The 60948-nt window shown below is 37.4% G+C and overlaps 5 protein-coding genes across 8 annotated transcripts; 1 reads left to right on the forward strand and 4 right to left on the reverse strand.

Annotated features, from left to right (window-relative positions):
* Nucleotides 1-16540: 16540 nt before the first annotated feature.
* On the reverse strand, nt 16541-16855 carry LOC116259533 (cysteine proteinase inhibitor 1-like). Its single transcript, XM_031637394.1, has one exon. It carries the CDS (start codon nt 16853-16855, stop codon nt 16541-16543), a length of 315 nt encoding a protein of 104 aa, XP_031493254.1.
* Nucleotides 16856-19978: 3123 nt separating this feature from the next.
* On the reverse strand, nt 19979-32526 carry LOC116258511 (PI-PLC X domain-containing protein At5g67130). The gene is made up of 8 exons (XM_031635681.2): nt 32256-32526; nt 31681-31803; nt 28200-28337; nt 27234-27332; nt 22754-23057; nt 22332-22552; nt 22136-22222; nt 19979-20203 (listed from the first exon to the last, which is right to left on the reverse strand). Exons 1-8 carry the CDS (start codon nt 32319-32321, stop codon nt 20066-20068), a joined length of 1176 nt encoding a protein of 391 aa, XP_031491541.1. The 5' UTR covers nt 32322-32526; the 3' UTR covers nt 19979-20065.
* Nucleotides 32527-37906: 5380 nt separating this feature from the next.
* LOC116259699 (cytochrome b5) lies at nt 37907-45563 on the forward strand. Its single transcript, XM_031637603.2, has 3 exons — nt 37907-38110; nt 44801-44867; nt 45208-45563. The coding sequence occupies exons 1-3, from the start codon at nt 38024-38026 to the stop codon at nt 45459-45461; spliced, it is 408 nt and encodes a 135-aa protein (XP_031493463.1). The 5' UTR covers nt 37907-38023; the 3' UTR covers nt 45462-45563.
* LOC116259701 (uncharacterized) lies at nt 45564-51420 on the reverse strand. 4 transcript variants are annotated; one of them, XM_050079306.1, is made up of 4 exons: nt 51204-51420; nt 50879-50967; nt 50703-50759; nt 45564-45737 (listed from the first exon to the last, which is right to left on the reverse strand). In XM_050079306.1, exons 1-4 carry the CDS (start codon nt 51330-51332, stop codon nt 45641-45643), a joined length of 372 nt encoding a protein of 123 aa, XP_049935263.1. In that variant the 5' UTR covers nt 51333-51420; the 3' UTR covers nt 45564-45640. The 4 variants fall into 4 exon arrangements, with proteins under 4 accessions (XP_049935263.1, XP_049935264.1, XP_031493465.1 ...); XM_050079307.1 differs by lacking the exons at nt 50703-50759; nt 50879-50967; nt 51204-51420 and adding exons at nt 45935-46023; nt 51093-51161 and having other exon boundaries at nt 45564-45794; XM_031637605.2 differs by lacking the exons at nt 50703-50759; nt 50879-50967; nt 51204-51420 and adding exons at nt 45935-46023; nt 46270-46443 and having other exon boundaries at nt 45564-45794.
* A 6448-nt stretch (nt 51421-57868) lies between these two features.
* On the reverse strand, nt 57869-59790 carry LOC116259092 (UPF0481 protein At3g47200-like). The gene has a single exon (XM_031636721.2). It carries the CDS (start codon nt 59414-59416, stop codon nt 58067-58069), a length of 1350 nt encoding a protein of 449 aa, XP_031492581.1. The 5' UTR covers nt 59417-59790; the 3' UTR covers nt 57869-58066.
* Between the last annotated feature and the right edge of the window lie 1158 nt (nt 59791-60948).

Genomic DNA, 60948 nt, shown 5'->3' on the forward strand with positions numbered 1-60948 from the left:
TTATATAGTAAATGCTGCTTTTCTTTCTCTCTGTCCTGTCTATGAGAGAGAGAAACAAGATCATTCTGCAACCCATGGAATCAGGGGCGAAACCAGGATTTTTTCTAGGGTCGGGCCAAAACGATTCGCGGACCAGGCCAGGGTCGGGCCAAGAGGAGCGACGAGAAGCGATCGGTCGGGCCAAACTAAAAAAAATTGATTTTTTCAATGTAAAAAAAAAATTCTTGCGCTCACCTGGGCCATGGCCCGGGCGGGTCCTCCCCTCCCTCCGCCCCTGCATGGAATACCCAAATCCTAACTCTCTTTCTCTCTCTCTCTCTCTCTCTCTCTCTCTCTCTCTCTCTCTCTCTATATATATATATATATATATATATATATCCTCATGCCATTAATTTGAATTTTATCGAAGGCATGATTTAGTGCACCATCCATTAAAATTCCTCGGAATCTCGCCAACAAATTTAGGATTTAGTTTTGAAAAAAATGCAAATTATCCCCATCTAGGACCTCAACCAAATGTCAATAACAAATTGCCCACTCCAAGACTTTGACAAAACAATATTAATGTGGACCCCGAACACATAGATTTTCTGGTTTCATTTGCTCAATCTTCAGCATTCTTTCTTCTTTAATTTGATCAAACTTTTGATTGTATGTGATGATCCATAACGTGTCATACTTTGTTTCACTAGTCTTATCTTCTTTCCTTGTTACTGCTTCTCATGAATATATGATCATATATGTCAAAGAATATGCATATATGAAAGCTCCTTTTTTCATTGAATGAAAAATTGATGACTCCCGGTTCGTGGAAATATTGAAATTTTATGGAAAGATATACTTTTAAGATACATCAGATCTGATTGTGAAATAAACCCGCATCAAAGGACCTTGCAAGAAGTGTGGTCTATGCCACTATCACACGAAGGGGATAACTTTAATTGAGAAATTGTTTCGCATAGAGTGTAGCACTACGTAAAATATCGTATCAAAGCTTCCATTAGATAAGCTTGTCTATTGTGTTTTGCATGTGTGTTCTTGTGGTGCCTTAGAGGTTGTTTGATTGTTGTCCATTAGGACAGGACAAACAGGACATCATGTTCATTACATTATGTCCTGTCCTCATGGACAATGATGTTCGTTGTCCACCGATTGATTACTTTAGGAACAGAACACTACGTTGTTCTTGTCTGACGTTTGTTTCGTATATGTCTGTTCTGTCTGATGTTTGTTTCTGTCCTGTTTGTTATGTCTGTTATGTTTGGTGTTTGTTTTTATGTTTTGTTTGAACTGTCTACTCTATATGATGTTTGTATCTTCTTTAATCAGTTTTGGCTATTATATTTGTTTTGTCTGCTATATGATGACAAGAATATCTTTTTTTTTTGGGCAGGTTATATCAAAACAAGTATAAAATTCATAACATGTTATATGCAAATCAATACATTCGATAATACGATCTATAAAAAATCAACTCTTTCAATAAAAAATCAACTCTTTCAACAGGGGCATATATATAACAAAAACATCATTACTGTAAAATATTCAAATATCTATATAATCACCAGTATCAAGTAAAACTACAAAATACACATAGTTTAAAATGTTCAACTATTCAAAGTCATATGTTAGAGTACATTGACATAAAAATATAGTTCCTATATAATCACCTTCTGTCCTACACACTACTCTTCCCATCAAAACCATGTAATACTTGAGAAGAGGCATCACCGTCTGGTTCCTGCATTTCAGAAATTAAAAAAAACAAACAAATAATTAGGTTATCACCATAAAGTATTAAAATAATCAAGTATAATTAAAACAATGACATATAATATAATAAAAATGTTACACAATCAATATCTTACTTGAAACATAATCATTCCATAGAGGACAAATTGACATCAAATGGGTATATATTATTGTCATCTTTGAAACAATAATAAAGTATTGGGAATTGTTGTTGAATGTCTTTGTTTTGTAACCTCTGTACTGAAGCGAACAGATTGACATCAAATGGCTTCCCAAAAAACTATTGATTTTACCAAATTGCCCTTTAAAGTTAGTATGGAGAAACCAATTAAAAGGTTAAATTAATTTTCTGCAACTTTAATGCAAAATCAGATCCAAAATCAATTCAACACATTTCCGAATGACCTCCAACAAATTAACAATTGACAGAAAACAGTAGCATGAGAACACCCCATGAAAATTGAAATCAAGCTTCCCCCACACTTTTAAGCATCAGTGACAACTTTTAGTGATTTTTTGGCTAACAATGCCACCGATGATGCAACACCTGTCATGGAAGACTTTAATAGTGAATTTGACATCCCATGTGTTGGCTAGGGGTGAAGACGAGATGAGTGAGCATGAGTTCAGCCAGCTCGACCTCGGCTCGAGCTTGACTCAGTAGTTACGTGTTGAGCTCAAGCTCAACTCGTTTAAGGCTCAATAAACTCAGTTGAATATATGGACTATTATTTGGCCATAAATCGAGTTTGACTAGATTAAGGCTTGACAAACTTGAATGAACTTTTGTAAAAACTACATAATTAATTAAGGTCAATATACAGGCTTTTTAATTAAAAAATAAGTCAGACATTTAACAATTCAATATACAGGTTTTCAAGCCAAGTCGAGCTTTAACAGTTTGAGAATTAACTCAATTATTTGAACGAGTCGACTCATGACTCGAGCTCAATTCGTTATGCAAATGACTCGGCTCAAACTCAAATAGCTTGACTCGTTGTTCACCCCTAGTGTTGGTTATTTATGTCCATTAAATCTGTCACTGGTATTACAATAATATTCCAGTGCTTTTTTGCTATCATTATAGTTTATTGGTTGGAAACAGTGGCTCAAAACTTCCCAAAAGGTGAAATAGCTGCCACCTTATAGAGTTTCATCACCTCAAATAAGTTACCATCTTATCACCAAAATTAACAAGAAAAATGATATTGGAACCAGAAAAATTAACAAAAAATATATACTGCCTCTTATAGTGGCTGAAAATGGTGAAATAGCCGTCATTGTACATATCTTCAACGCCTTAATAAGTTATAATTTGCTCTCCAAAACCAACACGAAGTTAGAAACAAAATTTCAGAACCAAACAAAATGAGAATTAGAAACCAACTGCAACCTTCTTAGTTATGTCTTTTTTTTTTTTTTGAAAGCTCATCTGATTTCACAAGATCTTGGAGTGCATCCTTAACCCAGAATGAAAACAATGATAAAAATCAGGATCAAAGATGCAGCTCCAGTCAACCTTCAAAAGTTTTCTTTTGCCTAAATCATGTAATGTCCAATTTGTTTGAGAAAGCAAAAGAACATGAACCATAAGGCAAACTTAACAGAACTTGGCAGCTTCAAAAAGTTCTTGGCAGCTTCAAAAAGTTCATATAGCAGTGTAGAAAGAGATGGATGTGTATTAACTGCAGAAAGTGGAGTTGTACAAGTAGAAAAATTAACGAGAAAATTTAAGCTTGAGAAATTAGCAGAGCTACAATGTGGCTGGTGTGGGCAATTGCTCACCCCAGCCTGTGTAAACCTTCGTAAAAATTTGTTTATCATGTGTTGGACTCAGGTCTAACCATATGGGGTGTCCCTGCCAATGCTTTGTAGCTCTACATGCACCCAATTAGCATGTCATGTTATCTTTTTAGTGTTTTTATTTTAACTTTCCTAATTTTAAGATTTTTCCTTTCTAAAAAATTGCTGAATTTTTCTTAAATTTTTCCAGAATTTTGAGCTCGCTTTGCCTAAAAATACCCAAGGAAGTCCTCACCAAACTGGTGTCTTGGCAAGAAGCCTATCAAAGTTTTCTGACAAAGGTACTCATTAGAAGGCAATTTGGTTGAAAAAAAAAGACAATGAAGACGAACTATGTCTAGGCATAATCTTTGGTGAACTTTGGGTGTTCCTTCAACAAGCGAGTGTGCTCACTACATGAAGGACGACAAGGATGAACTTGTTGATATTCACAGCGATGCTATTGAAGAAGATGATAGAGGTGCATGATTTAGAGACACTCTAGGCCATAATCTCAGGTGAGCCTCAGGTCAGCGGCAACGCCACATGGTGCATGGAGTGGGAAGTTGCCCACACTAGTCTCTTAAAATTTCTTTATTTTAAAATGGGCAATGAAGAGAAGAAGGAGAAATCGCAGCAAAGGTGTGTGGGTTGTCGGCACGCCAAGGAGAGAGAGGAAAGACAAAGAAGAAAGAGAAAATGAAGGGAGTCTTCATTAGGTGATTTCATTCTTGAATCTTTGGGGCTCTTTTTTTCATCTGTATAAAAGAGTGTTATTGTTCTCTTGAGTTCACTGTTTTTCTTAAAATAGTAGGAATATTGCTGCTGGTGTATTTGGCTCCCTTTCTTGATATATAGAAAGTTTCTCTTGCCTGTGGTTTTTTACCACATTATTGTGGGTTTTTCCACGTAAATTGGTGTCTCTTGTTTTCTGCATTATTTAGCATATATTTTGATATAAATTGCTGCAACATTGGTATTGGAAACTCGATCTTATGCTCGCAGTCCTGTGATTCTGATTTTCAGCAATTTTGTGCATGTTCGTCTATCATACTAGGTTGTTTGGTCTGTTTTATTATTGTTGAAGCATTCTTTTTGGAGAAAACAACTATAACAAAGTGGTATCAGAAACAGGTTGGTTGTGTGCATTCTTATTGAAGGATGGAGTCGACCCCCACTATGATGGTCTCTCTAAATGGGAATAATTGGACCATATGGAAAGCCAAAATAGAAGATTTGTTGTATTATAAAGACCTGTATACACCCATTGAGAACCAGAAGCCAGCAAATATGACAGATGAAAAATGAAAGTTATTGGACATGAAAACCATTGGCACCATCAGACAATAGTTAGATGACTGTGTTTTTCATTTGGTATCCACAGAGACGAGCGTGAAGTCATTATGGTAGAAGTTGCATAATCTTTACAAAAGGAAGACAGCTGAAAACAAGGCTTTCTTGATTAGGCAATTGGTAAATCTGAAACTTAAAGAGGAAAAACCTGTTTCAGAGCATTTAAATGAAGTGCAGAGCATAATCAATCAGTTGTCAGTCATGAAAATGATATTAGATGATGAGTTACAGGCACGCTTATTGCTCAGTTCTCTTCCCGATAGTTTGGAGACTTTAGTTGTTTCTTTCAGCAACTCTGCTCCAAATAGTATACTTACGATGAAGCATGTACCCAGAAGCATTCTAAATGAAGAGACAAGGAGAAAGTCTCTTGGTACTAGTAGCTCACAAGTGTTACTAATGGGAGACAGGGGCAGACAAAAGAACCGTATCAGATGGCATGACAGATCAAAATCTAGGTTCAAATTAAGGCCCAAGTTGACAGGTAAATGCTTTAATTGTGGTATTCCAGGTTATAAAAAGATTGATTGCAGGAAATGGAAAGAAGAAAAAGAATAGAAAAAGAAGACTCAAGAGAATGTGAAGCCAAAAGAATACACTGCAGTTGCTTCAGATGATGAGGTAGTATTATTTTAATCTAAAAAAAATGATTGTCTTACAGTTCAGAATGATGATTGTACATGGATTTTAGATATTGGGGCATCATATCATGTCACACCATGTAGAGATTTGTTCTTATCCTACAGAGCATGTGATCTTGAAATAGTTCACATGGGCAACAGTGATACTTCGAAGATTGTTGGGATAGGAAATCTTTGCATTGAGACGAGCACAGGATGCAAATTGACTTTGAGAGATGTGAGATATGTTCTAGATCTTAAAATGAATCTGATTTCTGCAGGAAAACTAAGTGAAGATGGGCATTGTACTTTGTTTAGTCAGACAGGTTGAAAACTGACAAAGGGGGTACTAGTATTGGCTAGAAGTAGCAAATTTAGCACTTTGTATGGTATGAAGTCTCGAATCAGTAATGTGGTGGTAAATGCAGTTACTGGTGGTACTTCATTAGATTTGTGGCATAAGAGGTTAGGTCACATGAGTCAAAGAGAATCAATTTGCTCATAAAGAATAATTTGTTACTAAAGGCAAATGGTGCACAGTTATCTCCTTGTGATCATTGTTTGGTTGGTAAGTTGCATCGAATTTTCTTTCAAAAAAAATGTTCTTTAAAAACTAAAGATGTTTTAGATTTAGTTTATTCGGATATATGTAGACCTATAAATGTAACATCTAAAGGTGGAGCATCCTATTTTGTTATATTTATTGATGATGCGTCTAGGAAAGTATAGGCCTTTACAATGAAAAGAAAAGTGAAGTAAGTAGTATCTTCATAACTTTTCATGTAGCGGTTGAGCGCGAGACTGGTAAGAAGATGAAGAGACTGTGTACAGATAATAGTGGTGAGTACATAGCATCTTCTTTACGAGAGTATTGTCTAAAGTATGATATCAGACATAAAAAGACAGTTCTCTATACTCCACAACATAATGAAGTTGTAAAAAAGATGAATATAACTATAATTGAGAGAGTTTCAAGTTTGCTATCAAGCATTAAGTTGCCTAAGTATTTTTGGGCAGAGGCAATGCGTACTGCAGTTTATTTAATAAACAGGTCTCCTTCAGTATCTCTAGATAGAGATATTCCACAGAGAGCTTGGTCAGATGAAGAGGTTAAGTATGATCACCTCAGAGTTTTTGGTTTCAAAGCTTTCATGCATGATCCTAAAGAACATAGAACCAAACAAGATGATAAAGTTATTCATCTAATATTTCTTGGTTATGCAGATGATGAATTTGGTTATACGTTATGGGATCCAAAGAATGACAAAATCTATAGGAGTCGTGATATTGTTTTCAGAGAAGATCAGACGATTGAAGATGTCATAGATGATAAACAGTCAGGTGTGAATGCTAATGGTGTTCATGAGCCAACCTCTGCAGGACCTGAAGAATTTTCATTTGAGGATGGTGAGACTGATGAACATGTAGATGAAGAAGAAAGAGAGGCAAATGTGCAGTATACAGATGGCAGCCCTGGCCTGTTTTAGCATGCATTTAAGATCATATGTATTGAACAAGGCGTTCTCCTACTTCAGTCATGGGCAGGGGCGGAGGGAGGGGGGGGCTGGGCCATGGTCTGGGTGAGCCCAGAAAAAAAAATTTATATGTAAAAAATCAATTTTTTTTAGTTTGGCCCGACCCGTTCTTCCTCTTGGCCCGACCCGCAGATGGTTTGGCCCACTCCTGAAAAAAATCCTGGCTCCGCCCTTGGTCACGGGGTTTGGTATAGCTGGTTGGATGATCTGAGACTCAGAATCAGGTCTCCAATTTCAGTCATAATGGCTAGATAGTTATGTCTGATTATAGGGTAACAATGGCATTGGAGAGGACAATCAGGAAAAGTTTACACACCAGGTGAGATTCTTGGTACAATAGACCTCTTTCAGCTGCAACGTACAAAAGAAAAACAAGGTCGCACTATCTCCCTCTCTCCCACCATTTATGATGATCTCGCTGAATCTTAAAAAAAAAAATTAATTGTACTTTTCACATTTGAAGTTGTATTATATCTCACTGGTTAAATGGAGACTGACTGCTCTACTGCTGTGATTGTTAAAGCATATAGATGGATTGATCATGCCAAAATTGCAAAATTCTTATATATATATATATATATATATATATATATATATATATATATATATATATATATATATATATATAAGCACACAGACACATTATTATGTCCTTGCAACTGATGCCTAAGTGTGAAACATGCATTGCTTTTAGTTTACTGTGCCAGGTTTAACGATTCAGTTAGACCATCTATCTTGGTGTAGTTTTTGGCTGTACCATTAATAGGGTGAATCATGTTTTCAAAATTCCAGTGTATGACTAGTTTTGAGACATTGTATCTCCACGATGAAAAAAAGTTCAATTTTTATTTGTTTGTTTGCTTTTATTTGTTATCTGAGATATATAAATTAAGTTTGTTTGCTATTGTGGTGATCCCAATCCCATGGTGATAAATGTCTTTTGCTGGAGAAGCAGCTGATATAGTGATATGCATCTGGTTGTTTACAGTGAATTCTAGTTTATTTTGAACTTTGGTTCAAATCCATAGATGAATCTTCCTATTTTATTAGTTTTGAGACAATAGATATGTAGAGCTCCACAATGAGATGCATAATAGCATATTCAATTTTAATTTTGAACATCTAATTTTGTGTATGTTTGCTAAGGACTTCAAATTATTATTTATTTAGCCATGATATCAATATACAACCAACTACTGTAATTTTATTTAGACTCTTTAATCATGCTTGTCTACAAAAAGCATGGCTGCTTCTCATAGTGGAAATTTAGTAACGCATTATACCATTAGTAAATAACTATTTGCAACAAAGATTTTCATCACTAAAGCCTTATTTGGTCCTACACATATGTACAAACACCACGAATTTGCAACACAATTTTTTGTCATTACACATAATTAGTGATAAAACATTTTGTTGTTGATTCTTGATCATTAGTAACAAACATAATTTTTGTTTCTATTGGATTCAGCTTAGTGACTTTTAGTAACAGACTTTGTCTGCTCTGATACCACTTGTCACGGGCCGAGTTTCTTCAGCCCGCGCGGCGCCGAAGGCGTTCCCCAAAGCCTTCGGCCAGCCGTCTCTCTCTTAAGCTAGCGGAAGCATTCATCTTTTCTTCGGGACTGTGGACTAGACGAGGAGTGCTAAGCACTCGGCACACCATCACCCAGGTTTATCCCATTGTCGGCCATCGGCAAGCCATGGCCATGAGGCCCTGTCAGAACTTCGCCATTCCTCCAAGTGCTTATCTACATCCAAACGAAATCTGAGTGGGGGTAGACTTCCCTTGGGAGGAAGTCCCCAGCCAAAGCCAGTTGACGACTATATGTCATTAAGTAAGGCGGCCGACCATCGCCCTACTCGACGATGAGCATTCACTTGCTCACTCCCACGTGACTCTACGCGGTTGTGGAACTATGCGCCCACTGGGGGAATTACCCCTAACCCACGTGCACCCCATTGTGTATCCAAACACTACGCGTGGGGAACCCAACAGATTCCCCAACGACGGACTTGCACTTCCAAAGGGACTGCTGATTTTGATGCATTTATACACTTTGTCACTGCACCACCGCGCTGCACATTCCACGTGCATTGCTTTCTACTTGACTTGGTGTCAACACATTGTTTTTGTTGGTAAAAACTTTTAGTCACGAAAATGATACGTTACTGAACGTGTTTCTCTTGTTGTGTTTGCAACTTAGACAATGCTATGAATGACTCAATTCACAATGAAGGACATGGCCATTATAGAGGGTTGCATAGGTGCAATTCAGTCCCGAAGAAGATTCTTCAAACTTGTGCATCAGGCCAACTCATTTTGGTAGATGGGAGACAATGTGCTTTTTGTTATATTGTATTCCTAAATGATTGAATAGTACCTGAAAGAGGAACACATGCAGTGTGTAGGATTATTTCAACATGAAAGAAGTGAATGCCAGATGGCCTTATACCAGTTGGATTGATGGGGCCATTCTTCTTCATTGTGTCATCATCAATCAGGTCTACTAGTGGAAGCAAAAAATGTACGGTGAAGAAGGCACATATATGTTTTGGGTGAGTGGGAGGCTAATCTCACTGCTCGAGTAAAGGCCGAAACCCCCAACCACCCTCCCATTTCCCCTTATCTCCTTAGGGTTCAGGGTTCCTTTGTATATGGTGCTTCGAGATAGTGCCCCCATAATGCACTATTTGCATAACAGTGGCCTCCCTTTTGCAGCACAGAGAGTTGACACCAGGAGAAAATAAAATAGAGACTAACTGCCTAACTATTAGCCCTCGCTTCGACCATTGCACCAAGTCCCTTGGGGATAGGCACATACATGTTTGCCTTTTCCTCTTGAAAGGGGGCGAGGGTGTGTCCTTAGTGGCATCAGCCACAGCCCACCAAATTCTAAGTACTATTAAAAATTTCATATATATATATATATATATACATATATATATATATATATTATATATATATATATACACACATATGCAAGTCTGATTTTGCTATAGTTTTTTGGCATTATGTGAGCTCTTTATTTATTATTGTTCAAAATCATGAGATTTAGTCATGCATATTGCATAATGTAACATCTAGGGATGCACACGAGCCGAGTCGAACCCGAGCTTGCCCAGCTCGAGCTCGACTTGACTCAAAGAGCTCGAACTCGAACTCAAGTCGAGTTCCCCAACACGGGCTCGAGCTCGACTCGTTTAACTCGTTTATTCCTCCGTCGGTGCTGCTGAAGAGCACGGTGATCATCAGCGGCGTCCTTTGGACAAAGCCCATCTTCTTGTCGGAGGACCCGCCGTACCAGAGGCTGGGGCTCATAGATGGCGGAGCCATCCTCTTCGACGGCCTGCTTGAACCCAATCAGGTCATCGGAGGCCGAGAGCTCCAGAAGAGCGGAGCAGGCGGTAACCTTGCTGCTACCAACGCAGAACCGTGTGTCCTCCATACCACAACACAACGCCTGTTGCTTCAAGCCCTCTGGTCCTCCGCACATACACGACCCTCTTACCCTGCACAAGAAACCTAATCAACTAAACCATCAAAAGAAGACACTCAAACTCCTTTTCCCCTCTTCTTCTTCCCCAAACAAGAAGGGGGTAAACAGGCAAAAAGACTTGCAGTTTTCTACCACAGAGGAACAGAATGGTAAAGAGTGAAGGAGGAAGATGGTGGGTGGTGCTCTGGCGAAATTATAAAAGGAGCTTCGTGCACCTAATCCACAATGGACAGGAAGGAAAGAAAACGATAAAAATGAAAAATTGATGACCGCCATCTCTTGCTTACCCAGACAACCAATCCATTGAGCAGAAAAGCAAGAAACTTTACTTTCTAGACAACCAAAGCACTAAATAACGCAAGACCACCATGAGAAGGAATTATAATTTCACGATTTGTACCAAGTTTTAAGAGACACACATAGATGGCTTACCTACCGAAGAGTTGAGTCTATGATCAAAAGCGAGAACGGGAAGTTCTCTCTCCTCTTCTGTATCTGCCTGTCAGATGCGTGCTCACACTGGCTTCCTTTCTCCCCTTCTTCTACCTCAAGAGTGGAGGGAAGCAGGGAGGAACGGACACTTCCTCCCTCGCTCTCCGCCTCCATTCTTCCTCCTCCCTGGTATTTTCCTCCTCCCACCTTCCCTTCTTCCTATGCCGCCTTTCCTCCTCCCTCCTTCCCTTTTTTCTCCTCCCTTGCCTCTGAGGAAGAAAGAGAGGGAAAGAGGGGATGCCATCACCCGTAGCAGCTACGTCTCATGCCAAAGGAAAAAGAAGGGGAAAGAGGATAACCCTAATATTTTCTCCATTCCGCCTCTTCTTCTTCTTTTCCTTCTTCTTCATTTTTTGTTTATGTGTCATCCATGGCTACGTCCAGCAAATATGCCCTTGAAGAAAAAGAAGGACAAGAAGAAAGTGGAAATACATAGAAAAAACCAAATAACTTATCTTTAATTTTCCGGATGGACAGACTCACTGGTGGCTAGAAACCGCCGGATGCCGCCGAACGCTGCCACAGGGCGGTGGTGGTGGTCAAGGAACTTCATGGTTGGAGAAATAATGGAGAGCACAAAGACAGAGAAGAGAAGGAGAAGTCTAAGAGACCGAGAGAGGGAGGGTCGGAGTCGGAGAGAGGGAGAACGGAAAAAGGAAAAAGGAAACCTAAACTGAAAAGGAGTTACGAGTTTCCCACCTGAGAAGTGCTGAACTGGTTTTTTTAAAGCCGGTATTTTAACTAATCGAGCCGAGTCGAGCTTTAACGAGTCCACTTCAGTGAACTCGAACTCGGCTCGATTAGTTAAACGAGTCGACTCATGAACTCGAGCTTGACTCATTTAACTAATGAAGCAACTCGAACTCGCTTACGAGTCGAGCTTAAACGAGTCGAGCTCGAGTAGCTCGATTCATTGTGCGCACAGAGAGTTGACACCAGGAGAAAATAAAATAGAGACTAACTGCCTAACTATTAGCCCTCGCTTCGACCATTGCACCAAGTCCCTTGGGGATAGGCACATACATGTTTGCCTTTTCCTCTTGAAAGGGGGTGAGGGTGTGTCCTTAGTGGCATCAGCCACAGCCCACCAAATTCTAAGAATTATTAAAAATTTCATATATATATATATATATATATATATATATATATATATATATATATATATATATAGACACACATATGCAAGTCTGATTTTGCTATAGTTTTTTGGCATTATGTGAGCTCTTTATTTATTATTGTTCAAAATCATGAGATTTAGTCATGCATATTGCATAATGTAACATCTAGGGATGCACACGAGCTGAGTCGAACCCGAGCTTGCCCAGCTCGAGCTCGACTTGACTCAAAGAGCTCGAACTCGAACTCAAGTCGAGTTCCCCAACACGGGCTCGAGCTCGACTCGTTTAACTCGTTTATTCCTCCGTCGGTGCTGCTGAAGAGCACGGTGATCATCAGCGGCGTCCTTTGGACGAAGCCCATCTTCTTGTCGGAGGACCCGCCGTACCAGAGGCTGGGGCTCATCGATGGCGGAGCCATCCTCTTCGACGGCCTGCTTGAACCCAATCAGGGCATCGGAGGCCGAGAGCTCCAGAAGAGCGGAGCAGGCGGTAACCTTGCTGCTGCCAACGCAGAACCGTGTGTCCTCCATACCACAACACAACGCCTGTTGCTTCAAGCCCTCTGGTCCTCCGCACATACACGACCCTCTTACCCTGCACAAGAAACCTAATCAACCAAACCATCAAAAGAAGACACTCAAACTCCTTTTCCCCTCTTCTTCTTCCCCAAACAAGAAGGGGGTAAACAGGCAAAAAGACTTGCAGTTTTCTACCACAGAGGAACAGAATGGTAAAGAGTGAAGGAGGAAGATGGTGGGTGGTGCTCTGGCGAAATTATAAAAGGAGCTTCGTGCACCTAATCCACAGTGGACAGGAAGGAAAGAAAACGATAAAAATGAAAAATTGATGACCGCCATCTCTTGCTTACCCAGACAACCAATCCATTGAGCAGAAAAGCAAGAAACTTTACTTTCTAGACAACCAAAGCACTAAATAACGCAAGACCACCATGAGAAGGAATTATAATTTCACGATTTGTACCAAGTTTTAAGAGACACACATAGATGGCTTACCTACCGAAGAGTTGAGTCTATGATCAAAAGCGAGAACGGGAAGTTCTCTCTCCTCTTCTGTATCTGCCTGTCAGATGCGTGCTCACACTGGCTTCCTTTCTCCCCTTCTTCTACCTCAAGAGTGGAGGGAAGCAGGGAGGAACGGACACTTCCTCCCTCGCTCTCCGCCTCCATTCTTCCTCCTCCCTGGTATTTTCCTCCTCCCACCTTTCCTTCTTCCTATGCCGCCTTTCCTCCTCCCTCCTTCCCTTTTTTCTCCTCCCTTGCCTCTGAGGAAGAAAGAGAGGGAAAGAGGGGATGCCATCACCCGTAGCAGCTACGTCTCATGCCAAAGGAAAAAGAAGGGGAAAGAGGATAACCCTAATATTTTCTCCATTCCGCCTCTTCTTCTTCTCTTCCTTCTTCTTCATTTTTTGTTTATGTGTCATCCATGGCTACGTCCAGCAAATATGCCCTTGAAGAAAAAGAAGGACAAGAAGAAAGTGGAAATACATAGAAAAAACCAAATAACTTATCTTTAATTTTCCGGATGGACAGACTCACTGGTGGCTAGAAACCGCCGGATGCCGCCGAATGCTGCAACAGGGCGGTGGTGGTGGTCAAGGAACTTCATGGTTGGAGAAATAATGGAGAGCACAAAGACAGAGAAGAGAAGGAGAAGTCTAAGAGACCGAGAGAGGGAGGGTCGGAGTCGGAGAGAGGGAGAACGGAAAAAGGAAAAAGGAAACCTAAACTGAAAAGGAGTTACGAGTTTCCCACCTGAGAAGTGCTGAACTGGTTTTTTTAAAGCCGGTATTTTAACTAATCGAGCCGAGTCGAGCTTTAACGAGTCCACTTCAGTGAACTCGAACTCGGCTCGATTAGTTAAACGAGTCGACTCATGAACTCGAGCTTGACTCATTTAACTAATGAAGCAACTCGAACTCGCTTACGAGTCGAGCTTAAACGAGTCGAGCTCGAGTAGCTCGATTCATTGTGCACCCCTAGTAACATCCTTATGACATGCCACCAAGATTGAACACATGGAGGACTGTAAACCCTACGCTTATGGGTCCTCGGGTAATAGGCACACTCTTCCAATTAATCAACTTTAAAGATTGGGGTATATTTAATGAAACATTTGTTCTAATATACCATGAATCTGCCTTATAGTGTCCTTATTGCCAGACAACCCTTGAAGGGTCAGCCTTAATCCAATTGCCCAAGGATATAAACATCTCTCCATCTCTCACTCAATTTTTGCAATTCATAATGTCACATGTGTACACTACCCTCAAGATTTACAAAGGAATATAGATCAAGACAAGAGAAGTAGAATTGATCACACTCAATGACACATGCGCATGCTATTGAGTCTGCCTCTTGATAATTAAAAAACTATAAACTAAGATTGATATAAAGATTAATAGTCCCTTTGACATGATCCAAACCCCTAAGCCAAACTGCATATCTCGTTGGCACCATTGATTTGTTCGACCACGAGAATGAGTTTTGCATTCTGTTTCATGTACATAACGAGCGTACGCTAAATGTGGACCCTACTATCAATGAATATTTATTTCAATGCCCTAACATTATATGTGCACAATAGATATTCTTAATCATGTCATTGTCTCATACCTCTGTCATTACATTATACCAATTATTTCATACTCCTAACATTATCAGACCCTTGTCGTTTTCCCATACACATTATTTCATACATCTACCATTAGCATACCCTTCTCATACCCATTATCGCATGCCCCCATCATTATCATACTGATGTTGTTTTCTCATACTTTTATCATTATCATATATCCATAGCATGTGAGATGATAACAGTGAGTGACATGAGATAAAATAAGGGTATGAGATAATGTGTATGAGATAACAACATATGTATGAGGTAACGACAGAGGTATGAGAAAAAGACATAAGCGGGACAAAAAAAACACGAAGACGATTCTTTTCCGCTCAGATTGGTATATTGGTCATAACGACATATATATATATATATATATATATATATATATGCTCGGACTGACACAAACCATTCAGTTTACACATTATTGAATCCCAAAATCTTACTTTTCAATTTTTTTTTTTTTCCTACGAAAGTTTTCTTTTTCTATTAACTGGCTCACTTTTTGTCATCATTAAATTGGTGAACAAAAATTTCATATACGACACGACATATATAACCTACTTTGGTGTTGACACAAGCATCGAACCCTGTCATTTGAGAGGAAGAAACATGTAAATGATACAATGGATAACCTTCATTAGGTTGTGCCAAAATTTGGGCTGGATGCAAGCTGGGTTTGTTTTGCCAGGTCTAGGGCCGAGTTTAAAGAAAACCACCAAACAATAATAAATGAGCAAAGAACCTTGTACGTTATCCAATTATTTGCATATTAATCTATACATTATCCCTCAAGTCCTTCCACATAAGCAACTTATCCGACTGATGCGGCTGTAATAAGGAGACTTACAAATGTATGATGCATATGTATTCATACGCATGTTGTATATGGTGCATGTATATGGTGCATACATATTTGCATAAGTGTGCAGACTGGCACTTGTGTTGAAGAACACATTAAGCCCCTTTGGATAAACTTTTTTTTTTTAATGCATATTATTTGTCGTTTTGATGTTGAAGGAAGTACATATTGGCTGAAACCAAAATCAATCGGGCCAGGGTCAGGAAACCAGCATATGTACCCATTAACGAAGGAGGGCCATAAGACCAGCTTGATCTCGGAGAAAAGGCGATTCAATCAGTTAAGGGATGTCAATGCATTAATTGGATTCAAATCACATATGCTCTTTCATGTATCTGTTTCTTTGCAAGTTCATGTATTCGGATTTATATACTAATGAAAAAAAATCTAGATCATATTTGAATCTGAATCACAACCCTAATCTAATTTTTGAATTGGATCCAAACTGTAAGATATGTTAAGATACTGCATAGATATTGGGTATGAGATATTTATTTAAAACTATACCTTTTCTGAAATTGAGTCGGAACAAATATTTATTTAAATCTGATCCCGATCCGATGTCATTGTTTAAGTTCCAATGTGAAGCACGACATGCACGCAACATAATTTAATTAATTTGGACAACTATACAACACTTTCAGGACACTAAATATTAAACAATGCCAAACGACTTATTACAAGATCACCAGTGAATGAATTGTGCTTAGACACAGAACTTGGACGAAGAGAGAAACATGCAATGACAGAGACCATGACGAGTAACGACGTGGGGTTCTTGTAGCGTTCCATAGAACTTTATCATGAGCTGTGAACGGAATGAGTTGTGAACGGAATGAATGCAGAGGTGCAACACGGAAGATGGCAGCAGCAAGCAAGCAATGCTTAATCAGGGGAACACAAGCTCAAACGATGCCCGGGTCTTGACTTCCTCCCATGGCTTCTCATACACAAGAGCTTTGTAGTGCTTGACATACCCCGCTTTGAGGGCCTTGATCAGCAGCTTGTAGTTTGTTCCCGCCACCACCTGGCTCTGAGCCTGCACCACCTCGACGAACACTAGAGCTACTGCTTCATCATGGTGCTCCTTGTTGTACCCTGTCAGCGCAAACTTACCAAGCTCCTGTACATGCTTGTTGTTCTTCACGTCCGGGATCGGCTGGAAACCGCCGGGAGCTATCACTGAGGATTTGGAAGAAGCCATTAGGACAGGGAATTGAGAAGGGATCGGATCTAAGGAGCAAAGAACTCAGAAGCAAGCTCGGGTTATCTGGTTTCTGTTTCTGGATAATAATGAATCGAGTTATATGTCAGCCAACGATGAATGATGGTCATGAGAAAGCTGCCTGAGCTCATATTTATGGGACTGATTTGGCACGTTGGGATCCCAAAGAAAGCTCTGGAGGATAAGACATGCAAGTAAAAAGAGCGTTTGACCCGTCCTCTTCCTCTTGCTCAATTTTCGGCTTCCGCCGTCCTTCCGAAGATCACACTGCACACAGCAAATATGTTAATTGGTCAACCTTTCTTTCCTATTTCCATTTTAACGGTACTTCATTAATAATATTTGTTTCTTCGCATATTAATACTGCTTCATTTAGTAATATAGTAAATGATCATGTATTGCCTTCTCTCTCCCTCTCAAAAAAAAAAAAAAAAATACAAGAGGTTAAGGGTAATTTTACCCATCAAAAGTTTATTCTGCAAAATTTTTTAATCCTTTGTCTGTGTGTGTCAGTGTGTGAATCTACCTACTTTTAAGTTTAAAAGCGGATCAATCCTACTTACATGGTTTAAATTTTCAAAAGAACTAAAAATTCTTTCTTCTTCCCCAAAAAAAAAAACCATCCGGTGATAGCCGAAACCCCCTCCTTTTCCTTTCCACCAAAGTTTAGAACTAGGCCAATACCAGGTGGTGAGATTTCTATGCGCTTTAACTTGCATGTTGGATTTGTTGTCTACCTTATGCCCTTTTGGGGCAAAAAAAAAAAAACTTACAATTTAATTTTAAGATCATTTAGTACATTAGAAGCACAATGTGACCGTCTCTAGAACTTCCAGGAAATAAGTCCATAACAAATTGTGCGCTCCAAGGCTTTGACAAAACCACATTTTCAAGCATATATTCTCTGGTTTTGCTAAATCCCCATTGTCCGTTCTTCGTTCATTTGATCAAACTCTTGGTTGTATGTAGGCCCGTGCCTGGCCCAAGTGTGGTCCAGCCAGGTCTCGGCCAGGTCTCGGCCAGGCCTGGACCAGTTCAATTTTTAATAAAAAATATAATAATATTTAAAATCCTAACTTTGTATGCGTGTATTTTGTAATGTTCGGAGCTATAAAATGTAGTTTGAAATATATATATATATATATATGCGAAAAAAAAATAGGTCAATAACAAATGGCGAGCTGCAAGACTTTGACAAAACATAAATTCTCTTGTTTTGCTCGATCCCCAGCTTTCTCTCTTCCTTGATTTGATAGAACTCTTGGGTGTACGCGGAGATCCATAACGTGTCAAACTCGCTTTCACAAAAAAAAAAAAAAAAAAAAAAAAAAATCTTCATCTCATCACTACAAAAGCACATATTTCAAAGAATGGATTATTGGTGAGGGTTTAATTCTTTCATTAAATGGACATCGGATTGGATTCAGATATATAGCCGACCAAATTGAAATTCAGGTTCGAATACATTTAGTTTTAAGCAAATATCTTGTTATATTCAACACCTTTACATTTTGAAAATCAGCCACATTTGATTCAAATTTTATATTTAGATGAAAAGCAAAGATCGGATTTCGATAGATTCGAATTATTAAATCGGATTTTTATTCAGATTCGAATGACTTTTCGTGATACGAATTCGACTGGCGAAGGCACTTAAAAGACAAGCAATTTCTTTTGACCAACTGATTGGTGCAACTTAATTGAAGAGCTCCAGCTTCGACTGACTGAGATCAGACATGGATTATCGTGAAGGAGTCAGAGAAGTGGCACATCACTGTAGTGGATTTCTATAACTTTGTTGGATCTTCAGCGAACATGTTTGCCCTGTGGGTGGCAGCCTGCACAAGAAATGACTAAGGGGACCACGGTTATTTGCATGGAAATATTGATATACTTTGCCAATGGATGTAGAACTCTAGATATTTTAGCTTTTTAAGAAAAGTGTTTCTTACTTAGAGGGGCTACTTAGAGGGGCGTTTCATAGCTGGTCAGTGATAACCCAGTCATGAGTTTGATTTCTATGAGTGCTAATCTTTTATTTAGACCACAAACATTGACATACACTACTTTCGAGTTGAATGAAGTAGCTGTAAGTTCACCAAGTCCCAAAACAGCCCTAAAGCCCAAGTGGGGTGGGGGCGCAAGGGAAATGGGGAGGGGCTTCGACAACTTTGTGGTTTCTATGCAAGGGTTTGACTTAATTCGCAACTTAGAGTTTTGTATTGCAATTCCATTGGCCTTATAATGCAATCAAGCTGTAGTCTGTCCCACATCAAAGCAAACAAAGGATTTCAAAGACAGCCTAAGGAGAACGACACCATTATATATCATAACAGGTTCTACAAAAGTTTGAATTGTTTTTTTTGCTAAACATTTTTGGTATTACATTAGAACTTGATTTAGTATTGCGTTAATGTAACATACTGTGACCATGCTAACAAGATTATAGAAATGAAAGAATGTAAAACCCTACACTCAATGGTAGCTCTCGGTCCAGTTGTGCAGGGATATAACCTAAGGCTGGGTATCGGGTTGGGCGGTTGGGCCGCTGGCAATATCCAGTACCCGGCCTGACTCGAGTCCCAAAAAAAGGGCACTGGGCTGGCTAGATAAGCTCGGTTGGGCTTGATAATTTGTTTTTAATATTTATTTGATTAATTTATATATATAAATATAATATTTTATTAAGATTAATTAAATTGATATATTATTTTATATTTAAAATTATATTTTTTAATTTAATCCAGTCGGCTCAGGTTTTAATGGTCGGGCCAGGCCCAAGCCCAAGTTTCGGGTGTTGGGCCGGGCAGGGGCTTAGGCTTAATATGACCATCCGCTCCATCTCTCTCACAATTGTTACATTTCCTAATGTCAATTGCCTCTTCAGTGCACTGGCAATTGTTGCTGGTGTGGGCAACTGCCCACACCAGCCCAAAGAAACTGACATTATTTACATGTAAAATTTCATTTTTTTTACATATGAGTGCCCCTTGAGATTTAAAATTTAGACGTGGAGTGCCCCTCAACCACAAATTTCTGGCTCCACCACGCCACTGCTTGAGTGCCTAAACACTACCAACAAGATTTACAAAGGAACCTGGATCAAGAGAAGAGAAGTGGAATTGATCATACTCAATTACACAAAAACACATGCTGCTGAGTCTGCCTCTTTCTTTTATCATTACAAAACTATAACCTGTGGTTGATATAAAGAATAACAAATACAATTAGCAGTCCCTTCGACCACACGGTCCGACCCCCTAGCTTGTTGGCACTGTTGATTGGTTCAGGCGCAGACTCTGGCGGATCGAGCACAGGCATCGAACCCTGTCATTTCCGAGCAAGAAACATGTAAATGATACCATAACCTTCATTAGGTTGTGGATCCAAGCGAGGAATGCTTGGTTTGCCAAGTTCAAGGCCAAGTGCAAAGAAAGGCACCAAACAACAAACATAAATGAGCAACGAACCTTCAAAGATATTCAATTATATGCATATTAATCTATACATTAGCTCTCAAGTTCTTGCACATAAGCAACTTATCTGACTTTTGCGATTGTAATATGAGGACTTGCGAATGTAAGATGCATATGTATTCATAGACATGTATGTATATGGTGCATGTTTGCATGAGTGTGCGCACTGGCACTTGTGTGTGAAGCACACAAAGAAAAGCAGACATACTGGAGGCAAACGAAGATACATATGAACATGAAGGATGATCTTCTATTTACTCACCAGCTTCATTTTCATTTTTCTTTTCCTCTGCAAATATGAGGAAAATAGTGGATTAGTTCATATTCCATCACTAGGATCAGTAGAGATGATGACGGAAACTGTATTCGGATTGTACATTTTTGGATTCCTTTTTTTGGATTGATAAAAAGAATATGTGTTTGAAGACAATCAAGAAGTAACTTAAATGGAATATTATGAGATTTATTTAGAAATAGACAAAAAAATATGAAATCCATTCCGTGCATGTCATCATTATGTGGTGAGAATCAGGGATAAAGCCAAATTTTTTTCATGAAGCAGACCGAATCAAAATTTGTAAATTTTGAGTATGATCGAAATATCATTTTTTAAAACTTTTATATAGAACAAGTGAAAATTTTTTAAATTTACATGTAAATTAAAAAAAAAATGAAGGTGGGATCAGGGCCCATGCGGGTCCTACCTTGCCTCCGCCCCTAGACGAAAGCAAAACGGTAGAAGATTTGTATGTCCCTGAGTAGACGGGCTTATCATTAGCACGCCAAACTGAGCTCGAGCAAATTGGATTACAAGGTTTAGGCTAGACCCAGATCCAGTTGGAAGGATTTCTTTCAGAACCATATCCAGATGTGACTACCACAGGTCCAAATGTAACATGAACCAGAGTCCAAATCGAGTTGAACTGGAACTTATATCACCCATTTGAACTCAAAACTGCACAGCGAACCCGGGTCCAGTTATACAAAAGGTCCTATTCTTGTTTATCGGACCCGCATTCAACTAGATAGATACAGATTTTTACATGTTGGTTTGGATTTTAGTTGTACTGGGGTTATACCACACGTGTACACAATTCAGATCTTATTTATATCATTTACAATTTAAACAATCGATTTCAGATTCAGATTGACGGATCCATTGTCCTCCTTAACAAAAAAAAACCAAAAAAAAAAAAACATATCTAAAAAAGTTTAGAAAAGTAGCACTTATAGAAATCAAACTAACAACTACTAGAGGAGCTACGTGTGATTAGTATGGGCCACTGCCCACGACAGCCCTTAAAATACTTATTGTGACCTAGGTGAACCTAGGTTCAGCCATATATTGTGTCCACTCCAGGACTTAAGCATGTGCCCTACAAGCATTCATCCCTTAAAGAAAATTGTATGGCTCCGCAACATGCTAATGCGATGCCTGTCCAACCAGTTATGCCATACCCCTCGAGCTTCTTATAGGATTTTGTCAACAAAGCAGATCTCTAAGGGACCTTTTCTATCTTTTCTAGATGTCTGATAAAATGTTGCCAAGTACACAACCAAAGTTGTGATTGAATGATTGAAGCAGTGACAAAAATTTAGCAGCGAGAAACTAAACACATGAACCTAATAATGGAACACATGTAGGAGTACTAAACGATAGAAAAACTATAAAACCACCAACGATACCACAACAAAATGGAGATCATGTGCTAATATTCAAACTACATGGGATTTTAAGGTCTCACAGCAATATTGGGTTCAGAAGAGTTCATCATCAGCTTACCCCGCAATAGTTGACATCGTTACTTCCGCACAAGAGCTTCCCGTTAATGGCATCAATAGCTCCAAATGCACCTTCACCTTCACTCCTCTGCCCATTTAAAAACCAAGAACAAAGAATTACAATAAACATATTTAAATATCTCATTAGTAAAGCTAATAGTATGTGCTTAACACCAATGAGCATCATAGTCACAGACCTTGTAGAAATCAACAGCCAGGAAGTTGGCCCACCGATTGCCGGCGGCGGCATAGCATGTTTTGATCACGTTCATGAGGCTGCCGGAATTGTCAGAGCAAGCCATTCCCTGCACCGGCATTGACGGGAAGTGGTTCACGAGCACCAGAGATTTGGTCATGTCATTAAGCGGCGGAGATTCAGGTCGGTTAGTGCACGTACCATTCTCTCCTGCATCACCATCTGTTGAAGTAACAGAAATTATGCTCAAGTTAGGCGCTGGAAGAAGGACTCCAGCCGCTCCACATGAGATCCCCACATGATTACTAAGTGGCGATTTGAATGGAACCGGGACCATGGGATCAGTGAGAAGGTTAGGGACGCTAACGGGTCAAGTCATATTTCATGTTGTTTCTATGCATGAAAAGATGCAAGGAATCTTACATTCATTCTCAACTATGTAGTTCCATTCGTATGCAATCCCTTCGCTCTGCTCCTTGGAAGCAATGGAAGTGAAAACCAGGAGCCTCTCGTTGCTCGCCACCATGTCCCGGACCAGCGGCCAATCTTCTCCCTTCTTTGGCATTTTTGAGACTGGGAACCAGAACTTGCTCAGACCAGAGTCATTGAAGACCTTTCTTAGTGCATTCGGGGTGTGAACGTAGTCCTCCAAGATCAGGGTGATGATCTCAGATGGATTTGCAGACATGAACGATTCAATCTCCCTCAGTGTATCGATTGCCCGCTCCTGTCAAAAAAGGACAATCATGATCAACAAACATGCAAGGAATGATAACACCAACAGATTACAATAATAGTCCATCAGAATAAATTAATAACAGTAATAGTAATTGGAAGTAGACATTTAATAATACACACTTACTGGGTTTGATATTGTTAAAACTTAAAAACACTTAAGCATTACAGTGTCGATAAAATATAACCTTCTTGCAATTGAACTCTAGGGCTCTCATTGACTTAAAGATGAGATCATGAAAAGACTAAAATACTCTTAATGTAAGCAAGTTTCTTGTTGATTTGCTAATTTAGCTTGTATTAACCTTTTTACATTATTATAATAATAATATCCAAGTTATTTGTTTTTTATCGGTAATATCAAAATTAGTTAGGTAAGTGTTGCTTTCATCACAGTTGGGAAGTTATGAAAGAAACGCTTAGTTGTAATTGCAAAATTTTTGGTATATTTTCATTAAATTAAGCTCAAGTACACTAGCAATTTTTTTTTTTGTTCTTTTGTAAAAGACAAACTAGTAATTTTAATAAGTTAACAGTCTACTTGATAAAATACATTTTTCAGCTTCAGAAAAACTAGAACGCGTTCTAGAATGCAGAAAAAGTTTGGCATGTTTTTTTGTTACCGATTAATGATTTAACTGTGTGATTGAAATTTTTTTCTAATTATAATCATAATAATGCTAATGACAATAATAACAACGACAATAATCATAATAATAAAAATGCAATTTTAATTGTTCAAGCTCTTAAAGAAAGGAGATGGATTTGAGTCTTTCAGGGTAATCACTTCTTGCAATGGATACAAAGCTATGATGCCGATATATTTTCCCTCAATATTTTGATTGATCATATTCACAAGAGATCCTTACAACATACGCACGAAGTAAATATAAGAATTTTGAATACTAATCATAAGTGTCCAATAACTTGATTAACGACGGCTCCCAAGTTGCCATGTATGAAAAACAAAAATGTGTTTAAAATGAATACTTTGGCTGATATCCACATTTTTTTTTTTACAAATTGTTTTACCAGATCGATCAAACAATTGATAAATTAGCACACCATTTATTCCATGAATCCAATAAACTATTACGAGTTGTCAATCAAATAAATTGGATGAATTCATATGACGTGACTCATCAAAAGTGCTTTTAAAAAGTAAAAGTCAATAAATAACGCTGTGAAAAGTTTCTTTCGACGTAACGGCATAGGAAGCATGCAAACGTATTTGCCTTGACTTGTGATGGTTTAAAATGGAGAGAGGAAAGATGGGTAGCAATAAATATGAGCATTAGTTGTTTACATCAACTTTAATCGTCCAATATTCTATATGGTCATACAATTTTTGAACTCAGGGGAAAAAAAATTGTTAGTTAATTTTTAAAAAGCTACTGTATACATTGTGAGTCATTCATTGGTATTTAAGACTTAATGAACCTGGTGCGTGCAACTGACCAACTGTATTCCTAAATATGTGTATGCATGCTTATAAAAAAAAATTCATTTATCACCTAAATTCTATCAAGTGGCCGAGTCGGGAAAATTTTTTTGAGTGTCACTCATTCACAAATTTTCGTATCTGGAAGAGCACTTTTATATATATATATAACAAAGCAAATATTTGAAAATGTTAATGCAAAAACAAAAAAACATTGAAGAGATGGCGTGGAAAACTCCGCCGTTGGTTTTGTCCTTTGTTTTGTCACTAGCTAAGGGGTTGTGATTAAGAACTATGAGTTTTTTCTAGAAGAGTTTGTGGAGTCCATAATTTTTCTCCACGCTTACGCTAAAGAATCATAAGGACCTCCGGAAGTTTATCCGAGTCCCCAAAATTCTCTAGGGATATTTCTTCATCACTTCCAATTATTGCCAAAAAAAATCGCTGCATTCAAAAAAAATTGCAAAAAAGAAAATTAAAAAATTAACCTATTTATATCTTTTCTATGTTTATTCTAATGTTGTAATTATTTTTTTAACGTTAATCAACGTTTTTTTTCCAAAAATTGGTTTAAAAATTTCAAATTTTCACAATGTTTTATTACTCGAAAACTTTTAAATTTTTTCTGAATTTTTTCAAATTAATAAAGAGAAGTATCTTAATTAATACCAAGAAAAACTTCACCAATATAAAACTGGAATCTTGCTTTCAATGTCCCTCTTTTGTTTTTTTGCCGGCTGTTGAAAAACCTTCATTGATGAGATCATTAGCGTGAAAATTCTCAATTCTCCTCACCCACTAAAGATTTAGCGTACACCCAAAACTTCCACCTCAAGTCCAGAGGGACAGAACCATATGTGAAATTGTTCACACAGCTCACTAAAAATCCTATATTTACACGTTGGTTTACTCTAAATTTTTGCATATTTATATTTTTATTGCCCTTCAAACATTTATTTGTACATGGTGAGCGGCCCACGGCCAAATATATCGAGCTCTGCAACCACATGACTAGGGGCGGAGCCAGAATTTTTTTACGAGAGGGACCGAATTAAAGTTTTTAAATCTTGACTATGACCAAAATATATCATTTTTCAAAATTTTCATATAAAACAAGTGAAATTTCTAAAATTTACATGTAATTTAAAAAAAAAAAATTGAGGTGGGGCCAAGGCCCACACGGGCTTGGCTCCGCCCCTAAGCATGACAGGTCACAGACATTGGTGGCATTGAGCGATCATATAAAACAAGTGAAATTTTTTAAAGTTTACATGTATTTTTTTTAAAAAAAAAAATTTGAGGTGGAGCCAGGGCCCATGCGACCCCCCCTGCGCATGCATGACAGATCACAGACATTGGTGGCATTGAGCGTGACCGCTGTTCCAATTTGGTGACGCCCTCTCCTCTTCATTAATATAATGTGAGTGTCACGCGTGACTTATACACCAGTTCACTCGTTTTCCATGCCCACCAACTCCAAGATCTAATGCACCAAATACAAGCAAACCCTCTCCACCCCCAACCTTTCTGCGTAGAGTGTCTTTCAAGTATTCTCTTGAAAATCTAGAACAAGTAAAAATAATCGAGTGACTTTTACTTCAAGTTTCTTTTTTCATATTAGCCAAGAATCAAGATCTTCCATGCCCTTCCACCCAAATAAAAAAAAAGTTTGACTTACCTCATGGCATGAGTTTCTTGGGAAAGCAAAAGACACTGCTTTTATGTGGGGTTCTTTGTGCCCTCCATTGTTTTGCTTCCCTTTGTATTCCATACTGCTGTTCTAAGTAACATAAGAACCTTAATCTCCAAGCTTTTTCTACCAACTACTTCAACAGATGTGGAGGGAAACAAGTAATCGTAATTTCACTGCTAGAACGGCCACAACTTCATCTACTAATTAGTGGACAGTAGAAAAAAGATTGCGTAGCTGTTTAGTACTGGATTTTCCCCTTTAATTTGGCAAATTCTCAAGAACCTCATGCAGGAGCGCAAGCAGGAGAAATTTAGTTATGGACTTGGTTTTTATTTAGTTTATTTTAATTTTTTTAAACTTAGATCAAGATCTATGGATCCACTTTTTGTCTATATAAATGAGTTTAAGTCTTATTTTAAGCAATCTAATAAACACCCTAGTGGTTATTGGCGTTTTTTTCTTTCTCTCTGTCCAAATAATTGCATTCTATTTTGCACGTGCTCGATTCCACACTAGATTGGTGATGTGTTGATCGAGAATTACAGGTCTTTTCCACTGCATCGGTACCTCTAGTCTTTGGGGGTGTTTGATGGATTAGAATTTTAATTCTGGAATCAAATTTCCACTTCAACTTAAAATTGGAATGAAAATTCCTGTTTTCATTCTAGAACTAAAAAATAACTTGTTGGATGAAAATGGAATTAAAATTCTAGAATGCATAAGATATAAAAATAAATTCCATAATTCTGGAATCATAATTCCACCCCCTAGGATGGGATCGTAATTCTAGAATTTTAAATTGTTGATGAGTCTCATAATCAAAATTCTTTGTTTGATAATATAATTCTCACTTTAAAAAAATGAGAAAAATGATTTTAGAATTCCGTTGATTCCAAGTGAATCAAACACCCCCTAGAAGTTCAGGATTAATTAATTCAGAAGGCTTAATTTAGGGAACTGGAAATTTCAAGAAATGCGCCAAATATACAGACGGTTTTGCTACTCAAAAGGTAGGGGAAAGAAGAAGTACTTACAAATGCGGTGAAGTTGTAGCACTTTCCCCCATAGGAATGGCACAGCCACACATCTCCTTCGAAGTCATACGTGTCCAGCATCAACGCCCGAACCCCATTCTGCAAACATTATTTTAACGCAAAAATTTGACATTTTCACACCCAATAAATTAGCAAGAGCGATAAGCTTGATTCACCTTACCTTACCGGGACAGAATCGTCAGTTTTCCCGTAAAACTTTCAAGTTAAAACCTGTCCTGTTCAAAAATTAGATTGTACCATGTTCACTTTTTGACATTTTAATTGTTCTTACTTGCTGACTGAAATTTTGCTTACCGTGAAATGTATTCATGCTGCCTAATTAAACTGTCGAAGAATATTCCTATTCTCACGGTACAATGTTTCTTTCTTCAACTTCTCATGATGAATTTATTGGCATTTGCAATTGTAAGTTCTAAGAGTTGCCATGTTAAACTCTCTGAAAACGAGGGAGAGTGTGTCCCCAAGAGGGTTGGGGCGCAGGGATCATCAGTATCCACTTTGAACATCATCCTTCTGTTGTAAAATGTGGCATGGGCAGGTACTAAAAGCAGGAGAAGGGATTAGGTAGAAACTTGGCCTCGCCTTTTATCGAAACCCAAAAAACGACAGAGAAGTAACTTTTTAATGCATTGCATGTCACACACTCAACTTTACCAAGAGGCCTGAGTCTTTTGAGGGTCGAGGATTTTAACTTGTATATACATATATATATATATAAGTGCCTTTTTGCAAAACTAACAATGGCAATGTAACGTGCATAATTGATTGTATAAGAATTAAAAACTAGCTTGTTGATTGCAACGATTTAAAATGATACAAAATCATAACGACCTAAAGTTGCCATTAAATACTTTAGCCTAAAAGTCGTATTTTTTGTGGAAAAAATGGTTATATATATATATATATATATATATATAGAGAGAGAGAGAGAGAGAGAGAGAGAACCTTGAGCTGTTGAGTGACGGTGTCATCTTGGTTGGCAAAGGTAAGGCGTTGGACTCCAGTGTGAGAAGGCTCGCCCGCTATTGCATACGAGTTATGAGTGGTCAGGTACGCGTACTTATTGAACGGCAAGGAATTATTCTGCCAGAATAAACAAATACCATATGTTTCAAGACTAATGAACACAAAATGGCATCAGAACAAGTAAGCTAAAGTAACAAATCCGGCGCTTAGTTGACTAATGAAACCAAAAGATTGGCTCACATAGTTCAGGCTACACTTTCTATGCACTCCCTAGAAAAAAAAAAATTTATACGCTTATTCTTAAACTTTTAAAAGATAGTTACTAAAAGCTTTTCCTACATGTATTTCTTAAATATTGAAACTAGAGAGATATTAAAAGTTTTCGTGAATCTCTCTCTCTCTCTGCCAAGTATAGCACAGTTACCGACGCATGAGACGTATATAAGGTGTCGATTATTCTATTTTTGTTGGCATTACTCTCTTCTTGGCATTGAGAGTTGGGCAGACCGGTATTCATTTGATTGAGTGAATTCCCCTCCCCTTCCTTCCTCTCCTTTTTCTTTTTTATCTGACTTGACTCCCATGATGCTATTCTCCTAAACATTAGAATTGGATTGATGGGTTTGAAGTGGATTGCCGATTCTGCCATTCTCTCGTAGTAAAGGAGGAAGGAAAAACACTTTTATAATTTATTAAGGAGAAATGTTTTTTATATTTTTTTATTTCAAATTTTGTCGTTTTTTTAATATGAACTAAAGGTATTTTAATCACTGACACACGAAAAATCATACGATACATATAACCAGGTTCGCTGCGGTGCATGTGGAATTATTTTTTGCATAATAAAACAAGTGCATCGCTCAAGGGTCGGGGAAATTGCCCATGCGGACCCTAAAATATATATATTGATATATTCCTAAACAAATTTTTTCATTCATATATTAACGTCCTTTAGAAATTTAAAATCTTATATCTACTGCCATTTAGTCAGAATTTTCCAGATCGAAGGCGTCGGCCAACCACCATGCTTTACCAACTCCGTTGCCTTTTCAAATGTTATGCCTTTGAATGTATATTCTCTCTTTCGTATTGATCAAACAAAGGGAGTAAGAAACGGCAACGTCTCCGTCTCCGTCCAAGAACATCCTTTTCGATCATCCAAAATACTTTCATTTCACACTTATACCAACCCATTTCGTATTTTATGATACTTTATGTAAAATGGAATTTATAAGTATTTTAAAACGTATGATTCACCTTGTCATAAGTTATTTTGATTTTTTAAAGTTGTTGGAATTTTTATATGATTATCTTACTTTGACAAGTGAGATCGGTGCCCACATATGTTAATGTATGGTAGTGTTTATAATTTTATAAAATCTGTATAAAATATGAGCAAGTATATGCACTAAACTCAACCTTCAATTAGTATGTTCTTATAATCACAAATAGACATTACAGTAGCTTTCAAAAAAAAAAAAAAAAATCAAACTAATAATCACTTTGAAGAATTAGCCCCATTTTATTTCAGTTGACATTTATTTATAATCATAAATCTATCATAATTCAAGAAGTTTGTAAAATTTTCCAAAGCACTCACACCATGTACCCAAAACCAGGCCACTTCTTAAATGCAGGTGTAAAATGCTTTTTTAATGCAATTGACCTTGTAGAACTGATCTTATTATTTACTAAGAGACGACAACTCTCTGGCCTACATATGTCTTTTTGAAACATATGGAAATTAATAGCTCTTATAATGCAAAGTTTATATATATATATATAAAAAAAAACATAGCGTTTTTCTTTAGATCATTGATATATAATACATTAGTAAGTTATAAGCACATTTGTGTTTTAACCTTATGTTCAAATATGCATTCTAAGTGGACTAATTTTGGCATCTAATGTAAGTAGTCGAGGACATAGTCATTCTTATATAAATATTAGCTGCACAGATCATATGTCCACATGGTCAAATTTGATCTATAAAACTTAGAAAAACAACACCCTAAAATGGGTTCAAAATCATGCATCCCATGTGACACAGTGGCTGAAACTTTTTTTAATTAAGAACCACATGAATAATTAGATGCCAAAGTGCCTTTAAACATTGTTGTTTAATTAATGATAACTGCTGCATGCCAAAGACATTAAAAATGACACCAATTTTTTCAAGAGAAAATAATGGAGAACATCTTATAGGCAACTTAACTGCATAACGATTTGTGAGGTCATCTAGACCAACTCTTCTCTCATCATTTGAAAGTAAAAACTGTAAACTGAAAGCACCCTAGCCGTTGCTAAAAGCTGCACGCTAAAACTGTTCCAAATGTTCATATTACGAGCCGTTGGCTGCACGCTAAAACTGTTGAAAATGTTCATATAACGACTGAGTTTTAGTTAAAGATTTTTGAATTTTAATTTTAGTCGTCCGGCAAGTTTCATATATTATGCATGTATTCAACCATTTGTCTCTTTTCGTTCTGAGTTCAATGAGCAGGTTTGCAGAGGCCTGCTCCTTTGACTGTTTCTATTCTATTGAACTAATTAATCATAAAGACTAGCCGCCATTAATGGAAAAAAAAAGGAAGAAAATCAGTTTCTGCAAGTTAATGTTTGATAGCTTTAGATCTATGCATTAAAAGGTGGGCATCTTAAATCCATGTTCCATATAAAAAACAGCGGACCGGCCTTAAATCTAAGAATCTAAAATTCTCAGATCCACGGTCAAACAAACACATCCTAAAGGTTTTTCCTTATCGTTTAACAAGAAATAACGCAAACATTTGAAGCGCTTAACCTGACCATCCACAATCTCCTGGGTAGTTCAAATTTTCAACTTTCTTCTCATATTTTATCAGAAAATATAAAGCACAAGATGGTGAAAAGGTTCAAAAAGCATATTGAAATTAGAAATGTCTGCAAAAAGGAAACTTTTTAGTTTTCAAAAGCAGAGAAGGCTTGAGAAATGTCCAAACATCAGTTCAGGTTTATTTTTAATTGGAATGCGGGGTTTTTTAATTTTTTCTAAAGAAAAAAATTCCAATATGTGGGGCTTCATGTGAGATGAATCTCAGCAACATGTCAAAACAAATCGCCCTAGTTTGATAATTCTATTTCCAATATCGACTCAGGAAATTACAGAAGTTAACAATCAACCAATCGCGATGATTATATATATTTCCAGAAAATGCTAACTGAACTTTTAGACGCACAAAAAAGTTAGAAAAAATGGTGGCAATACATTATCGAGATGAGAAGCACCGAGCAGAACCCCAACTTTTCCATCTTTATCGGGATATAAGTCGCTTGTTTCAAATGAAAAGCTACTGAGATTTCAGTCCCATCGGTTGTCAGATTTCTCATTTTTCATTTGAACCAAAACAAGAGGAATAAATATAACATGCAGACGAACTAAACGCAAAATCAGGAAAGAGAAAGGGAAGGATGTGAGTACCAGGAGCTTAAATTGGTCGGAGACGGCATCCCTGATGCATCTTGTTCCAGAAAACCCTTGGGAGCACATTCCGCAGTAGAATCCGGCTCCGCAGTCCCCATCGTTTGAACACGGATCCAGAAGCTGATACAGATCACAATTTTCAGCATAATCCCAATTGCTGTGAGATACAAGATACACACACGCATACACACACACACACAAAGAGAGAGAGAGAGAGCAGAATGTGAAAAACAGAGATGGGTATGCGATGAAAGCTAACACCAGAATGAATAGCAGAGAGAGAGAGAGAGGGACAGATAGCAAACTGTTAAAAACAGAGATGGGTATGCGACGAAAGCTAACACCAAAATACCGGAGAATGAATAAGAGAGAGAAGAATTTGAGAACCAGAGAAGGGTGTGCGATCAAAGCCAACACCAGAGAATGAATAATGTAGAGAGAGAGAGAGAGAGCAGAGAGCAGAGCAGAGCAGACTGCAAAAAACAGAGATGGGTAGACGATCAAAGGCAACAACAAAGAAGGGATAGTAGAGACAAAGAGAGAGAGAGAGAGAGAGAGAGAGAGAGAGAGACCTTGGATTGTGTTGCAGGAAACAAAACGAGGAACAAGAGAATGATGATGGCTCTCGGAAATCCCATCCCCCCTCTGCCAACAAACGAACGGTTGTGCAGGAAAAAATGGGGAGCCGCTTCTCCCTCCCCTCCCGCAACGACCACCACCACCTCCTCTGCTCTCTTTTGTGATCTACTGGAAAAGCGCCAGAACCAAGCAAGACACCATGTTAAAAGAGAACAGGCACAATACGCGTGTTTTTTGGCAGATTTTTGCTCCTCCCCCGACCCAGTCCCACTCACCACCGTCACCACCGCCCCCCCTTCTTAAGCCCCAAGATATATATATATATATATATATATATATATATATATATATATAACGGAAACCCCAATAATGTTTGTTGTATTATTTTATTTATTCATTTCTTTTTTCTTTTATTTTGGGATATGCGATAAACAAACCAATATGGATCTTGCTTTCTTTAGTTTTTTCGCTATTTTTCGATCATATTTGAACCGTCTTTAAACACCCCAAACGACACACCAGAACTAGCCCTTGCAAACGGTTCACCCTCCTACATTGAAATAACAAAATGCCAGTGCTGAACAAGCCGTTGCATATAAATTCAAATATATAGTTTTGTCTCTCTAGAGTGAGTCCCTGACGGTTTAATGTCGCTATTGGACTTGTTTGATCGGTCTTCCTGAGAACGCAAGGAACAAGACGTTTGGATCCTGATATTCCAGTTACAACAAGAAGAAGCGCAAGTCCGCAGAAGGCGCTTGATTCCTGTGAAGGGAAGGGAAGGGAAGGCTAATATTAAAAGGAGCATTAGGACGTAGCTTTACCTACATTGAATCTTAGATCCAATGTGATTTCAGATTTATTTTAAGATCTTGGGATTGTTTCATGCCTTTTGGTGTCCAGCTCTTTCTTTCTCTCTCTCTTAGTGATTGGTAGCACAACTGGTTGGGTTGAATGGCCTGTTATAGTCAGGTTCTTAGTTCCTCTCTTAGAGGGTGCTATCTTGAAGGTATTGAAGAATGTTGAGCTTGGGATTAAAAGTGTCATTATAAAAGCTAAGTGGACGGACTATTGTCCTTCCTTCTTCCCCCCATCTCCTCTCTCTCGCCGCCCTGCCATCACCATTGCTATTCAGAGCTTGACAGCAACTGGTCGTAGTATGTTGTTGTTATTCTGGTGAGGACTTTCCACCCCCACCCACCCTTGTCATATTTGAGATCTTTGGATTTTGGCTTCCACTGTTGAGTTAGAAAATTCTGGCTAAGGGGCTTCAATTTTAAAAGGTATCAATATGTAAATGAGAAAAATTATTCTAAAGTAGCAATATGAAAATAAGTTTTTTTTTTTTTTTTGTTAAGTCTATGTGGGCAACTGCCCACACAATGCGCACACCGGCCTTCACCCTTGGCTTTCACGGGGATTATAAACCCACAGATCTCAAATCTATTGTTTAGTAAAACTTTGGATGTCTCCACAAATCCAAAGTTAACAAATACCCCTTAGTTCTTCTGTTCTTGAAATGCCTAAATAGTGTTACACATTTGATTCCAATTTTAATCTAGAAAATGGTGGCCTTTTTGTTTCATCATTCTGCAGGTTATTGAAGTCCCTCATTATATAGCTCAAAAGTTGGGACTGATAAGATATATAGACCTGTAGAAGAAATAGTTTAATAGTGCAAATGTCAAATGCAGCAAATAATTACTTATATATGTTTATGCTTCTTGTATCAATATTCCTAGTGCTTCCTAAGCAATTAGTAAGTGTTGCCCATGTAAAAAAGCAGGTGAGCACCATATCCTTATTAGTCATTTTCTCTGCAGCACCACATACGAGAGGAAGGTCACAATCAAGCGAACCAGAATTTTCTTTTAACTAAACAATGTGTCAAAACCTGTGATAGAAGATATAGTTATTGTCGATTAGAAGCTCGTGATTTTTTGTAAATTCTCATAAATCTCTTAAAAATGAAAACAAGGAATACATCCATTTCTATTTATAGCACAAGACAGTCACTCAAAATGCAGAAATCCTACAATTATGAGTATATGAAGAAGAGACTTCAGCTACAAAAATTATAGATGAAGAATTCATGCTGCTTGTTTCACCATTCTCAATCCATAATTTGACAACTTATCGTTATCGGCTCATTTAAAAAGTTAGCAGGTCCATGTTACGTAAAATTTTTGTACTGTAGTTGCTTATGTTAACTCTATATGTTTAATCCTTCCATAAAAAAGTATGATTTTTTGCTATAGAAATAATAGACTTGTTGTCACCATAAAGTTGGGTTAGACTTCCTTGTTTTATATGTAAATATTTTAAAGTATGTCTCGTCCAAATTGCTTCTCATGTAACAATAGTAGTAGCAGTATATTTTGTTCCTGAAAATGATTGTTGATCGAATACAACAAATAACCATTTTTGCTACACCAAGTTATTGCGCCAATGAATTCTACCTAAATCTTGAGATCAAACTTTCAGAGAACACAATAACTGGCGAGTATTTATCAAGATCCACACTCAAATTTTCATTGGTGTTCATGAGAGTTCTACAACCTTTGCAAATCATCATTTTAATTTTTTCTTTTCAAAAGGTATAACGCATACTTTTTTTGAAACATGAGAATTTCTTAATCACTTTGTATTACTTGAAGACCAATAAAATAATGTGGCAATCCCAAATCAGTTATTTCAAATTCATTTATCATATATTTTCGAAATTCTGCAACAAGCTTAGAGGAACAACCAATGTAAATAATGTCATCCACATAAACAGTATTTATAAGTAAATATTTTTTGGTCACCTTGACATAAGATTGGTTCACTATCACTCTTTAAAAACCATTTTAATGAAAAATTTTATCAAGACAACTATACCATGCACGAGTGGCTTGTTTGAGTCCGTATAGGGCCTTTCTAATTTATAAACACTTTTTTACATTCTCATAAACCCATTCATTGATCAGCATATACCTTGTTATTCAAATGACCACTTAAAAATGCAGACTTAACGCCAAGCTGAAAAACATTTCATTCGTGTTTGGTTGCAATTCAAAGAGCTATCTTAATTGTCTTGAGTCTTGCAATAGATGAAAGTGTTGGTCAGTATAATCAAATAACCACTTAAAAATGCAGACTTAACATCAAACTGAAAAGCATTTCATTTATATCAGGCTATAATTGAAAAAGATATCATAACTGTTTCGAATTTAGATGAAAAAATTTCAGTGAAACTAATTCCATACTTTTGTATAAAACCTCTAACAACTATTCTTGCTTTACATTTTTTTACATTTCCTTTAATATCATGTTTAATCATATAGTCCCATTTTACTCTAATTAGTTCATTTCCTTGTGGCAAATTAGAAAGCTCCAGTGTGTCGTTCCTGTTAATAAGGAATGTACTTTTTTTGGGGAATGTTGTTATCAATTGTGCACTATATACCTTCAATGGTAGGAGCATTTGAAAAATCATCTTTCCGATTTGATATTTTTGATAATACTTCATCAAGATGGTTTGATTGTGTTCAAACTTCATCTAAGTGCAGCTTCATAGATCCATCCTTAGCCCATTTTTAACATGTTTTTTCATAAAAAATGTCATATTTCCTTATAAACAATTTTTTAGTAGCAGCATTATAAAAACAATAACTTTTAGCCTCACTATTACAGTCAGTAAAGATGTACTTTTCACTTTCCTTGTCTGCCTTGGTTCTATCATTAGAATAAATTAAGACATATTTTATACAACCAAAAACTTTCAACGCACTTATATTTGGCTTCTAATTCCACCAATCTTCATTGAGAATATATGTCGTTGTGTGAATAACTTCTGCTCAAAATTCATTCGACAATTGTTTTCTATTTGACAAGCTACATGTCATTTCCACCATTATGCAATTTTTCTTTGTAAGAACTCCATTTTGTTATGAGGTTTTTCTTCTTGTAAATTGCTTGTGGATGCCATGTTCTTTACAAAATAAACTAAATTCATCAAATAAGAATTCTCCCACTCTATTTATATACAAAATTTTTGTAGATTTGAAATTTTTCTTTTTTGCAAAGACTTTGGAATCCTTAAATTTATCAATTGCATGACATCTATAACTAAAGAAAAAATCACTCAACTCATTATAATGAAATCATCATAAAAGGAAAAACATATTCGTTGTCAATTAATGAAAGAGGTTTCATGGGCCATAGGTATCTGTGCGAACCAATTCATGGGGCCATAGGTATATGCATGAACTTATTCAGGCGGCCATAGGTATCTACATGAACCAATTGAAGCAGCATTTTAGCTTTTCATGTTTTTTCAATTGAAAATGAAGATATATGTTACTTGTTATAAATATACCTTTCAAACATCATTTTTGCAATCAATGAATGACAAACCAAGCAGCATGTTTTTTTGATGTAAAAGTTTGAGCTGAGTGAAGGTGTCCGTACCACATATGTCATAGCTTAAAATGTCATCAATCATTTTCATGCAAGCACAATCATCTATCTTGATTATTTTGAATCATGTTAAGTTTTGCAAGAACTGCACCACTTTTATTTTTTATTTTACAAGCATCATTTTCCAATAAAAAGGTATGACCTTTTTTAATCAATTGTCTCACACTAAAATTTTCAGCTAATCTAAGAACATAACACACATCATGGATAAGTTATTATATGTATGTTTTTGTTTTGATGTTAACTATTTTTTTGCAATTTGCACTAGCCAATTGCGCACAATAAGGACGTGTTTGGATGCACGCCCAAAAATGAGTTGTGGTTTTTGCCTAAAAAAAAATACTCCATATTTGGTTTGTTTGAGTCGATTGAAAAACTGTTCTTATAAGAGAGCTAAAAAACTACCCCCTCCTCTCAAGTTATTTATTTGCCCGCCCACTCAAACAAAAAAATAATGTTTTCCAAAATTTATTAAAACATCATTTTATGAAACCAAGTTTTTTGAAAAAATAATCTTTTCAATGCATCATTTAGATGCTACCCAAGTAAATTTTGAGCTAACCGAAAAACATAGTAGGCATCATGGATAAGTTGTTTTGTATTAATGATTTGTTTGCCATTTGCATTTTTAAGTTTTAAGGAACATAGCATAGCTGATCGGGCTGGTGGATTGATAGAAACCCAATTGCGAACACTAACACTGTTTATATGAACCACAAATGGTGGTATGTATTATGACCTCAGATTATTCACCTAAATAAATTGCTTTGAAGGTGTATAAAATCCCTTCAAGGTGGCAATCTCAACTTATTTTTTCCTAAAATAAGTTATATTTCATCCTAGTGCTAATTAGAGCAAAACAATGACCACTAAACTAAGCTCTAAATGAGCCTAAACTCAAAACCACCACCAACCACCTTTTTCAATGTCCGACCGATACGCATCCTACCAACTGCACCGTTCAAACAATTTAGAGAAAAAATAATTTATTTTTCAATTATTGTACATTACTTTTTAAATATTTTACAATTTTGAAAAAAAGTCAATACAAGCCACTGATGTCGTATCGGTCGGTAAACCAATAAAAGACCGATCCTACTTATTCGGTCCGGATCGGTCTGGTCCGGCCCGACATCTGATTTTCGTTAAGCCAAAGAAAAATGCGAATCGGGTGTTTGCCGGAAGAGGAAAGCCCTAAACTGTTGGGAGGCCAGGTGTCCGTCAACACAGATCCTCCTGCGGTTCCGGGGGGAGGAGGAGGCGCAAACTGCCGCCCCAACGGCACAGCAAAAACGCAGCCATGCCAACCATTACCAAGCTCTTCTCCATGCAGGAAATTTCCAAACATAACAGCCAGAATGACTGTTGGGTCCTCATCGATAACAAGGTGCGTGATTGATGCTGCTGAACTCCTCCCTCGTGGACTGCCCATTTGCTTGCTTCTTCTGTCTCTTGATTTGTGGCTCTCTCCTGGTTTCTTGTTGTTGAATCCATTTTTGCTATGACTTACTGGGTTGTGGGTGTCCGTTTCCGTGCGTGATTGTGGGGTTTAGAATGGATTATGGAAGATGGGTTTTTGGTGTCTCGATCTGATTGGTTCATTTTCCTTTTGTTGGATTGTGGGTTGGTTTATTGTTTTTTTTCGATTATATTGAAATGTAAGGTCCTGTGCTGATTTTTGTTTATTTAGATTCAAGAAATGGGTTCCTCATCTTTCAGATGGGAGGACCTAGTCTGGTGTAGGGTGGGATTGTTATGGGATCTTTACCAGCTTGTGATCAGTAGTGAAGTGGATCTATTGATGTTATGCGTGTCCCCTCCTGGCTAGTCATAGAAGATGGGCAGGTTCCTGGTTGGTTGATTGCTGGGAATCGGTTTTTTTCTCTTCGTTTTTGGCTTTTGTTGATGGTTATGAATTGTTGATGAATGGGAGATGAATTGTTGCATTTATGGAATTTCTTGTGGACTGTTTCAACTTTCAACAATGGAAGTGGTCAAGGTGACATGGTTTCTTACCTTCAGATGCTGTACAACTTCTTTGTCCTAGTATCTTTGGTGAGGTTTCATTTGTGTGAAAAGCAAATATGTATATCTTCTGAAACGAGAATAGAGCTACCGTTTTATTTGTAAGATGGGAATACGTCCTCTGTCACTGCTCAATCATAGGTACATAAACGGTTAGTATATATTTGTAGGATTGGTATCTTTGTCTCTACCAAATTCTGTTATCCGAGTTCAATGTGTTTAAAGTTTTAAACCATCCTAAACTAAGCCACTTACATAGCTAGTAGGTGTCACTTTAGTCAACTGATCTCTTCAACTTTTGGGCCAATGCTCTTTTCCTTCCTTTTGATGATTGGAAATCTTGTTGTTAGATTACTTCTTGGGTGGAAAGGTTGATTAGTTAAGTCATTTAAACACCATTTATGGCCTTTTTGTTTCTTTAAATGTACATTTTCTTCTGAACCTTTTGAAGCTGTACCTTTTTTTTTCCTTAATAACTTTTCGCTTTCCATTTTATGCTCGCTGGATCATGTTTGATAAAATGTAGCAAGTGACACAACATACAGCATCATTTTGTTATTAGTGAAGACTAATTGAGCTTACCTGTTGCATTTACGATATGTAATTCATACTCATGATGATTGTGCTATAAGTGAGTTACCTCCAAGTTCACAGATTTAAATGTTTCTGCTTCATCCTTCATTTTTTTGAGGATTCTGACTTTGAGAGCCCAGGAGAAAATTGATGTCTAAGCTTTGGGAAGAACATTGTAAATTTTAGAGAAGTCATTGTACTTTCATTGTATGTGAAACTATCCTTTGAAAAAAAATATATTAAGTTATTAACTTTCTAGAATTAAAGTATTACTGAAAATAAATGGATTTAGACTGTTCAAGGTAAAACCAGAAGAAAACCTGAATGAAAAATAAATAAAGATGGCTAACTGATTAAATATTCAGAAATGTGAAAGGACAAGAAAAATGAAGAAAAGAAATCAGGTACCCTTGAATCAGCCAAGAATAGTATAACCTGGAAGAACAAAAGAATTAAGATTATATGTAGAACAGAAAAATGTGATCAAGTAATTCCAAATTTATCAGTCTTTCCAACATTCTACAGCTAAAATGCAGTGAGTACTATCTCATAGTTTGCCTGTAAAATCAATATAGTAGAAAATGAAAAGAAAGAAATTACTAAGCTAATGGTTGTTAAGAGCTAAAGAATGCATTTGCTAACATGCTTAGGCCTCTAAGAGCACTTTGGACGAGTGAAAGTAGCCACTGCAGAGATCCGTAAATGTCTGATGTCTCACCTTGGTGGTTTCATAGAGCAGAAACAAAACAACACGAAAAGTGAAACATGTAAATGATCATATGTAGGTAAAGTTATAAATATAGTTGGGGCATGAACATTTTGATTAAAAGGTGGTAGGTTCACCTGATGCACTGGTAAGATGTGATTGGTTGAGAAAGGGTCAAAAGCTGTTTGCATTTGTGATAAAATGTGCTCTACGTTCAATGGCTGTGATGAATAGGAAGTTTATCAATGAGTTAGTGATAAATACTGCTCTTTGTTGCAAAAGCATTATAATTTTACATTATGGCATTTAAAATATCAATTCCTTGTATTGCTAGTTTTTCTATATCAAAAGTACTTGTTCATATTTAAAAAAGTTGAAAGCAATCCAAAAATCATTGCAGCAATTGTTGTTGCTATTTAAAGGAGCTCCTTTCTATCGTAGAAGCATAGCCACAAATATCATTCTCTGGATTCTAACAACAAGGCTTTTCTCTGTTAGTATCAGCAAAGTTGTTTTTCTTGAGAAAATCTCGCTAATTTTTTTTAAAAATGAGAAGACCCTAAAAACAGCTAAAAATAAAATAAATGAGAAAAATTAACAAGATAGCATGAAATTTAACTAGCTAAAATAATAAAAATGATGAGTGATGATAGAAACAATGATAAATAATTTAATTTATGTTTCGGATTTAAACACAGCTAGAACTAAGACATGAAAAACGCATGATAAGAAGTAAGAACACTTTATTTTCATTTTTCAAAAAAAAAAGTGCCCTTTCATGTTCTTTTCACTTTTATTTTTCTCAATGTTAATAGCGAGCTTTTAAAAAAAACACAATACCTGTTGCTACGTAGAAGCTACAAGAGAAATTTCATTTACAAACTTACTTAATCTATGTGAAGCACATATATCAGTATAGTATACTAGCTTCCATTTGCAAATGTAGATAGTCATTCACCTCTCTCCTTATTTCTCCATCTTTTGCAGAGCTCTTTTAAGTAGTTTTTAGATTTTATTTTACCGTGCTAATATTTCTACAGAATCATATAGGAATCTTTATGCCAATAAAGGCTCCACCCACTTGGTTAGAATGTTGCTTAGGACATTTGAATGGAAATAGGCCAAGCTGTTTAATAGTTGGGACCTGTCTGCAACACCTTATATATGTGAATAACTTGGCAGTAGTCTGGTATCAGCCAGAACAAAACATGGTCTCATGTATTCTTTGGCCTAATTATTGCCTTGTGCTTTGGTTCATAATCTTATTTAGGCGTTGAACAAAATAGCCCACAGCCTATGTAACACGGATTCAATATTTCGAAGACCAGACTCTTATTCGTTGGTCTGGTCCAAATTCAGGTCTGAATACATGTCTGATTTGGTAGTATATGGTTGGACCTGTATCAGACATGGTGTACAACTTTACCATATTAGTTGCTGCTTTGATGTTCTCAGCTTACTCACACATGAAAAAATTTGCTCTTGCGCTCCCACCAAAAACAAATCTAAAGTACAAACTGAAGGGAACTAAACTTGAGGGCTTTTAGATAACTTTTGAAATGGTTAGACTCATGACAAATGGCAATGTCTGTTTTGTCAAGGAAGCACCATACAACCCTTAACAAATTATAACCTACAGACTTTGAAGGGTCCTTTTTTATAGAGAAAAAGTAGCACCTTTTTCTTCTCTCCCATCAATACAGGACTAAAATGTTACAGTGATGGTCCTTGTACAAAACAAAACATGTTTCCTGTCAACATAGGATCAGAACTTAAAAGGGTTAGTTTGTATACCAAAGTGAAAAGGAAACATAAAAATAAATTGATTATGAAGTACTAACTATTAGAGAAAATTGCACACAGAAGAATTTAGATAAAAAGAAAAACAAGGTACTTAAAAAGTTTTCTTAAGTAAAAGCCCTTCCTTACTTTAGTTAATTGAACAATAAAAATTGAGAAATTTTACATGCCAAAGCAAGAAAATAAATTGGTTATCAGACCGAAATACCAAATGTATGAACTTGTCTCTGATTTTTCAACTCTAGGTCAACTTAAATGTGCAATTGTGCATGTACATAGTTGTTTGCACTTTTCATGGCTGATTAGGGTGAAATTATGATAGGGATGTGCCATTTTATTAAAGAGTCGGGCAAAAACCAGGCTACTCAATTCTGCAATTGTTCTGTAGGTCTCCTCTCCTCTCTCAGATTCACCAATTCTAGGGTGGGCAGATGGTGGTGGAAAGGAAAAAGGGCAAAAATGGAGGGGGAGAGAGAAAAAGTAGGTGAGAGAGGGAAAGAGATAGGAGGGGTTGGAAAAACGAGTCCCAAAATCAGACTGGTTAAACTCATTTCTTGTATACAGACGCACACTGAGCTGTACCTTCCTCTGTCTGTATGGCAGTATCTGTCATACCCTAGTTTTCTACTTTTCTTATCCATTTCTAATCATATACCCTACAAGGCAGGCTTTATGTTGGATACAATGCTCAGGATAATTTTGGGATGGGTTGTTTTGTGGACTCCGGATAATTCTGGGATGTATTGTTTGTGGACTTATTTCTCTTTTCTTAAACTGGAGGTCACTGCATAATCCTAGAAAGAATAAAAAGTTTTATGTCCATACTTGTTTCTGTGACCCTCTTTTTTTCTATGTATATATGTGTGTGTTGGTGCGTGTAAGGTAATAAACTTTTGCCATAGACACCAGGAAAAGCTTGGATTTGACATTCAGCATTGGAGAATGATCATATCCTTCACCATAATGTGTATGAGTAGGATCATTTTCTCTGTCCTCCATTGTGCCATCTTCTAAGTATGTTACGCCACCAGCCATCTGCGACATAATTTGGACTTCACGGCCATTTCTTCCAGGCATCAAGATGTGGAATAACACTTATTCCTCTTTGTAGATTATTCTTTTGCCTAAGATGTTGATACTAAAATTTCTCAAGATAGGGCAACTAAAATTAGATAAAAAATTAAATTTTAAAAGCATTAAAAGGTTAAGCATCTGATCTGAAAATAAAGGAAAACTGGCAATATTGATAATTGGTAAAGTAGAAACTCTTCTCTGCCTAATAAACTTGAAGTTATAATGAAAAAGCATGAACTTTTTATTTGCTTATTTTCTACCTTGTTAGAATGCGTTCTACATTATTTTGTGCAATTTCTTAAGGTATGCATTTATATAAACCTTTGTTGTGAACGCATCCAGGCTTTTATTGTGTTCTCCTGGCAGAAGTGACAGATTCAGATAACTAACTTCTCATAAATATAAACATAGAATAAACTTGTACAGTAGGGCAGTGACCGAAGCATGAAATGCTTACATTTTCTTTGGTGCCCCGGGCTTCCCAAGAAAAGTATCTAGTCATTGTATTTCACCAGTTGAGTCCTTTTGTGATGTTCATTCCAACGACTATGTGTGATTTAGGTGGTTCCCTTGGTGACCCATTTTTTGTGGAAGTGAATGAGAAACGTAGCTAGCTTTCTCACGTCAGGAGGTTGATGATGTTGTTTACTTTATAACCATATTTACTTAGCAAAATTAAAGCAACATGCATTCTGCTGCTTTGCTGCTGCTTTCACTCATTTTTCTTGTATTACCGAGCAATTTGAGGGCTTTAGTAAAAATAAGCTGAACAGGGCTCTCTTTCTCTCTCTAAAACATGTAAGATCACTATTTTGAAGAGGCCACCTAGATTGTATATAGGATTCATAAGGAAACTGTTCAAAATTTGGTAATACTGAAGTTTAACCTACTTATAACCAAGAATTAAGTTGATGCTCTGATAAGGATTAATATTGCTTCTCTATTCAAAGGTTTTCAACAATGATTTTGAAAGGAATTAGATATCATTTCCTCTGCAATTGATATTAGAAGTGTGCATTTTCGTGAAACTAGTGACCATACTAATTTATGCATCTTAGCTAAGAGAAGATGCCTTCAGGAACTTTCCTCTCTCTCAATCAATCCACACCAGTCCCCCAGAAGAATTGATCATCTGAAAAATAGTTAGTGCCGGGAAATTTCATTAGGAGTTGAACCTGTTGCCACAGTCAAAATAGGTGGTTTAATGGTATTTTGAGGAAAAAAAATTGTGCACTTTGAATTTTCATCCAGAAAATTGATCGAATTTTGGTGGTTTCAGCTGGCAATATCTCTTGCCTGGCGCCATAATTACTTCCCTGGAAGGACGTATTAGCAGCCAGTCACATGGCAGGGACATTTATGACCATTTTCAAAATGGGGTAAATTTTATGCATTACATACGCCGCATGGGGCCAAGTAGTATCTGATCCTTGTGGAACTTATTGCTGGGAGCGATAATGAGGAATCATTTTCTTTAATCAATTTTCATACTGCACTGAAGTTTTGGTGCGCCCACAATGCATGTAGTACAAGTTTGTAGAGTTATGTTGATTCATCATTACGTACTTGAACTTTTCCTTTTTCTGGTTCTTTACTTGTCTTATTGGTTATATCTTATTCTTTGGAGATGCTTCGTTCCTTTTCTAAAAGTTTCTGTCTTATCTTTGCTGATGATGCTTTCCGATTGCTGTATTGGCTGTCTTCTCCCCCCCCCCCCCCCTCCTTTTTTTTGTGATCTTTCTTGCTTTCTGTTCTTTAATATTTGCTGTAATATGAACAAATATATTCACAGTTTCCGAGCATAAATTATCAACAAATAAATATAAACACATTCTTAAGTGGCTTGCATTTGTTTCCCAGCTGGTGACTTATATACATTTGACCTTGTCTCAATGCCAGGTCTATGATGTGACCAGTTACTTAGATGACCATCCTGGTGGAGATGAAGTGTTGCTCTTAGCAACTGGTATTTCTTCCTTCTCTTTCTTTTTCAAGTTAGCTACATCAGGCCGAGCATGCTGGGATCAGTTTATGAAGAACTGTATTTAACGGAAAATGGGTTCTGATTAACATTAAGGCATGTTAAACATCTGCAACGAGTGTAGTTCAGCAACCCTGATCTTGGCAGGATGGCTGTTACGATACCCAAAGAACTCGTCCGCCAGCCATGGGTGTCTGTTGTTTCTGTTAAATTGCCAGCATTTAATTAAGTCTTGAGTTAGAATTTGCTGTCGATTGGACATATCTTAATGAACCATCCTGGTACGACGGGGAAGTTTTAATGCGAGACTTGTTGTATATTATAGGTAAAGATGCAACCGAAGAGTTTGAAGATGCAGGACACAGTGCTGAGGCAAGAGAAATCATGAAAGAGTACTGCATAGGAGAGCTGGACCCATCTGCTTCTGTTTCTGAGGGACAGAACGCCACAGAAACTCGATCTCTGGCGGGAACTCTGGGCTTCATAAACAATTACAAGCAATCGCTTTACTGGGTTCTTCCGGTAGCCATTGCTGGCGTTGCTGTGTTTGTGAGCTGGGTGTACTTGAAGAAGAAATAGAATCCAGGAAATTTTGATAATTATCCATCTGTTGGGAGTTCAAATTTTTGGCCACAACATTCATAACTTCTTTGAAAATTTTGGTAGCACTGTACTACATAATATGGGCATCAAATCCATTGAATCAAATCATAACGCGCACACACAAGCACGTACGTGTGTTTTACATGTTAATTACTCTATTTGTTGGAATCGGAGGAGAAGAAGCTGTTAATGGCAGGCATGACCTCCGGCGGACGTGTTCGGAGAAATCTGCGGAAGCCATGATCCGCGTACCTCTCTCCTTCTTCATAGTTCTCAAGAACAGCAGTCGCGCGGTGTTCCTTATTGACTCTGCGAAAGAACATATAATGGTGTTATTTACTGTAAAATATAATGATAAGATTCTGCTAATGTATATATATATATATATATATATATATATATATATATAGAGAGAGAGAGAGAGAGAGAGATTGAGAGAGTTGACGAACCTGACGTCGGGGTTCATGAAGAGATTGCGGGTGAGGGAGAAGACGCAGATGCTGCTTACGAAACCCATGGCAGCCAGTAGCGGGTACACCTGTTCCCAACCCCAGATAAGAAAAATGGACATCACCAAATGTGATCAGAATCATATAAAAAAGAGAAAGAGAGCATAGAGATCTACAAACAAAGAGAGAGAGAGCATGGCGAAAGGAGGGATGATTGACTGCACCATGCCACCACCTTATGCCAAGCGTCTCTCTCACCACCACAGCCGGTTTCTTCCTTCCATGGGGGCACCATAACACAGAAAAAGATTAGAGAGACAGAGAGAGAGAGAGACCTCCGGTTTGAGCCAACGCATGGTGATTGGTTGCCTTCCTGCAAAATCTCAAAGCTGTATCGATTTGATATGAAAAGGGTGTCCTCTGCGTGGATATTTATATGGCTTCTCTCCATAGGGAGAATGTTGCCCCGTAAACGGGTCGATCTGAAATTCCTGTGGGCTCACTCAGTCAACCCCGCCATCATAAACCAGGAGCTATGCACCCATGGTTTCTTCGTTATTCAAACTCTGTCGATCTTTCTATCTTTCTGTATAAATATTTTTTTATATAAAAGAAAGTCCCTAAGATCTTGGCACGAAGGTGCCGGTAAAGCCAAGTTGAGATAAGGCTTCACAAGCGGCCCTTTTAGCCGCCTTTATGTTTTACTTACATGGCAAAAACTCTCAATAATCATTGTGAAAGATAATAACGCCTAAATTTCGATGGCTGCAGTATCTTCAAATGTCAAATTAATGTCATAATGAATTTAGTGATTTTTCAACATAAATAGACATTTTATTTTAGCTAAAGCCATCTTCAAAATCTGAACTAAATCTGTTTGTTTAATTGTGTAAACACTTACAAATAGTTCAAGAAAAGCTCTTTATCTCCCTCTATATATAGTTATGTTGCACAACTCAAATCATTTAATATCTTGAGGGAAAATCACTGTTCTATCTTAAATAAAATCGGTTTTTTATATTAACAATTTGTTACATAACATGTCTACTATATAATTAATTTCATTTCCCTACATTAGTAAGTAGTAACATTCTATAATTGCACGGGGCAAACTTGCAAGTCATTCTTGTGAAAAAAATCAATGGGTGTCGATAACTACCATGTGTTCACGATGAGACATGAGAGATCCAAATTAACTAATAAGCAATAACTAACCCTTGACAATGTTTATCATGAATAATCGATTTTTTTTAGCTAAAATAATTGAAAATCTGAGGTAAAACTATAAAGTTCAATTGGTTTAGCACTTTTTAAATCATAACAATTACATTATAAATTCATTAATTTAAGAAATTGAATATTTACAAAATTTCACTTGTGTCAGAGCTTGTCACGTGGTGTGCTGGAAATCTGCTTCGACTCTTGAATACAAGAACAAAGAAACAATAAGCTTTTCGTTATAAACAATGTTGTTAACGGAATCGAGTCAAAGTTTTAAATGGTGACGTTTTTCTCAAGTGTAATATGGTGAGCTTAAAAAAAATACAATAAATTTTTAAAAATATTAAAAACTAAAAATAAAGAAAAAATAAAATAAGTGAAAACTAATAACACATTAAAAGATAAGTAGATTCACAACAAATGAAAAATGAAAAAAAAACTCTTGGCATTAAAAAACTAAAAAAAATGAAAAAAAGTAAAAAAAAACGAAAAAACACGTTAAAAACACGTTAAAAACGATTTTTTTTTTACATTTTTTTTCAAAAAAAATGTTATTTTTAAGAACTTATTTACTTGTAATTATTTTTCATTTAGTTAAAAAAATGAATTTATTCATATTTTTGACTTGACCGTTTAAATCGGGCAGGTCATCCATGGGCCCGCTTTCTATTAATCGGGATGAGCTTTGAAAAAGGACGAAAGTGATATCACGGACAGCGACGGTGGAACTCTGTTTTCCAGGGATAACGATAAGACCTTCGAAAGCAGTGGAGACATGATTCTTTTTTGGGGGCCAAGAAAACTTTTCATAACGGTTTTTTATAGTTTTCCAAATTTTCATTAGGATCAAAGTATGCTTAGGAGAGTTATGAGATCAATGGATGGGCAAGATGGTTAATTTTTGTTTCGACTCTTAGGGATGCCAACTTCTTCTTATTGTAAAAAAGGTAGATATAAAGCATAACAAAGATATCATCGACATGTACTCTAGAGATATTATATGACATACACACAAAGGTAGAGAGAGAGACTCTATGTAGGAGCTGATTTTTTCCTTGAAGTTCTTTTTTTTTTCAGTTATATAAATACATTTTGTGTAAAACTACCACATAAATATGATTGCTACTGACCCCCTTGACTTGATCTTATCAGTTAATTGGACAAATAAGCTTACTATCAAAGCACAAATGTTGTTTTTTTGTTGCTAAAACCTCTCAAAAAAACCAACATGTAACTAATGATCCTAGATTATTTTTATGATACAGGAGTGAAGCTAGGGGGCAGTAGGGGCCCCTAGTGGCGGAGCCATAAAATTTTCGTTGAGGGGCACTAGCTAATCTCTCGTTTAAGAGGATGATTGCTTGCAAGACACTGACTTAAGCCTCATGTGAGCACCATATCTGGATGGACTTAACTGAACATAGGTCTAACTTAGTCCAAATACATGATTTCAAGGGCTGGAGTGGGCAGTGGCCTACACCAGTCACACAATAGCGATTTCAAGGGCTGGAGTGGGCAGTGGCCTACACCAGTCACACAATAGCGATTTCAAGGACTGGAGTGGGCAGTGACCTACACCAGTCACACAATAGCTCGCTACTGCATGACTCTCCTTGAATTTGAAAAAAAAAAAAAAATCAAAATTTACCTTTATTTTTTTTTAAATATTGTTCGGCCCCATAAAAATGTGGAAAATCCTGTTTGGCCCCTCCATGGAATTGTTTTTGACTCCACCCATGTTCTGCCATATAAAACTATTTATCTATCTATATTTGAAAAATACATTATATTAACAGCAACAACTAATGATCCTATATAGTTTTCTACCAAACTTGTCACTTCTGCAATGCTATCAAAACATTCTAAAGAACAAAGCAAAATCTTGAATCTCAACCCTCATGAAGAAGAGCCTCTACAGAAAGCTGTTCCGGTAAAAGTTTGTAGAAAGATTATAGCTTCATATGAATGTCGGGAAGGTTGTACAGCCTCTGCAAGCCATTCTTTACACCAATTTGTTCCCCCCAAAAAAGCATTTTCAAGTGAATTTGGTCATTATATATTACATTACTAGATCAGCGCCCTTTCATCCACAATAATATGAGACCATAGACAATATGGTAAACTTACCACAATCAATCATATAAGAGAAATACTAAAAATATATATAGATGCCATTTTTATAGAATTTGGCTTCGTATTATGCCTTGGTGAGATCAGCCTAAGAAAGACTACATGCCTTACTCCCTTGTTTGCGATGAACACAAGTCTTATGAAGAGCAGATGATGGTTGCTTTTTTGGGGACAAATTCATGAGACTTTCATCAAATTACTCTATAGCCAAAGTACATATGTTTACATACAATGATATCCCCATTCTAGCAAATGCTTATTTTAGGTCGAATCTTCTTGTGGTCATGAATCAGGTATTGACTGTGGTGGTAGAGCTTACAGTTGACTTGGCTTCTCCTAGCTATAAAAGTTTTTTCATGTGACACCAAGCATAGCTAAAAAGTTTTCAATTAACCATGAAGCAGTAACTCAGGTCTCATCGAGCTGTCCTATAAGAGCAAACTCAGATTCACTCAAGTTTAATTTAAACTTTCAGGGAATGGGCTTTGTAAGGCATACGTCCCACGGTGTTCCCTCCTATCTACGCGCCTCTGTATTGTGGTAAATGATGTTGGAATAAACCTTATCAACCTTTTGCCGTATCGTCAGCCTCTACTAAGATAACAACTCAGGCTGCATTTCCTACTTTTGATCAGACGCCTAAATCCTAACATCGTTGGCTGAGCCATTCACCCTTAATCTATTCCGTGCTAAGTATGACCAGATGTTATCACGTCGATCTACTACACTCTCCAGTTCCACAGTTTGTGATGGATAGAACATTCTTTGTAGGGACTAAGAAACAAAATCAAAATCAAGATAAGTTATGGATAATGGATTCAAGAGCATTTCGTCGTTTTTTGTGGAGATTCCAAGAGCTTCTTCACCTGATTTCCCTTCTGCCCATGATAGATTGGTAGATGGACAAGGGAAGAGGTTTGAAGATGCAAGATACAGTGCCGAGGCGAGAGAAATCATGGAAGAGTACTGAATAGGAGATCTGGGCCCATCTGCTTCAGTTTCTGAGGGACAGAACGCCACAGAAACTCGAGGAGCAATCGCTTTACTGGGTTCGTCCGGTAGCCATTGCTGGCGTTGCTGTGTTTGTGAGCTGGGTGTACTTGAAGAAGAAATAGAATCCAGTAAAGTTTGATCATTACCCATCTGTTGGGAGTTCAAATTTTTGGTTTGGCCGAAACATCCATAACTTCTTTGAGATTGAAACAGAACTCGAAAATTTTGGTAGCACTGTACTACATAATATGGGCATCAAATCCACTGAAATCAAATCATAACGCGCACACACAAGCACGTACGTGTGCTATTACATAGTCAATTACTCTATTTGTTGGAATCGGTGGAGAAAAAGCTGTTAATGGCAGGCATGACCTCGGGCGGACGTGTTTGGAGAAATCTGCGGAAGGCATGATCTGCGTACCTCTCTCCTTCTTCATAGTTCTCAAGAACAGCAGTCGCCCGGTGTTCCTTGTTGATTCTGCAAAAGAACAACATATAATGGTGCTATTTACTGTTCAATTCCCCTATATCGTTACCACCATCTTAGTAAAACAGAATGCTAAGATCCTGCTATATACACGCACTATATATACGAACCTGACGTCGGGGTTCATGAAGAGATTGCGGGTGAGGGAGAAGACGCAGATGCTGCTTACGAAACCCATGGCAGCCAGCAGCGGGTACACCTGTTCCCAACCCCAGATAAGAAAAATGGACAGCACCAAATGTGATCAGAATCGCATAAAAAAGAGAAAGAGAGCATAGAGATCTAGAGAGAGAGCATGGCGAAGGGCGGGATGATTGACTGCACCATGCCACCACCTTATGCCAAGCGTCTCTCTCACCACCACCGCCGGTTTTTTCCTCCCATGGCGGCACCATAGCACAGCACAGAAAGAGGGATTGAGAGAGAGAAAGAGACCTCCGGTTTGAGCCAACGCATGGCGATTGATTGGTTTCCTTCCTGCAAAATCTGAAGCTGTATCGATTTCAGCTGTAAGACATGAAGAGCGTGTGCAGCGCATGGGTATTTATCTTGGCTTCTCTCCATAGGGAGACTTCAAATTCCTGTGGGCTAACGCAGTCAACCCCGCCATTATAAACCAGGAGCTGTGCACCCATGGTTTCCTCCTCCTTCAAACTCTGTAAACTCTGTAAGTAAGAATATTTTTTATATAGCAGAAAAGTCCCTAAGATCTTGGCATGAATGGGACCCCCTTGGCTCCGGAAAGAGATATTTTCGGGGAAGGCGCAGGCGAGTTGGGGAGAAAGTGGACCCCCATCCACATCAGAGGCGACGTGACTTTATCCAACTGCGATATGGATAAGGCTTAAACGCCGACAACTTTTTTTTTTTTTCCTACAAAAATAAAAATATAAGTTGGGAGAAAGAAACCACTCTAGGGAAGTTATAAAGATGCCTGCCGATCCGAGCTCGAGTTTCGACTCGAATCGCTTCGCTAACAACTAGCTAAGTTGGATTTGGTTCGATTAATTTTTTTTTATATTATTTTATTATTTTAATATTTAATTAATTATATTTATATATTTGTTTTGTAATATATATATATATATATATATATTTTAATTTTAACTTAACCAAGCCTAAGACTAGGTTTCGAGTGTTGGGCAGCTCGACTCTTTATCCAGCCGAATCAAACTCCTTATCCAGCTGAATCAGCCTAATACCCAGGCTTAATCAAATTTCATTGGAACAACAAAATTTTTAAAAATAACTAATTAATAAAATATAAAAATTATTTAATATTTCATTGTTATAATTGTGTGAATTAGTATAGGATGTTACTGTTTCATTCGTCTGTTTTCAAAATTACAACATGTAAAATATGTATCATAGATATGCCGCAATTTTAGGCCAGATGTGCAGTAACAAACTTGTTATTATTACGGAATGGCGCCTAAGTATTATCTATTTTGAAATGGTATGTCTATTATATGTAAATTTTGAATGTCGTTTATGCATTTGTTTTTGAATTTTATAGCCGCCTTTATGTTTAGTTACATGGCAAAAAATCTCAATAATTATTGTGAAAGATAATGACGACTTAATTTTATAATGAATTTATTGATTTTTCCACATAACTAGACATTCTATTTTAGCTAAAACCACCTCTGACCTAAATCTGTTTGTTGAAGTGTGTAAACCATTACTAGTAAGAAATAAAAAATAAATAGTTCAAAGTGATCTGCAAGCTCTCTCAAAATCTATTGTAACAAATAAACAATTAAGTGTGTATCATCACCGTAGTAGAGAGAGAGAGAGAGATATTATGTGTAGGAGCTAACTTTTTCTTTGAAGTTCTTCTCTTCTTCAGCTATATAAATACATTATTTGTAAAACTCCCACATAGGTATGACTCCAATGCTTAGAAATGTAGAATAAAAAAAATCATGTTTTTTGAGCAGATGGGTATGATTTCACTAATCAAGAAATTTCTCAACTGTGGATTTTCAACTCCTTGTTAAATATAGGTGTCTAGAAAAAAAAAAAAAAATTCTTTGATTCCTAGCTAGGTTCTTAATTATGGATATCAGATAAAGCTGAGTTTGGGAATGATCCTCGACTATTTTCCATTAGAGGAGTCCAGTCAGGGGGCAGTAGGGGCCATGGCCCACCCCCATGATTAAAAATATCTTTAAAAAAAAAAAAAAAAAAATCAATAATTGGCCCCTGTAAAAATTTTGAAAAATTATTGTTTAGCCCCTGTAAAAATTTTGAAAGTACGGTTTATCCCCTGTAAAGAAAAATTTCTGACTCTGCCGCGATTGTGCCAAATAAGACTATTTATCTATCTATATTTTATCAATTGAAAATCCATTCTATTGCCAATAATAACTAATGAAGCTATACTGTTTTCTTCTACATAAGACTATCGATCTATATGTTAATGTTACGTGAAGGAAGATCCATTTTGTTACCAACAATAAGTAATATTCCACATTTTGGACATTGCTCTGCTCAAGTTGTTGATCCTCTACTTATTAATATATGAAACTGAATGTTGTTTATTAGTCTTGTTCTGCAGCGCATCAAAATTAGCAAGGCGTTGTTCCAATTTGTTCTTCAAAGTGGTATTAGAAAATGTAGTCATTAGGATACTTTCATCTGCAATATTCCATTTCATGTCACTTGAGTATTTAACCTTTCGGCTGAATGTGGCACATACACTCGTGACTTCTGTAATGCCATCTGAACATGACAGAGTCCAGACATCATGTTGGTGTTTGTCCTGAATCTTTTCTAAAAGATCGCACTTGGTGATGAGAGTAGGGCTAAATTAAGTTCAAAATTCTAATACCAATTGGTATTTGGAGTCACAATCACATATTGATAGTGAAACTTTGACGGGGCGGAGCCAAGGGCCTCTCAATTTTTTTTTTTTAATTTATATGTAAATTTTAGAAATATAAAATTTTTGAAAAATGATATTTTTGCCCATATCAAAATTTAGAAAATCAAAATTTTTGGTTCTGCCCCTGGATGTGGCCATATATTATTGGTCGAGGGAAACTAATTAAGAAGCTCTCACAGTTTTAGGGCACGACTGCGATATAAATGAGTAGACCATTTAAAGCAACAATATGAAACTTAAGGGCTTTTTCAGGGCTGTGTGGGCAGCTCTGCCTATATGTGGCTCTACCACTGGCCATGGGCTTGACTTGAATTTTTTTTCCAGCATTTCTACTAATATGTTTAGCTCGCGATCGGTTAAAACTACAGTAGTATGAACTTGTAATTTGTTTTGATGAAAACTCAGATGAAAGACAGTTGATGCACTCGATCTTTCAATAAACCTATATCTTACCAAATAAAATCAAGGTGGATGTCCACCTGCCGGCTGTTTGGGAACCTATATATTACCATATCGACGGGCAAGTTTGCAAAACTTTACTGAAAATACAAACGTTGGTTCAAAGAAATAGTAAAGGCAATAAGAGAGAAAGGTTATATGCACCTCTTAGGTAATCTTGCCCTAGAAACAAATATGAACTACCTGTTGAGAAGAAATGCAGGCATCTTTTTAAAAAGTTACAACCTATCATGTGTATGTAGGAAATATATATATATATATATATGAGTAAGTGAATGGTGACTCTGGTTATCTAAAGTTACCAAACCATCTAACGAAAGTCATCCATCTGATGCAAATAGATGGTTGAAAGAAAAAAGTAAAAACTAATATATATGACAAAAATACTCATGACATTTTTCTTCTTATTTTTCTCTTAACCAGCCATTATGCTAGAACCGACGGACGGTTCATGTTAGATAGCTGAATGACTCTAAAAAGCCAAGTAAATATATATATATATATATATATATATATATATATATATATCAACTGCCAAATGATTAAACAATCACAAATTGTCATTAAAATCACCATGCTACAGTAAAATTATCAACGGTTTCTAGTGTATTGACAATTTATGGTTTTAATAGTGATTAATGGTGCTTTTAGTGATGTGTGTTTATTTATTTAGATATCTGAGAACATTCATAACACACACACACACTATATATATATATATATATATATATATATATATATATATAATGAGAAAGAGAGAGAGAGGAGGAGCTAGTAGGGGTCATAACACCCTCTCAAATGTTTAAAAAATAAAAAATATAATATAAATTTCAAAAATTTTATTTTGGTATATATAAAAAATTTAAAAAATTATATTTGAACCTAGGTTAAAATTTTAAAACTATAGTTCAGCTCCTACAAAAAATTACTAGCTCGTGCATATTTAGATGTTGAAGGTACAAAGAACAACCTCAACATTTAATTTTTTCAGGTCAATTGTTAAAAAAAAATAACGAAAAAAGGTAATAAGATATTTTAGTTCATACTGTTTTTTTAGTAGGCATACATTTATTTGTTTATTGCAAAGCGTGTTGACTAGCATCAATTAAGGCCAATTTGTTCATTCCACCGGCTATCCAACTTGGCAGCAGGCATGGCAGTGGCTACTTAAATCATCGCCTACGTCATCAACCTGTCCTATCACGCCGCCGCGATGTATATCCTTCGGCTTCTTGGAGTTCTTGTTTTCTCGTTGACGATTTAAAAAAAAAAAAGATGTGCTTAGCCACACCCAATCCGATGAACAATCAGATCAGTGCCAACCCTTTTTAAGAATTTTTAGTTTTCAATTAATTTTTTAAATGATTCATATAAATAGCCTAACCTTAGATTCATATACATTAAAAAAAAAAAAAAAAAAACAATTGCAAATCATGCACTTCTTGATTTGAAACTGTGGTCAATCAAATTTTTGTGCGGAATATATCATTTGCAACAGTTTTTGAACATTACAAAGTATAAAAATCAACATCAAATAATAGTAGATCTGATGGAAGTTGGCGGTTGATTTCAATTCTTTTGGAGACTTGGCTACATAAGCTCATAAAAGATGTAACCAGTGAGATATTAAATGAATTCCCATGCAAGGTTGGAAATAATTAAGCAGACCCACCAAATCAAGTACAATTATTAACAATTGCAACTTGGTTGATCTAAAACGTATCGAATACGTTCTTTTGGATTAAAAAAAAAAATTGTGTTGTAAATTCATGCGACCGAAAAGACTTCGACGTGCATCGCATTTTGGGCAGAAACAGATAGATCCAAATCCAAATTTTGTAAGTGGATATAGATAACTGTGAATACATGTAAATAGATTGAGAACCGAAATCCATTCATTCCTTTGTAGAAAAGAGTGTATGTTTCATTTTGTACAGTTGGTAGAAGAAATGAAAGGAATGAAAATGCAAGTTCTTGTTGCTTTTCTCTTCTTTCTTTAAGTTTCAATCAGTTCGTTTGGTTTTTAGTTAGCTTTAGTATCATCCTGCCTTAGTTTTTAAACCTGACAGATTAGGATTCGTTTATCTTAATCCGTCTTATCAGAGCGAGGCCTTGGAGTTGGAGAGGCAGTAAAGTTCCACCATTAATGGAAGAATAGGTGCAGCAGATATGAATCTCAATGTGATTTAGCTTATACCAAGCAAAGATTTGCTGCCATGGCAAGGTAAATGGAGGAATTCAATGGGATGTTCTGCTTGGTTCTGCAGTATGCACAAAATCTTCAGAGACTTGCTGTGGTAAACACCCGCTCGGCCATGGGAGGATCGTCGTCGGAAGGGGTTCCCGCCGGAACCTCACTTCAGTCTCACGAACCCATCGCATCGGCAAGGGCCCACGCCGGAAACCCATTAATGGTGGCGTCGCTCAGACAGAGTTTTGGACAGGCAATTTCTTCCACCGACGAACCAGTTTCTTCATCCACCCACGATCGGCTGGGTTCAGGCGTTGTAGGCAGATTGGAGGAGATAAAAAACCGATGCCAAATGTTCTAAGGAGGAGTATCATTTTGGTAATATGATGAATTTAAAATCCGTCGAGGATCCAACCTGGGGAGTTTGATGCAGAGCCAGAAGCAGATAGATGCAGATCCAGATTCATATAAAAGCCATTAAGAAAACATTGATGCCATTTAATAGAATTTGGCTTAGTGCGTGAGATTAGCGTATGAGAGACTCAATGACTTATCAAGAGCAGATGATGGTTGCACATTTCTTCCTACGACTTTCTTCTAACTCTAAAGTATAGATACGTATGGGCACTGATATCCCTACTCCATCATATGCTTACAATGTGTTGAATCATCATGCCTTATCTTTTCCTTACTAGTGCCCAAGTGATTCTACTACATCTGAAGATTTTATAATGCAAATCTTTATGAGGGCATAAACTAAACTTCTGAAAATTTTAACACGTAAAACTTTCATGGTCCATGCCAAGCCCACATGTTCCTCATCTCTTAGTTAGGATTAGGAGCGGAGGTAATCAAAATATAGTTTCAAAATTTTAATAGAAGGCTGAAATATAATTTTTAAAAATTTTTATATATGTTAAATTCTTTCAAAATTACATGTCTCTTTTTTTTTGTATATGTTAAAATAGAGAGCACCTTTAAATAATAGGCAATAATTAAAAATGCATGTTTACTTTTGAATAATAGACAATATTAAAAAAATTTCATATTTAACTAAAAAGGTTACGAGTTTATTTGATCAGGCAACTATTTATTTGTAAAAATTTACTATTGTTGGGCTCCGTGATAAAACAACAGAAAACCATCTAGTTTGGTGAATATTGTATTGAAACTTGATAGATCAATCAATCATTCTCTACTATTTGCCCGTCCGTCTCTCTTTAATGAGGCCATTATAGAACGGTGCCATACTCTTTTCCTTCCATTTAAGATCATCTAACCAAATTGTAGTTAGTTTTTGAAATTTGATTCCACCAATCAGCTTAAAAGTTCTAAATTTATAGACTCTGGAAAAAAAAAATGTCGAATCCCATGCACGAATTAAATCCTTAACCTCATTACTTTGATAAATTCAAGATAACTTTGAAACTAATAATTCTGCATTGTGATAAAAATGAAGTTAGTTTCTGCATTGGATGTCGAGTACGTTCTTTAATTTTGAGTTCCTGAATTCAGTGTATGTCGTAGATAATCTGAGAGAATAAAAAACAGTTCTAAATCAACTTCATGAGAACTGTAGCGGAAGAAAATCCATTTCGTAGCTGTAAACAGAGAACAAAGCCATTCACGGCATCCAGGAAGCAATCTCAAAAGAGGAAGAACAAGAAAAGGAAAAAGAAAAAAGAAAAAAGCAAAGCAAAAAGAAAAGAAAAGCAAAAGATGGGAAGAAGCCAAGTGAAAGAAGAATAACGCCACGACCAACTAAAAACGGGACGGTGGAGGTGCAGAAAGTGACGGCGGCGGAGGAGAAGAATTGTTCTGGTTCAAGGAAACGTAGTAGCTGAGCGCAGAGTAGACGGTTTGGGCGATGGTGAGGCCGAGGAGGACGATGGCAGCAAGGAGGGAGAGGAAAGCCCAAGGGCTTCTGAAGTAGGTGTGGATGAGGTTGGCCCTCCAGACGTTGGTCTTCTGCAGGGAGTAGGCGCCGAGCGCCCTGTAGACCTCGCCGAGCTTGGAGTTGGGGTCGATGGTGACGTCCCTGCTCAGCTCGTTGAACAGCTTGGCCACGGCCTTGTCGCTGCCGAGCGCGTTCAGAATGATTCCCTTCTTCTGCAGCAGGGCGACGTCCTTATCGGTGTCGATGATTTCGTCCATGAAGGAGACGTAGGCGCTGACCTCGATGCCGGCGCCGACGTGCAGCCGCTCGAAGGCCAGCAGGTTCAGCAGTGACGACTCGCTCGTGTCGTCCAGCATGATCCACGGCAGGCTCAGCACGCCGTGCCTGAACTCGATGTCCTTGAGGCTGTTCGTCTTGCTCTTCGTGAACCGGACTCCCGCCTCGTACAGCTCCGTCACGCTCCTCACCACCACGCTCTGCTTCTTCCCGTCGACCGACCGATGGAGCCGGACCGGCCCCTCGATCCGACCCTTCCTGTACACGTCCAGTACGTGCAGCCCCAGACCACTGCCGGGGGCCTTGGTTGCCTCAATATTCAAGGAGAAGAAATCGGCCACCAGTTTGTGCACGTACCCGTCCTCCGACTTGGGCTTCCTCGTCTCCGCCGCCACCAACCTGTCGAGCACCAGCAGCGGTATCTGGTTCTCCAGCATGAGCATGTCCCGCTTGACGTAAGGCAGCACGTAGAGCATGCCGTGCCAGCTGAAGATGGGGTCGTTGGCCGTGTAGTCGCTCGGCACCTTCTCCGCCGTTCGCAGGATCTCCAGCATGAAAAACCCATCGACCACCATCATCTTGAGGAACGCGCCGGCCGAGTCCGGCAGCGACGCCTGGTCGTCGTACTGGTTCCTGAGCTGCGGCTCCACCTGCTTCACGGAGTCGATGATGGCCTGTAAGGGGATGGATGTGCGGTGGAGGACGTGGAGGAGGGTCCGCTGCTTGTGATCCTCCATGGGGATCAGGTGCGGCCGGCCATGGTGGTAAGGGCCGAAGGAAACCATCTGCGGGGAGTAAGCGTGCCGCTTGGAGGGTTCGATCAGGTTGGAGGGCACCATGTAGATCGACCGATTCTTCCAAGCCATGGGCTCTTGGACGGGGTCGTAGCTGTGCAGCTTCGCCGTCATCTCCAGCACCCACTGCTTGTCTTCCTCCATCAGATCGATCGACTCTTCCTGGTCCGTCCTTGCCTCGCCGGATTTTATTCTCTCTCCGTCCCACTGCGTTGCTGTCGCTTACTAATAAACAAGTCCGTCCGGTGCATTTCGCCGGAAGAAAGGAACAACTGGGTGGTCAAAAGAATGGCGGTCCTTGTGGGGAAGCCTTTCACTTGTGGATCTATCCCACATTGGGTGTGGGAACAAGTAAGAACAGAGATTCTGCTGGTACAATGGCAGGTGGACAAAGTGATCATCGCCTTCTCTCTCCAAGCAGCCAAAAGAAAAAGAGGATGGAGAAGAAAAGAGAAAAGTGGATCGAAAATTTTTCCAATTCTTTGTTTTTATGCAATAATTTCCAACTTATCAGCCAGAGCCAAATACGCCATAATTGATGTTTTGGAGGTCATAAAACTCCATTTAAGGGTATATGAAAAAATATTCCCTAAGAATTTCATAAAACCAGATGTTTTCGTTGTAGATTTGAAAATTTTGTCAGCTTGAGAAGTTAGATAGTCGACTTTATATCTCCATAAGATTGTGAAATACATTGTGTGTTAACTATTAGGATTTTCAACATGCAATAGGACTCACATGTGAAGTTATTGGCAAAAAAGTCAGTAATGGATATAAGTTTCCTCAGATAGTTAATTTCTAAGATCTTTCTTACACTTTTACAATGATCATACCCATCCATCATATAATAGGGGCTGGAAAAAATTACTCCATTATTAAGTAATTTTAGTTCATTGCTGCTAGGAGCCCCCCTTTACCACATGAGGGTTTTTTTCTTTTTTTGCAAAACTTCCTACACAAGTGGAATCCACAGCTATCTTGCAAGAGAGAGAGAGAAGTGTTAATGAAGTTAGAGAATGGGGATGAGCCTGGAGAGAACCCTAACTATGAATGAGGACAGATGTCGATGCTTCCAACATCATCACTAACCTCTATGGTGCGCGTGCGCGTGGCTATCCCAGAAAGGACTATGGCTATGATTTTAAAACCTTTCGAATTCTATAGATGATGGTGGAAGACCTCTAATGATTTGAGATTGAAAATGACAAGGTGATTGGGAGGATGCTCTACATGCGGTTGTAAGAAAGTGTAGCTATTGAAATACAATGAAACAAAAATTATGGAGGGAACTTTTGAGCCCACGTTATCCTCTATGATGACTATATATTCCAGATTATCAAAACAACTCTCACGATTGAATTTGTTGGAGATGATCAATGCACAAAAGAGTATGAGAGGTTTGACTTTGCCAAAAACAGGACGTGGGTGAGAGATGAAGTATTATGTGGGAGATAATATGCAAATTGGGATCCAATACTATAAAAAAATGTAGGGATATCAACCATATGGCTTCGTAATGGTTCCAAGTTTGCCCTTAAGGAGCTTAGGGAAAAGGCCTATGGTAAAAAGACAAAAATATCCCAAAACCATTCCTAAAGAAGATAAACAATGACCAATCAGTTGGATTACATGTTTTAACATGGGTGAAGCAACAAGACAATGAACGAAACAATAAG

This window comes from Nymphaea colorata, chromosome 8, assembly GCF_008831285.2.
Source record: "Nymphaea colorata isolate Beijing-Zhang1983 chromosome 8, ASM883128v2, whole genome shotgun sequence".
NCBI lineage: Eukaryota > Viridiplantae > Streptophyta > Magnoliopsida > Nymphaeales > Nymphaeaceae > Nymphaea > Nymphaea colorata.

Coding starts and splice junctions, on each gene's coding strand:
- LOC116259533 (XM_031637394.1), bottom strand. CDS start 16,855: ATGGCTTCTTCCAAATCCTCAGTGATAGCTCCCGGCGGTTTCCAGCCG.
- LOC116258511 (XM_031635681.2), bottom strand. CDS start 32,321: ATGGGATTTCCGAGAGCCATCATCATTCTCTTGTTCCTCGTTTTGTTT. Junction 22,223..22,331: donor TGGCTGTTGATTTCTACAAG/GTCTGTGACTAT, acceptor TTAAATGGGCAG/AGGAGTGAAGGTGAAGGTGC. Junction 20,204..22,135: donor ACGATGTCAACTATTGCGGG/GTAAGCTGATGA, acceptor CGGAAATGACAG/GGTTCGATGCCTGTGCTCGA.
- LOC116259699 (XM_031637603.2), top strand. CDS start 38,024: ATGCCAACCATTACCAAGCTCTTCTCCATGCAGGAAATTTCCAAACAT. Junction 38,111..44,800: donor GGGTCCTCATCGATAACAAG/GTGCGTGATTGA, acceptor TCTCAATGCCAG/GTCTATGATGTGACCAGTTA. Junction 44,868..45,207: donor AGTGTTGCTCTTAGCAACTG/GTATTTCTTCCT, acceptor TGTATATTATAG/GTAAAGATGCAACCGAAGAG.
- LOC116259701 (XM_050079306.1), bottom strand. CDS start 51,332: ATGGAGAGAAGCCAAGATAAATACCCATGCGCTGCACACGCTCTTCAT. Junction 50,968..51,203: donor TGCGTTGGCTCAAACCGGAG/GTCTCTTTCTCT, acceptor GGTTGGGAACAG/GTGTACCCGCTGCTGGCTGC. Junction 45,738..50,702: donor AACTATGAAGAAGGAGAGAG/GTACGCAGATCA, acceptor AGAAGGAGAGAG/GTACGCGGATCATGGCTTCC.
- LOC116259092 (XM_031636721.2), bottom strand. CDS start 59,416: ATGGAGGAAGACAAGCAGTGGGTGCTGGAGATGACGGCGAAGCTGCAC.